This window comes from Paroedura picta, chromosome 9 (genome assembly GCF_049243985.1).
Source record: "Paroedura picta isolate Pp20150507F chromosome 9, Ppicta_v3.0, whole genome shotgun sequence".
Taxonomy (NCBI): Eukaryota; Metazoa; Chordata; class Lepidosauria; order Squamata; family Gekkonidae; genus Paroedura; species Paroedura picta.
Genome location: NC_135377.1, coordinates 84,840,201 through 84,912,289, shown reverse-complemented (window position 1 = coordinate 84,912,289; position 72,089 = coordinate 84,840,201). Strand labels below are relative to the sequence as shown.

Below are 72,089 nucleotides of genomic sequence, written 5' to 3'. Positions count from 1 at the left end.
GAATATGTTTGAGAACCATAGCTGTGTACATGCCCACCCAGGGCTTCTCCTTTTCCCATTCACCCCTAGGCCTATCATGGCCATTTTGGGAGTGGGGAGCAGGTCAACATGACCACATATGGTCATATCATCCAATAAATGTTTAACAAATATAAAAAGTATATTAAAATTAATTAATTCCCATCAATGCAGGAAACCCTTCCAGGGCTGTCAAGAAACCCCACGGTTTCACAAAACCCTGGTTGAGAAAGCCCAGGATAGAGAATTGTGCTTTAACTGTGCATTTTGACTCCTTCTCCAGATTCACCAGATTGGCCACTCCAAGCTTTCCCAGAAATCGGACCATTCAGGGGACAGTCTTCTTTCAATTAGAAGAAGAAAAGCTGGATTTTTATACCCCACTTTTCACTAACTGAAGGAGACTCAAAGCGGCTTACAAACACCTTTCCCTTTCTCTCCCCACAACAGACACCTGGTGAGGTAGGTAGGACTGTTCTGTGAGAGCAGCTCTCAGAGAACTGTGACTTGTCCTCAGTCACCCAGATGGCTGCATGTGGAGGAGTGGGGAATCAAATTAAAAAGTCCATTGCTCTTTAACCACTACACCACGCTGGATGTATTAGGGGATGCTATATGTATTCCCAGCCTTTTCCTGGGTATCTGTGATGAGCAATCAGCCCATTGAGGGTTCCAACTTGACAGAATAAATATAGACCTCCCCCCATGTACAGCATTTCCTCCAGAGATCTGGACTCCTCTTCGGAGCTGGCGGTTGCTGCTTGTGATGGAAAAGCACCGTGCCTTGTGCAACTGGCCTGATAAACAGGCTTAGTGAGTCTCTCACTTGAGTTAAAATAGTTTTTTTAATTAACATGAATGTCTCTCATTAATCAGCAGGCTCATCCTCCTCCCTCCCCTGAACTCTTTGCAGTGAAGGAGGTTACATTCTCCAGATACTCACAGCGATAGCCCTTCGTAAAAGCTCTGCATAAGGTTATTTTCAGGTGGATCAAACAGATGGGAGGGGGGAGCCCACGGCTGAAATTTATTGCAGGTATGCCATGTACAATCAGAAGGACTTAATTATTTTTTTTTAATGATGTTGCAATGCATGGGGCCCTAGACTTCGGAGACAAACGTTTTAGTCACCCAAGAGACCACCTGTTTTGACCATGGATCTCAAGGTGACCAAGATCCGTTGCCCTGCAGAAAATGACTTCTTTGGAAGGTGGACTCTATAGTGCTGTACCCCCTGAGGCCCCTCCCCAAAACCTGCCCTCCCCAGGCTCCACCCAGCCCCCAACTCTGGTATTTTCCAACATGAGTGGCAACCCTACAGTTTACTGTGGTAAGGCAGCTGACATGCTGTCTGAAGCTCTGACCATGAGGCTGGGAGATCGATCCCAGCAGCTGGCTCAAGGTTGACTCAGCCTTCCATCCTTCCGAGGTCAGTAAAATGAGTACCCATCTTGCTTGCTGCGGGGTAAACGGTAATGACTGGGGAAGGGAATGACAAACCACCCTGTATTGAGTCTGCCATGAAAACGCTAGAGCGCGTCACCCCAAGGGTCAGGCATGACTCGGTGCTTGCACAGGGGATACCTTTACCTTTGAAACAAATGAAGTTTCTAACCCTTGCTACACTCACAGAGTCTCTGCTTGGGCAGTCTTAGAAACTAGGCACATGAGGACATTCCACAATCTCCTCATCGTTTCCCACAAAGTATGCTATCTTGTTGCTTTTAGGCAGCAAGCCAGATGGTCAGAGAAAGAGAGGAGAAAGAGAGGTACTGATACATTTGGCATTCCTAGCACAGGGGTACAGAATTATGTGGGAGGCGGGACTCTGTGGGAAGTGGACTCTGTGGCATTATACCCCATTGTAGTATCTTCCTTGCCCAAATCCTGTCTTCTCCGGGCTCCATCCACAAAATCTCAAGGTATTTCTGAACCTGGAGCTACCTGTGAGTCATAACTCCCATTAGGGGACATAGGCCAGAGTCTGCTTGGGGCCCAGCACCAGCTGCACCCTGTGGGCCAATGAGGAGGACACAAAGGAGGATGCCAGCTATGAGAACATGCTCTTCTGCTCTTCCTCATCACTGCTTACCACTTGCAACCATGAAACCATGGAGAAGCCCCTGCTGCTGGCCTGTCCTTCACCTTTTCCCAGCTGCTGAGCCAGCGCTGGCCCAAGGGGACACTGTCTTGGCTCACCATAGGCAGAAGGACTGTGGGGAGGGGGTGCTCAGAGGAGAAGGCCTGTCTCCTCCTCCCTGCTCCCCTCTCCATGCCTGAGAAGGAGCGTCACTGCCTACCAGACACAGTTGGCAGTCACCTGCACCCTCCCTGTCCAGCCTCACTGCAAAGCCCAGCCATGCACCATGCTACTCTAGACCTGGGTAGGTGGTGGGGCAGTGGGGGTCTCTTCTGCTTTCTGGGGGAACTCTGGTTTCCTCTAAATCCTGTGCCACTTTCTGTCTCTTTCTGTCCAATGTGGGGAGGCCTGCCACAATTCCACATCCCAATCAGTCCAGCCAGAGACATCCCCTTGATCAGCTGACCACAAGAGTGGCAATACATGTGAAGGAAAGGTGACAGGACAAGTCGGTCACTGGCTGGGAAGGTAAGGATGACATGCAAGAGTAAATTATCTCGGTCTCCTACCTGTGGTCCCTGTAGGCAGGCTTGGCTTGCCCCCAGCCCCACCACAACCAAGCCCTGCCAACCATGTTAAATAGGCTAGGTAGGCCACTGCTGAGAACCACCAGCCTGCTTAGTTATTGATGTAGCCCATTTTTATCCTGCCTCTCCTTTGAGGAGCTGACAGTGGTGTACATAGTTCTGTGAACCTCTATGCAACAGCCCTGTGTGATGGGTTAGGCAGAGAAAATCACTGGGCCACAGCCAATGAGGGTGCTTCATGAGAGAGTGGGGATTTGAATCTGGGTCTCTCTCCAATCCTAGTCTAAGACAAAGTTCAATAGAGTATAAATGTGGGGTTTAGTAAACTAAAAGTCTTGGAATTTTAGGACTAGGCTGGGTCCTGAGTCCTTCCAGAGAAACAGAACTGCAGAGTAACAGAGCATTTTGAAAATATGCAGTTATAGTTACATTTGTGGATGAGATACAGATCCAAACTCACCGTGCTGTGAGGCTTAAAAGAGATAATCTTTACTGGAAATATTATACAGAAATATATTAATCTGCTTCAGTCTCTTTACTGAAGCAGGGTACAAAAGCTTAAAGAGTAGTTACAAAGAAAACACACTGCAAACCTCTATGTCTGGTTCAAGCAGACTACCTGCCTACATTTCAGCAGAGAGCCTTAATGGAGGATGCCGCTCCTTGCTTCAGTAAACACACGGACTGAATTTCTTCCTGAAGAAAGAGGAAGTGGGCAGGAGCCCAATTTAAACAAAGGGCTCCCCAGGACAGGGCTAGTCAACCTGTGGTCCTCCAGATGTCCATGGACTACAATTCCCATGAGCCCCGGCCAGCATTTGCTGGCAGGGGCTCATGGGAATTGTAGTCCATGGACATCTGGAGGACCACAGGTTGACTACCCCTGCCCCAGGACATATGCTTGGGGTTTTTCCATTGCAGTGTTATCTGTGACCCCTTGATGCACTGGTGAGCAGACAGGTACAACAACAGCCCTTCGAGGATGACTTCACCAAATTCCTTGCTGGCTGCAATTCTGACAAAAAGTCAGCCAACCATAAGGAGAATATATTTCCTTTGACAGCTCAACACTAAGACTTAAGCTGCCTCCAAGAATGGCTGCCATTTCAGGAATCTAGAAAGAAAACAAAACTTTCTCTCAAACATTGGCTGGCATAATCGGGGCTTTGAAGTTTAAAAGCCGCACCCTACAGATGTAGGGTTTAGTTCTTTAATGTTGCGATTGGATTTCCGCCCCCACACGTACACCCCCCCTCTTGCTGCCCATTCAACACCGTTGTCTAATTCTGCATGTTACTTTTTAAGGTGAGAAGGCACCTGGGATTTTGAATACGCTTTTGCTGTTGCAATGAGATAAGAGAAACCTATCACTTGTAGCTGCTTGCACTGAGGCCACCAGATAGCCAAAAAAAAAAAAAAAACATGAAATTTCCTGTTGCAATTGCTAAAAATGATACCCCCCTCCCCCGAAGCTTGTTTGAATTTAAAAGCTTGCAGGAAACCAATGTAGTTCCACAGCTTTGGCCTCCACCGCATGAAAACTAGTCTCCCTCTGCGGTTGCTTAGTTGGAAACATCCTCAAAAGTTTTTTTTTAAATTATTTTTGTAATTGCCTTTAGAAAACAATCTCCTTAATTCGATACGCGTAGTTTTGGCAGGTGCGTCTTTTTAAAGAATTGACCTGCTGCATCTGCTAATGTGGAGTTTTTCAATCCTGTTTTACTCAGGGAAGGAACTGGGGGATGAAATATACTCTAGTGGGCTGGGGGATATTATCCCTTCTAAAAGTTCAGAGCTATACTTTCCGTGTACATGCACAAGCAAGGTATCAATAGGACTGCCATGTCCCCCCCAGCTGTCAGTGAGGGATGGAGGGGGTAGGGTTGCTAGATCCAATCTGCGAAACTTCTGGAGATTTGGGGATGGAGGACAGGGACTTCAGTAGGGTATGATGCTGCAGAGGCCACCCCTCAAACCATCCACTTTCTCCAGCGATCTACAGGTGAAGTGTAATTCTGGAGGTTCACCAGGTTCCACCTGGAGGCCAACATCCCTGTGACCTGAGTATACAGAGATACTGTGCTCATGACATTTTATAATTTCCCATTTGGTAAATATTCTAATCTGTACACCGCTTTGAGAGCGGTATAAATAAAACAGTAAGGGGTGTGGGGGTGGGCGCTGTCCAGGATGGGGGAGCAACGATTGGTCCCTTGGCCCAGGATTAACCAGTTGGAAGGCGTGAAGCGCCTTCCAATCCACCCACCCCCAACGTGGGCCAACTTCATCCCATGGCTACCATTGCCGTGCTGCCCGCCGACATGCTGCCCTCCCTACCTCCAATGCCTCCCTACTGCCAACGCACCCGCCGAGAGCCGCTCCCTCCACCCGCTGCACAGGACCCAGGAGTGGGCCCAGGCAAGAGGGATGCGCACTCTGCCCTCCGCGCCACCGGAGAACCGCCGCCCGCATGGCTGCTGCCCTGCACACCTGACCATTGCTGGAGTCCTCAGGAAGCCCGGTAAGACTCTGTGACTCCCGACGCCCCTCAACCAGGCCCAGCACTACCAGCCTGCTGCTGCCTGCTGAGTACGCCGCGAGTCAACATGCGACCCCCCCCCCCCAACCAAGCCCCGCACTACCGGCCCGCCACCACAGACTGCAGAGCCCACCGATGACAGGATAGCCTGGCATAACGTGTCTCCTAATCCCCAACCTCCCAACCCCAAAAACAAGGCCGCCCACAGCCCCACCGCAACAGCCTCTGTGCCTGCAACATGCCCTCCACCCGCAGAAGGAGCCTGCCCTGCCCCCCCCAGAGCCCGAAACGCTCTACATACTGTCCCAAATGCTCTCCCCACCGCTAGGGCCCCTGGCCGCCCTGCCAATCACAACTACATGCCCTCGCCCCAGTAAGGCCCCCCTCCAGCAGCGCGATCCCTGCTCATGCAGACCGCACTGCCATCCAAGGCCGACAATACCTACCTGCCCTGCCCACACGGCCTGCTTACCCTGCCAGCCTGCCATCTACACAGAGGCTCCAACATCGCCTGAGGGCCCATCGCCTCCCAAGCGCCCCAGGAGTCACACGCCGATGCTGCCGCCACTGCTGGAAGGACTCGGTTAGCCCTTCTCCACTCCACCGCCTGACACTGCCCCGGGGAGAGCACATCTGCACACCCTCTCACCCCATAGACCTCTTGGAACCCCCGGGAACCTGCTCCCCCTCCACACACACGCAGGAGAAAGAGACGCCAGCGGTGGGGGGGGGGGGAGGACGGCAACAAGGGAAATCGCCACAGGACAAGCCAGGCTAGTGCTCATTGTATTACAATATAAAATGGGCTTTAAATCTAGTATCTATATATATGCAGAAAGCAATTTGGTAGCTCAGGCTGGGTAGCCTCTGTGACCGTTGTTTTTATATATGAACACAATTTCACCTTTATCTCCTGTTTATTTTTCCTTTCTTTTCCCCCCTTTTTACCTCCCAGTAGGAAAGAAATTCCCGGTAGGAAGGAAATTCTTCTTTCCTACTGGGAGGTAAAAAGGGGGAAAAAGAAAGGAAAAATAAACAGGAGATAAAGGTGAAATTGTGTTCATATATGAAGCAATGGTCATAAACAAGAGGGAGAGGGGAGAAAAGATTTTTATCGCCCAGACCTTCCAGAGTCACATATTGGGAAAGTTACACTGCTGCTTGCAGAACATTTCAAACGGTACTACTCAGATAAGTTCATGAATTAATTCTCTCTAAACAAGGTAAAGGACAGCCTGGTTCCCCTGACCTTTTTCTTGAGAGACCTCATGTTTCAAAGAGATAATGAGTTGAATGATTTTTAACACACTGATGATCTCAGAGCCAGTTTGGTGTAGTGGTTAGGAGTGCGGACTTCTAATCTGGCGAGCTGGGTTCAGTTCTTCACTCCCCCACATGCAACCACCTGGGTGACCTTGGGCTCCCCACAGCACTGATAAAACTGTTCTGACCAAGCACTGTTATCAGGGCTCTCTCAGCCTCCCCATCTCACAAGGTGACTGTTGTGGGGAGAGGAAAGGGAAGGCGATTGCACGCCGCTTTGAGACTCCGAGTAGAGAAAAGTGACATACAAAAACCTACTCTTCTTCTTCTTCAATAATATCAGGCCTCTCTCAGCCTCACCTCCATCACAGGGGGTCTGTTGTGGTGAGAGGAAAAGGAAGGCGACTGTAAACTACTTTGAGACTCCTTCAGATAGAGAAAAGAGGCATATAAGAACCAACTCTTCGTCAGGGCTCTCTCAGCCTCACCTACCTCACAGGGTGTCTTTTGCGGGGAGAGTAAAGGGAAGGCGATTGTAAGCCGCTTTGAGACTCCTTTGGGTATAGAAAAGTGGCATATAAGAACCAACTCTTCTTCTAATTGTATGGATGGTCTGCTTTATGCCTTGGTCTTCAAACCCCTCACCATCTTTGTTGCCCTCCTCTGGACACGCTCCAGTTTGTCAACATCCCTCCTCAACTGTGGTGCCCAAAACTGAACACAGTACTCCAAGTGAAGCCGAAACAGATCAGAGCAAAGTGGTACCATCACCTCCCGTGATCTGGACACAATACTCCATTTGATACAGCCCCAAATTCCGTTTGCCTTTTTAGCCACCGAGTCACACTGCTGACTCATGTTCAATGTAGAGTCTACTAAGACTCCTAGATCCTGTTCGCACATACAAATAGAGAGTGTCAGGATTAAAACTAAAGCCAGCTCCCTCAGGCACCCTGCCCCCCATGACCAGCCCTTTCCTTGCTGGGTTATTCACCCCAAGCCTCCAGGCAGCCAAAACGCTGTTCCTAGTTCACCACTTTCAGGCTCTGCCAGATTCCACCCTGCCCGACTTCCTCAACTGCTCTGCATGTTACAAATGTTCACCTTTTGTGTCTATGTGTACGTGCTGCATGCTGTGAAGTTCCAAAGTGTGAAACTTCTGGAGGAGAGGAACATGTCCTTTTGCTAAGACAAAGGGGGGGGGGAGGGACGAGAAAGAAACCAGCCATAGTGATCCGACGCTATATGTCACGCAGGTGTTATGGCTCCGCAGAGATCCAGTCTGGTGGCAAGGTAATATATGAGCCCAAGGATAATAGCTAGAAAGTATTCTAGAAAGGTTAAAGAGTTTCCGTTGCTAATGATTGCTTGAATTATTTTACAACAAAGCCCAGCCTGGATACCCGGGAGCAATACATCGCACGGGCTATTCAATATGCCACTCTCTTGGGCTTTTGGTTTCCTATTACACTGAATGAGTTTGCTTCATGTTATGTTACGGTCAGCAGTATTGCTTGGGCTAGAGCAACCAGTCTTGTACACGGCTAGGAGTCTCATCCTCCCCCCCCCCCTTCCTCCCTGCATCCGGAGGACCACGCTATGACTCCGTGCCTTGTACGTTACTTTTGCAAAGTGCTTTCACAGAGCTTCCTCTAGGACAGGGGTAGTCAAACTGCAGCCCTCCAGATGTCTATGAACTACAATTCCCAGGAGCCCCTGCCAGCATTCGCTGGCAGGGGCTTCTGGGAATTGTAGTCCGTGGACATCTGGAGGGCCGCAGTTTGACTACTCCTGCTCTAGGATCACAATTTATTGAAAGGTGACATCCAATTGTGCTCCCAAGGGATTCCAGGCTCCCTTAGAAACTTTTGAACTCATGAGGCTGCTGCATACTGAATCAGATCATCTGTCCATCATAGAATTATAGAATCATAGAATCATAGAGTTGGAAGGGACCTCCTGGGTCATCTAGTCCAACCCCCTGTACTATGCAGGACACTCACAACCCTGTCGCTCATCAGATTGAGTGTTGTCTACTCAGACTGGCAGTGACTGACCAGGTTCTCAGAGCAGAGGCCTTTTACAGCACCTACCACAAGATCTTTTAACTGGAAATGACGGGGAACGAACCAGGGTCCTTCTGCATGCCAAGCAGATGCTCTACCACTGAACTGCACCTCTTTCCCCATTGATCCACAGCTCCTCTGGGATGTATTTGTTTGTTTCTATCCATACTCTGGTTGCCAGAACCCCCTGTTCGCTGATGACGGGTGCAAGGTAGGGTGGCCAGATCCAGGTTGGGAAAGTCCTGGGGATTTGGGGATGAAGCCTGGGGAGGGCAGGGACTTCAGTGGGGTACAGTGCTTTAGATAACAAATATTATAGCATTAGGAAGTAGTTTAATTTTACTAAGGTGACCAGGCGTCCGGATAATGGCGGGATTCTCACACCTTTGGTGCAAAAGTCCTGTGTCTCACCTGGTGTCCTGCTTCCTCACTGTCGCCCTGCTACTTGGGCCAAGCTCCTTCCTAAGGCCTTCATTCCCAGCGAAAGAGGTGATGGTGGGCACGAAACAATGCAAGTATGGTGGCCGGGGGGGGGGGGGTTGGTGGGAGGGAGCCAGTTGGCGGTGCCCCTTCTGGGGCAACTTTCCTCCTGTCCTGAACTCCCTTTGTATCCTCCAGCCAAGACCCAACGTGTGTCTGGTCTCTCCACTCCAGCGGCGGCCACTCCTCCCCTGATGAGCTCCGTGCTAGCCAAGCAATCCGATTCGCCAACAGCTCTGCCTTGCAACCCCTCGCTGGCCGGCCCAGACCCCTTGACAAGCAGATGAGGCCGCCAGCCCTGCTGGGACTGCACCACCAGGGACGAATGGAGCTCGTGGTGCGGTTCCCGCTCTCGTTCTCCCTCCCCGCCTCCTTCCCAGACTGTCTCCATCTGCTGCTGGCATCCTCTGCTGGTTTGGAGGAGTCAGCGGGATCGCAGCCAGGTGCCTGCAGGGCTGGGAAAGCCAAAAACACAGGCCCCATGTGGAGATCCACGCTGAGTGAGGGGGGTGACAGTGAGCCCAGTCGGAGGGAGGGGGGGCACAGCGTCTCTACCACAGCATTGGCAGCCCATCCCGCCTTACCTCCCTTCAGATCTGGTCACCTTAATTTTACCCTTGTTGACTTGCAGTCAGGCCTTATGGGTGGGAATAAGGACACGGACACCACAATGGCTTAAACATGGCCGTAAGAAATGTTGGTCAGGCAAGTGCCTCTGCTCAGAAATTATTTTCCAGTCATGAAAGGACACCATTTGCATTAGGACCCTGGCATAAGAGGAGAGGATTCTCAGAGGCAGGTAAACCTTCCTTACCTAAAACAGTCAAGAGTTGCTACAAGTTAACAGGTGTCCCGGGACATTTCAAGTCAGGGAAATTACATGGTGTGAAGGCTTCAGTTCCCACTCCCAATGTTCTTGGGTCACAACTGGAACAGTGACTGTGTGTGTCCAGCAAATAAGTTCCAGGCTCGGAACTAGAACATGTCTAATTGAGACACGTGCTGTTTGGTGCCCCCAAGACTTGGCAATATGGCCCACAGTCACCCAGCACGCCTCAGATGTCTCTTAGCAGTTTAAAATTGCCTTCTCTTCCTCTCCCCATAATAGGCACTCTGTCAAGGAGGTGGGGCTGAGAGCTCTGAAAGAAGTTAGAATGGCCCACAGTCACCCAGCAGGCTTCAAGTGTCTCTAAGCAGTTTAAAATTGCCTTCCCTTCCTCTCCCCATAATAGGCACCCTGTGAGGCAGGCTGCTAGGGAGGGTGTAAAGTGTAGGGGCTGGCCCAATCAGGGTGCAGCCAGCTGTTCTGGCTGTACCCTGATTGGCCCATATTCATGCATGGACACCCCGGACACAATCCTCCCACAAGGGTATTTCACAATTATATAGAGGAACCATGAATAACGATAAGGGGAATCTTACATGAATATGAACTGTTCCGTGATAATCAAGTATACAAATTAATATATAGAAAAACCTTCAACACAGACAGAACTCACAGAAGCAGAATAAAAACTCTCTTAGAACAGTTACATGTTGCAACCAGAAATAAAAGTGCTTTGCAAAGAACCGACATATAGTCTAAAGACAAAAAGAAAAATAGCTTTTAATGTTGATCAGAAATAGATGAAAAAGCTATTTTAAAGGATTGAAGCCAATGTTTTTTACTTCCCTGAATGTCTTTACATGCTCTGACTAGGCTACACTCAGTGCAGACAACTGGAGGGGGGGAGGGGGGAAACATCAATTGTTTGAAAAGGTATGATAAAATCATCTGCTGAAATTAGTTAATGAACTGCAGCAGTTCTGGTTTGTAAAGGTCAAACAGACCTGTCAAAAGGTAGTCTAAATGATCTATTAAGCTGCTCCTAGATTGACAACTGTCATACGGTTGACAGAAGGCTTTGACTCAGAGAAGTCAACAAACAACATGAATGCTTAAAAGGAACATGATGAGTTTGAGGTGTACTGAGGGCTGGTGGATACTTGTTCAAATATGAACAACTTACAAAAAGCAAGACGAATCTTAAAATATCTTAAGACCTCAAGGTGACATTCTTTTTAATCTAAGTTCTACTTGTTTTAGAGGTATCCTGGCAACATCAGTACTGTCATGCATGTGAGAACTGAAAACAAACAGAATATAGATTTAGATTCAAGTGGGTCACTGTAGCATAACAAAAATAGAGTCCGATACCACCTTTAAGTCCAACAAAGATTTATTATAAATCTTTGTTGGTCTTAAAGTTGCTATTGGACTCTATTTTTTGGCAGAATATAGATTTGTAACTCATTTTCTATATACAGTTATGTAATCCAGTGGAAAACTATATGGGCTTATGGGATAGCATTCCTGCTTCTACTTGTAGTCATTTGTTTTAACAAATACTCCCCGCTCTGAGCTTCCCCAATCAAGTGCAAAATACTTTCTGTTTCAATTTGGGGATGGGAGGGATAGAGGAAGACTTGAGTTCAAATTGATCTGAATTCAGCAGGACCCACAACGGAAAAAACAAAGTAAGTGCAGAATCAGCCCTGGTTCTTTGGCAGTGTGGACTACCTGAAGGTGATCAGATGGATTGCATATTAATTTTCATTGGCTTCCCTCTGTTGCATCCAGTGATTTATATTCAGACACCTTTATTGGCATAAGATTTGATATACATAAAACAAAATTTAAACCAGAAACAAATTCCGGGCATAGAAACATAGACAACAGTAATAAAGCCTTATGTCGTACAGCCGATCTGCAGCAGAGAAAGATTGGTACTCAAGATAATTGACAGGATTTTTGCAAGGTCCACCATCTGAGGCGGCTCCTTGACACTCAACAACATTTTCACCAGATGTTTCTCTTCAATGCACAGATACTTCAGTTTTCCCATAACCCCCTCCCCCGATAATGATGGAACATCTGAAATTTGGGGCAGTTGAATAATAGGTGGCTAAGGGAATCTGGTACATTGCACCCATGCAGACAGCTTCTCTCATTTCGGGGGGCTTGAAGGAAGCGGCCTCTTGATAGGTTTGAAGGAAAGATATTTAGGCACACAAGGAGAAAGGCCATTTTTAGAGAATAGTCATCTAACACTTGAAGATATAGGGACATTGATTTGTAAGACCAGGAGATGTCCCAGTGGCCAGGTGAACAGATCCAGTGAAATGGATTATTATAGGACTGTACATTTAGGATGGACATATTAAGAACATTATTTCATTCCACAATGAAACGTGTTGTTTTACTCATAGTCACATTCTGCGTTCCTCTTCTTCTTGACCAGGATTGGTGTTCGCAGGTGCCACAATTCCCATGGGTACCCCACTGGAGACCCCTGGTATTATACAAATATCCAAATATTAAATGTAAGACCTAAGAAGACATGCTGGTCCGTCCCCCACCCCCCGCAAGAACTCTCCCCCCAATAGCAGCCATATATCACCTTTTATGAAGAACGGATGGAGAGAAATTCTTTCAAGCATCATTTTCAAAGTCTCCATTTTTTGCCACCCATTGGAAGCTGGTATTTATGTTTCCCTGGTTAAAAGTGAAACAAAATGTAACACAGCCCATCCAGCCCAAACTGTTTCTGTCCCCAGCATGACTGAAATAGATAGTTCTTCGGAACAGCAAATGAGTCAATTTCCCCAGTGCTTAAAACCAGAGTGGCCCCAGAGGAGACATCAATTGCAGCTTTAATGCATCCCATTTTTCCCCCAGAATACAAAACGGAGAAAGACATATGTTGTATTCACCTTGTTCAGAATGTAAAGTGTATGTATGATATTGAGTAAGAAAGAGGCTGTATAATGCATTGTTTGCTCAAAGTGTCTCTTCAGTTCTCTTTGGATTCCTTTTCGGGGATGAACACAACATCCTTAAACCGACGTTGTCAATAACCGTGGATACGTTCTGGACTAGGGGTAGGCACAAATTGGAAAAATGTGGTTCACACATCAAACAGGACCAAAGGGAGTATTTTTTTTCCTGTCTGGAGGAGTCTCAAAGCAGCTTACAAACACCTTTCCCTTCCTTTCCCCACAACAGACATCCTGTGAGGCAGGTGGGGCTGATAGACCTCTGAGAGAATGGCAACTATCCCAAAGTCTCCCAGCTGGCTGCGTGTGGGGACAGAGTTGGGAATCAAGCCTTGCTCTCCAGATTAGTGGGTGAAGTTCTGAACCATCCCACCAACTTTTTCATTATCCGGAGCCTATGGAAAACCTTTGGAAAAGGCTGGTACACTTTCCTGCTTTGGATCATCATTAGGAAACTGCTGGCATTGCTCGGACCTAGGCTGCTGGGCTAGATGGGTCCTAAATTTGAACTGGCAGAAGAGGGGCTTGGCTGGAGTTAAATGGTCCATGGCTGATGTCATGAACCATTGCAGCTCATGTCCTTAGTACTTAAACAAATGGGATCCTGGGAGTTCCTGTAATGACCTTCCCAGTGTTTACCTTTCATTGGGCTCTTCCACATCTCATTTTTGTTGCTTGTGTATCCCTATTGTTTCAGTGCTCCTCCACCATTTGCATGTATGCTTTGCTCCCTCTGGTGGTTAATTCAAAATTACACCACTGTATGAGTCATCTGAAGCTCAACCCTGCAAAGATGGAGGTCCTATGGCTGGGTAGGAAGGGACCATGTGAAGAAGTGCATCTGCCCACTTTAAACGGTATGCAGCTAGGCATGATCCTGGATGCTCCCTCTCAGTGGAAGTTCAGGTCATGAGAGTAGCACAGTTGGTATTCTATCACCTTCACTAAGCTAAACTCCAAGCACCATACTTGGCCCTGGAACACCTAGCCACAGTGATCCATGTGACAGTCACCTCCAGGCTAGACTTCTGCAACTCAATATGCAGGCCTGCCCTTAACATTGATCCAAAACCAAAAAGGAAAGCCAAAAACCCAACCTAAACCAGAAAAGATAGGAACAAAAAGGTTGATCTGCAAAAATAATTTTAAATTGTTCCAATGTTTATTACACAAAGTGCACTGGTTCAACATATTAAAAATATAGTTGTCATGATTTTGAAACATCACATTTCTACCTACATATGGAATAGATCAACACAGAATGGACCAAATGCATTTTGACCCTGAGGGGTCTTCCTCAGTGGTCAAATTATTGTGAGGAATGCACTCAGGTATGAAATCAAAGGGCTTGCTGGGTGGCAAAGAAAAATCTGTTAGGTGCTGTTCCAACTAGTCATTCTAATGTAAAGGTATCTGATTTGGAGTCCACCCTTTAAAATATGCACTTCCAGCCCTAAATCACCAGTGCATTCCTAGATCTGTCAGAAAAGATACCTTATACATGAGTGCATTCCACACAATAATTTGACCACTGAGGAAGACCCCCCAGGTACTTTTCAGCCAGCTCAAATGCATGCATCCCTATGCTGGACATTCAGGAATGCAATATTGAATCAAGGATGCAAACACATACAGAAAAGAAAGATCCCCTCCCCCTGGAACAATATCACACAAGCAATGAAAATGAAAAGTTGGAAGAGCTCCTTATGTAATTTCCATGTACACAGGACCCAATTCTCATTGTGGTACAAGGTAAAGGAGATTTACACCTTCCCCTGCACCATTTTGCACCCCAAAATGGCCCCAGAGACCCATTGTTTCCCACAGATGGGGAAACACACAGGTACTAACATGGCCATTTCAGACCAGTGAAATGTTGCATGGGGTAGCATTATTCCCTCACTCCCCCTCACACCGGGTTCTGATCCAAACGATGCCCACTTGGACCAGATTTTTTGAGAAAAAGGAACACTGGAATTTCTGTTCCTGGAATGCCCTGCATTGTGTCTCTTTGCTAGTGAATATGATGGATCCAGTCTCCAATAACTAGGATTGCCAACTCAGAATTGGTAAATCCTTGGAGATTTAAGGGGTGGAGCCTAGGGAGAAGAGAGTTTGGAGAGAGATCTCAGCAGGATGTAATGCCATACAGTCAACCCACCAAAGCTGCCATTTTCTCTAGTGGAACCAATCTCTGCAGTTGAGAGATCACATGTCATTCTGGGAGATTTCCAGACTCCCCCTGGAGGTTGGCCACTCTACCATTCCCAGAAAATAGCTTGCTACAGTGAGCCACCATGGTGTAGCATGAGCCAGAGTGGAGTATTGGTTCAAGTGTGGCAGCCTTTAAACTAGAGAACTGGGTTCAATTCCCCAGTCCTCTACCAGCAGCCAGCTGGATGACCTTGGGTTAGTCACAATCCTCTTAGAGCTGTTCTCATACAGCAGTTCTGTCAGAGCTCTCTCAGCCCCACCTACCTCCCAGGGTGTATGTTGTGGGGAGAGGAAAGAAAAGTGATTGGAAACTACTTTGGGACTCCCCTGGGTAGTGAAAAGCAGGGTATAAAACCCAATTTGTCTTCTTCTTCTCCAGAGACCAATGTAGTAGTCCTAGGCTAGCTCAGTTTTCTTCCTGAGGAAGGCCACAGCGGTGTCTGAAGGGATGTACTGAAAAGGATCACCTAGCGGCTGTTATTTAATCCTGTAATCATCCCGGCACCTTCCCAGTTTCAGCTTGGCCGATCGTTTAATGGGTTAAATGATATTAAGCAGCAGTAGGAATGAAAGGGAACTATGCATAATTGATATAAACCACCAGGAGAACAGGCGTACAGTAACCGTGTTAAGATTTCTCATTATTACAGGTCATTAGACAGGGATGTGTTAAGTAGCTCACCTCTGCAATTTGCCGGCACTCAGAGATGTGAGGGGTTGAAGCTCCCAGGTAAGACCAATTCTATTTTCTGGGCATCGGAGGCAGCAAGGAAAAGGATACTGTAGTTAGCCTGAAGACGGCTGTTCCCCCAGTATCCCGGTATTTGTCATGCATTGAATATATTTGCACTCCCTTCTTCATTTGAAGCTTAATTCTCAATTCTAACCTAATGGCAACATTTTGAATAATGGCCAGAAGAAGAAGAAGAAGAAGAAGAAGAAGAAGAAGAAGAAGAAGAGTTGGTTCTTATATCCCAATTTTCACAAGCCAAGGGAATCTCAAAGCGGCTTACGAATGCCTTCCTTTCCTCTCCCCACAACAGAGAGAGTTCTGTCAAAACTGTTTTGTGAGAGCTGCGACTAGCCCAAGGTTTGTCAGGACTGCGACTAGCCCAAGGTAAAGTCCCTATGTCCATATGGGAGAAAATACAGATGGAAACAATTGGGTCTGGATAGAATGAGTAGCTCCCCCTGCCCCAAATGAGAGCTGGGGGGATACCATTGCTAGATCCAGGTTGGGAAACTCCAGAAGATTTGAGGATAGAGCCTGGGGAGGACGGGGACCTCAGTGGGGTACAGTGTCATAGAGTCCACTCTCCAAAGTGGCCATTTTCTCCAGAGGAACTGATTGCTGTAGTCTGGAGATGAGCTATAATGCCAGGGGAGAGCCAGTCCCCACTTGGAGGTTGGCATCCCTAGAGAGAGTGTGTGGAAATGCCACATTGTACCGCCCCTATAGGGCACTATAAATGAATACCCGACCATGAGAATAGTTCATGGGGGTGGGGGGGGGAGCAGATTTCAAGCCTTCTTCGTGACATGCTACCTTTCTAACAATAGAAGTTGTTTCTTCATTTGTATTTTTCAATGCCTTAATGTGGTCAAATATGTGTGCTCCTCTTGCTTTCTAAAATGGTATAATCCCAAGAGGGCAGTAACAGATGCAAAAATATGCCTATATTTCTGGCTGTGTGCTCTGATCATTTCCTTCTGTATGAAGGTTTCAAATGATTAGTCACACAAAAAAAGAGGGAGATTGGTAACAGAAACCCAAGATAATTCAGGGACGTCCAAAGGATGGTGTGAACTGTTCTGTTATGAAAAGACTTGGATGTAAGTAGTCCAATGTGTTGTAATTTTCCATAAAGGCAAATAACTGTAATATACCCTTCTTCCTCAGAGAACTACAGTCCCAATCTTTCTTGTAGGGAGGGAAATTAAGACTATTCTGCCAGCATGAATGCATACCATATCATATTGAAATCCATGATAAATTTAATATTGTTCTTTAGAGTCAATTTGCAGTCAAAGATTTGTTTTGAGTTAGTTGCATAGAGAATTCATTCAGATTTGCACATTTAGTTAGCACATACCCAATGGCCATGATTTAATGATATAGTACACGCTTGGCATACAGAAGGTCGTAGGTTCAGTGCCTGCTGTGGCCTATTGAAAGATCTTAAGACAATTGTCCAATGTGGTAAACAATCTCTCAGAACTAAAATCAATCTTCAAACTATAGAGATCTCCCCTGGTTGATTTGTAAGATTGACTCTACGGCATTATACAACATGGAGGTCCTTCCTGTCGCTCAGTCCCACCATCCCCAGGCTCCATACCCCAATTCTCCATGTCTTTTCCAACCTGGAGCTGGTAATCTTAAAGCAGATGATGGATGGGCCAATGATCTGTCTTCAAATGAGATGAAAGGCCAACTGACTTGCTGTTGCCTTTTCTCCCGATGCTGAAAAGGAATTTCTTTAGGTTTCTGGCTCCACAGCAGTGACACCAATACTAATAATGGATAATTCACTGCTCCCAAAAGTTTATATGTGATAGCCCATCTCCAGCTGGGCTGGAGAAGCAGACTATGTCCTGGGGAGGCTGGGAGATCCTGGCTGGCCTTGGGTTTGTGCCAGCCTTGGAGCTGGTAAAGTCCCCAGCTATGCTGTCATTAGTCCTGGTTGGAGGCCAAGGGATGTGTAGTGTAGCTTCATCCAGTTTGGTGTAGTGGTTAGGAGTGGTGTAGTGGTTAGAGAGCCAGTTTGTTGTAGTGGTTAGGAATGTGGACTTCTAATCTGGCATGCTGGGTTCAATTCCTTTCTCCCCCACATGCAGCCAGCTGGGTGACCTTGGGCTCGCAATGACACTGATAAAACTGCTCTGACCAAGTAGTGATATCAGGGCTCTCTCAGCCTCACCCACCTCACAGGGTGTCAGTCGTGGGGAAAGTAAAATGAGCCTCCTTTAGGTAGAGACAAGTGTCATATAAGAACCAACTCTTATTCTTTTCTTCTTCATCCAGATGATAGAAATCACATAGAGTCCAGGTGGTCTTTTACCATTCACAGTAGGCAGAAGGCAGGTTGGTACATGATCTGAAGTCCAGAGGGAGGTGGCAAGACACTGCAGGTGTAAGGCATTCTGAGGGTTGAGGCAGGTGGCAATCAATCAAGGATCAGGAACAGGCAGGAGATGAGGTGGAGCAGAAGTCTAGGTACACAGGGGCAGGTTAGGCAAGAGGCTCACTTGCTGCACCCAGACTGAGCACTCAGTGCCTCAGCCTCAAATAGGCATGGCCAGAGAACAAGGACAGCTCCTGCAAGGATTCAAACAGGGATTCTTTCCACACCTGGACTAAAAATGGCACAATGACTGTCTACAAGCATTCCACACACAAATCTTGCAATTCAGGAACAGCGCCAAATGCCCTCCATGCTTGCCGTATGGTTTGCCTCTTTTTACCATCAGACTGAGGTCACAATAAAGAGCAGAAATGAACTCCCAGTGTCCTGGTCTCTGAACCCATAGATCTAACACTCCTTCATGTAAACTGCAGGAAGCTTTTATTCCAATCCCAGGTCGATTCAGTCCCTGCCGTCTACACAGAATGCGATTTCCATTTTGATTTTGGGCGATTTAAATTTTCCTTCTGCAGCAAGAAGGATTGATCTGGAGTGACCCTACCTTTATTGTGCGATGTCTTAGAGTGCTTTTAATGCTCAATATTTTTTAAATCTAGATTGAAAAAGCAGGCTGTTTTGAACCTCCATGGTAGAGACCATGGTAGAGATTGGTCAAAGGTGGCCATATGACAAGCTTGCCTTAAAGGAGAAGCACCTAATTTCTCTCAACTTCTGTCGGTTTTGTATTTTTTTCTCCCTCTTCTGCCTTCTTCGATCCTCTCCCCCCTCCAAGAAAAGAAAGAAGCTCCCTGCTTGGCTCTTCTCCCCCCCCCCTTTCAAGAAAAGAAAGAGGCTTGGCTTCCCCCCCCCCCCATTCTGAACTACCCTAACCCCGTGCAGAACACTTTCCTGTTTCAATGGGGAGGGGAGAGGAAGAGGAAGACCCGAGTTCAAATTGATCTGAATTCAACAGGATTGACAATGGAATAAACAAAGTAAGTGCCCTTGCTTCATTTCATTTACTAGCTATTGGATTGGATCCTGCCAAATTTCCTATTCAATCACACCCACTTCTGCTCATCACAACCCCCCATCACACATGTTTTTTTTTTCTCCATGCAGATCTTGGCTTCGCAAATCCTCCCCGCTCCCAGCCAATGATGGGGAATGAGGGGGAAGGTTTGGGAGATCTGGAATGGAAAAACCTGGAGATTTTGGGGATGTCTATGTGCTGGGGAAGTTCCTCTCCCAAACTTGCCCTCCCCTGCCTCTACCCCCCAAATATCCAGAAATTTCCCATCCCAGAGTTGGCAACCATCCCCCCAGCCATTTAAAGCCCCCCCTTCCCTGTTTCACTAGCAGAAAATTTAGTCCGACCTACCTCATTCACGTTTTGCCAACTCTTAGAGTTTTCAGCTTTTCACTGTTGGATTTATAGTTTCCTTCTCACGGTGTATTCTTATAGCACAGTTTTTGTATGCCGTTCCCATGAATATAATTTATATGAATAATACAACCATAATGCCTACGGTTGATTTACCGATGCACAAATAACGTGGCAAAACAAATCTTTTCCGTGAGGAAAATTCCATGAGAGGAAACAAAGTGGCTCACGAAGAAAGGCTCACCGATTTCCCCGGCACAAGAGACAAGGAAAATCAAAGGGAGGATTTTGGGGCGGGGGGTCGAAACAGCAGTGATGAGAAACTCGAAAGCATCCCGAGTTTCAAGTTAGAGGGCCGGGAAGAACCTTTACAGCTTTAAGGAAGTCAAAGAACTGAAGCCCTTTGACAAATCTCTTCAAAGCGTTTGTTTGGTTTTTCGCCCTGTGTGAAATGAAGGGAGTTTGGCCTGCGTAGCTTAAACAGGCCCGAACAACTTGTGACCTGCTAAGCTCAGTGCAGCTCCCTGGCTTTCCATTGGAGGCTTACGAGGGGCTTGACATCCCTCCAGTGTTTGCAGTTCCCAGCAAGCCGCAAACAACAAGAGGTTTATTTGTGCCTCCGTCAATCCGCAAGGCATGGCCAGAGGGCAACAAAGGATGGAGACAGCTGGGCGCCTGAGGCAGAGAATGCAAACTGGGCCATCCGCAGTGCTGACCAAAACAACAACAACACCCTAAATCTCTGACATTTCGGTGCCCTCTCCTGTTTACTGTAGTAAAAGTTCATCTCCTCCATAGATCTGCCTGTGGCTTAGTGGGTGGGTAGGTGGCAATCTTCGGTGGCTTCATGTCCCCCCTGTCAATGAACTAATATAAATGCTGCATTTATTTATTCAGTCCTTCTTCCCCACCCATCTCACTTTCATGGGTTCCACCCCTCCTTTTCTCTTTCTCTCATGACAATGTCAATAGATAAGGGAGCAAAAGAATACATTCCAAAGGAGGATCAAGTGCTGTCCCCCAACTGCTTAATTATAGACTAGGGCTGATTCCGCACTTACTTTGTTTTTTCCGGTGTGGATCCTGCTGAATCCAGATCGATTTGAACTCGGGTCTTCCTCTGCCCCCCCCTCCCCATTGAAACACAAAAGTGTTCTGCACATGGTTAGGGGAGTTCAGAAGGGGAGGGGGGATCCAAGTACAGTTGGAGCCTCTTTGTTTTCTTGAAGGGGGGGGGGAGAGGATTGGAGACAGCAGAGGAGCCAAGCACAGCAGGAGTCTCTTTCTTGAAGGGGGGGGGGGGAGAGGATTGGAGACAGCAGAAGAGGGAGAAAAAAACCCATCTCTACTGACAGAAGTTCTGCTGAGAGAAATTAGGAGCTTTAAAGCAAGCTTGTCATCTGGGCAGCCTTGGCTAATCAAGGCTTCTCTACCATGGCAAATTCAAAGCAGCTGGGACTCTGCATGATTTCTCATGCTTTCTCAATCTCATGCTTCAAATATTGAGGGTTAAAACCACTCTAGGATATTGCAGGATAAAGGTAGGGTCACTCCAGATCAATCATGTTTGTTGCAGAGGGAAAATTTAAATCGGACAAAGTCAAAATGGAAATCACATTCAGTGGAGATGATAGGGACTGAATTGATCTGGGATTGGAATAAAAGCTCCATGCAGACTACACCTAGGTCTCTCAGGAAGAACATGGCAGAGGTTTGATTTCATGGAAGGTTGGCTTTTTCCTGTTTCAGGGGATGGGGATGAATGGACTGGCATGTCCTCAAAGGTCTCTACCAGCATAACTTGGGCTTTGTCCTAGCATGGACCAAAAGGACAGCTGGGAGTGGGGGGGAGTTGGCTTCTGTACTTAGTTTCTATTCTAAACCTATGAAACTTTGGTTTCTAATCTAAATCTATTAAAGTTGCAAACTCTGAGAAATGCCTGCCTGCCTGCCTGCCTGCCTGCCTGCCTGCCTGCCTGCCTGCCTGCCTGCCTGCCTGCCTATCTATCTATCTATCTATCTATCTATCTATCTATCTATCTATCTATCTATCTATCTATCTATCTATCTATCTATCTATCTATCTATCTATCTATCTATCTCCTTATCTTCATCCGTGGTAATTGAGATGCCTGGCAAAAGGCTGTTACTTAGTGTTTATGTGTCTTTTGAATATTTATTTTTTTCATTTGTTAAAAAAGTCAGGTGCTTCAAAGACTTTTGCTAATCTTCTTTACTCTAGCTGATAAGAGCTTGATCCACAGTTGTTGTTGTTGTTTTTAAAGCTCAATAGGGAGGGGGAAAGCTTCCCTTATATTTGCTAGATATCAAACAGTCTGTTTTGAAAGTACAGAAAGGTTTCTTCAAAGTGGAGTAGTTATTATTTTCACCTTCCTTTTTAATAGGCTGTCGGAGGGGGGGGGTGAGATTTAATCATGTTTCTATCAGGCATGTTAGGCCACTTGTCTTATACGCAGCACTGTGCGTCCCTAGAGATTTTTTTTTTTAAATTCTGCAAGAAGACAAGCTGAATTCTGCAAGCTGAATATGTTATGTAAATTAAGCATGTTTGCCTTTAAAATATGTTTGGTGCTTTAATCACAGGGAGGGTTTGTGTGTGACAGTGAATCTCTGTCTTCTGAGCAATGATAAAGAGCCTCCCATGAGTCACTGCAACTGCCACTGAAGACGCATCGTGGTGGCGCGGGGCAGGGTGGCACTCTACTTGGAGCACGGGGAGTCGGCCCAGGCATGAGTGGCACGACACTGCCTCGTAAAAGAAGAGAGGGGGAGAGGAATGAGTTTGTGGTGCTATAAAAGGTGCCACATACTCTCTTACAGCCTCTTCTCAGCTGGCTAACTGAGCAGTTCCAACCCTCCCACCCTGAGGCATATTGGCTCAGTTTTCTAGAATGGTGTGCTATTCGGTGTTGGGTATCTGGAATACATGCAATTTATTGTCCCAGCTGGCGGAGGACAAGAGGACGGAGACTAAATAAGGAAGGGGAGAACAATGGGAATGATTGGACTACCTTGAATGAGGGGCCACAACGAGAGGCAACAACTTTAATGGGGCTAACCCAGCTAGGTAGTCCCTGATAATTTGAAGCAAGTAGACTGGAGTGGGCTGAGGAGGTCTATGCATCCCAAAGCATTCCTGCCTCACTTTTGATGGCCTATCCACAGCAAGGGATTACATGGCCTGGCTGGGACTCAGGATGGGATACCAGGGGCGCAGTTTGGGAATTAAGGGTTGCATGACCCAAAGGAAAGTAGTTTAGGATCCCTCTCCCATTGTTGGCCAACACTCTGTTGTGTTATATGCACCTCCTCTGCACAAGGCAAAAACCTGGGCAGACTGCATATACAACTCATTTGTGTTGCAAACAACTGTCCATGTGTACATTACGTGTCTTGGTAAGCCACAACCTTGCTTCCATACTTCATTTCGGGTGTAATGATCGCCATTGGCCCAGCCAGGTACATTCTGACCCTGAGTCAATCCAAGGCAATTTTAAGAAGCACAGTTCTGCAGAATCCAACATGCCGTCTCAAGCTGTAGCAACCCTTGAGGCTCCCGTGAAACATCAATATCCTAAGCACAGCAGAAAGCGTCTTCCAAACCCCAGTGATCTACAGGTGAATCAATATTTAAGACTCGCTTCAGCAGAAAAGCAAAAGAGCATCAGGCAGTGTGTAGTGACAGCTGCATCGGTGCAGCATCGAAAATAACTACACGGATTTTCATTGCAACCGAGTTAATGCAGGCCTGTAATATCTGGGAGGGGGCACAGAACCGTGACAACCCTGAAAGATGAATGGGCTGGGGAAAAAACACATCATGGGGTGGAAAGCAAAATAAGATCCCTGTCTCCGATATGATCACGGGATAAGAGATGGCAGACATAATTTTGTTTTGTTCTTCTTTTCTCCTCTGACAAAAATCTACCAGTCCAGAACAGGGATGTCAAAATGGAGCTGTTATTGACTGGGACCTTGCACGCATTCTTCTGCCATGTCCCATCACAAGTCTATCAATCACAGCCGAGGTCTTAAAACAAAGTTGCAAGGAAAGGAGCGGGAGCCCGTTTCCGGGTGTGCCATTCTGAAGCGAGCTGTTTAAACTCTTCCGTACTGTGTTTACAGCCCAATCAGATGAGGTCAATGGCAGATCATGGGGCGATTTTTGTTTCTGGAAGAAGGTGCACAAGTGGTCAAGCCTGATACAGCTGCTACAATAGTAGCCATTGACTGTTGAGTTGAAGCTTTAACACCTATTCTCTTTTTTTGGGAGGGGGGATGGTTTATTGCAGTCTTTGCTAAGTTATTTGAGAATGGAATTAACCGATAATACAAAATATGAAAGACTGCGAGAGATGTGTAGGGAGGTAAATACATGACTAAATGCCAAATGGAGAAGAAATTTCCCAATTCAAGAAGGAGTCAGGAGCGGACCAAGACTTGGAAATAATCCTGGAACAAATGGAGCCATGTGACCTTTTCAGTGGTAGGACCATAGCAATACTCTAACCATACTCTGTAGTAAGTTTCTTCTGTTTCATTAAAGAAAAAAAGGGATAAAGAAGTAAGCATGTGGCTCATTTCAAATAACTAGGAGTTATTTTTCAAGCAAGATGCACTTGAACTCTGCTTTAAGAATTGCTGTGTATTGGGAACAACATCTTGAGATTTTATTATTTCTCTGGTGGCCAATACATTCCTGAAGCAGTTACAGTACTTAATGCTAGAGTTTCTGGGGAGGGGTTATTTGCCCCTGGGGATTGGATCAGAGCAGTAACAGACAACATTGATAGATCGCAATTTAAGATCCCTATATAATATTTTGTGAATCCCATGGTACATGTCTGGAATAGTTCTGAGAGCTGAAGCTGGAGAGATGTCCTTTGAAGCAAAAGGCCTGGAACAGAACATTCAATCTGAAAATCAGGATCTTGTAAACAGAACTCAGCTTTCTTGGACTAATCAAGATGGATCATCACACAAGAGATTGGGATAGATTACTGGATCATTAATTATCACATTTGAGCATTGCCCATGATGTGAAAGAAACAATAAATACCAAAAATATAACAATGCCAAAATATCTGAGCTCACTCTTCCAAAGTACAGAAGAACATTCCTGCTTGCCCACCTGAATGTCCGACCATCAGCAGTGACTGATGGACAGAGAGATTTGATGGAACTCTATATTCAGGTAGACTCTGAAATTGTGGCAACAACAGCATCAGTTCTGTGGGTCTTAGGTCTTTTTGACTGCCCCAAATTTTCAGAACAAAGAGTGCAACTGATCTCTAATAAGACTTTGTCTCTTCGGAAGCTAAATCATCTTGGCTACTCAGAGATAAATATCAGCAAACCACTTCCTGTGTGGCAAGATTTCTGGAGGATGTAACTGAACTGTGGGATTACTTTTGCAGTAATTTCTAGGCTCTCCTTTTATGGGGCAAGGGTCCATTGGTTATAGCTGCCTGTGAAAACTGTAATCAAGAAGTAAGAGCCAGTTTGGTGTAGTGATTAGGAGTGCGGACTTCTAATCTGGCATGTCAGATTCGATTCTGCACTCCCCCACATGCAACCAGCTAGGTGACCTTGGGGTCATCACAGCACTGATAAAACTGTTCTGACCGAGCAGGAATATCAGGGCTCCCTCAGCCTCACCCACCTCACAGGGTGTCTGTTGTGGGGAGACGAATGGGAAAGCGAATGTAAGCTGCTTTGAGCCTCCTTCGGGTATGTTGTCTCAACATATCTCTCATCTCTTTTGGAATCACTGGAGTAAGACAGTTGCACTATATAGCTCCAGGTTAGGGTTTCAGCAGGCAATTTTCTACCGGCCTCCCCTCACCCTTACTCAACTGAGTTGGGGGGGGGGGGGTATGGGAGGAAACACAGTATCCATCCATGCTGGGAAGTTTCTTCTGATTTTGGAAAAGGAAGTGATGTCACAGCATTCTTGGAATTTTCGGATCCATATGGTAGACACTATTCTCCGTTTGCAGGCCTCACTTCTTCTAAGTTAAAAAGAAGCTGTACAGTCAGTTTTAACTTTTGCTAAATTTGTGCTGCATTTTACCAATCTATATACATGGTTTTAACTTCTTGCAAATTCCCTTAACTATATTAAGAACCATGATGACTGGGCAAGGACTACATCCAGATTCCTGTTTCCACTACTGCAGAAGCCCTAATTGGCCTAGGTGTCAGTTCAAAGGCTTCCTTGTTCACTGGCTGCAATCTTGCATTAAAGGGGAAGTCCTAACTTCTCTAGGCAGAAGCTCCAGAAGCCTAAACTTCCCTCAGTAAAGATTTGCCTCTTGGCTTTCTTCTCCCTCCTCTGCTGTTTCCAATGAAACCACCATCCCCACTCCAATGCAAACAATGGAGGAATGGAGCATCTTCTTCGGGGGTCTGTAGAATTGGACCTCCTGGTCCAATATTTTGCAAATGTTGTTGTTGTTGTTTCTTGAGTAGAGGTATCTATGCTGCAAATTTGGTTCCTCTACCTCAAAAACACAGCCCCCTCCCTCTATAACACTCTATGTGGACCATTGACTATAATGGTTCTCACAGGCTAAAATGGAGCAAAATATTCAGGTTTCCTTACTATTTAGTGAACCTGAATATTGAGATTTGGGAATATTCTTCCAGTTCAAAATCCCAGAACCCCCCCCAAACATCTCACTCTTTCTCTCTCTCTCTCTCTCTCTCTTTGGCACATCCCTACTCTGTAGGATAACAACAATTTTACATGCTGGAATCAACCGCAAAAACACGGAATGAGGTAAATTTCTCCTTGAGCTTTACACTTTAGCTCAGAGCACATGCCATCAACCCAGAATAAATCAGAAAGAATGATGCACCAGAAATGTGTTTTCAAATGGGAAAGTCTCCCCCTAAAAGCTTTGGAAACTAATTTTTAACATTAAATCGAAAGTGGTCGTATTACTGGAAGGGTTGTAGTAAACATACATCTCGCCTCCTCCCACTGCCCCATGTATCAAAATCCCATAACAAAAGCTACAGAAGCACGGTAACCAGCCTTTGCTTTTAAGAGATTCTGTTTATTCTCCAGGAACCATTTCTCACCGTAAATGGGCCGCAACATGACATGAATTAGCATGTTTCAAGAATTTTTTTAAAAGCAACAACCCTGTGATGAAAGTAAAATAAATTCTTGCTGCATTCCTCTTTATTTTCGTTAGAGGTACAGTACCTCCCAACTCCTCCCTGACAGGAATTTCCCCCAGAATCTGCCATGTGAAATTGTTTGTATAAAGGAAGGGAATTGGATCCATTGCTTTTCATCTATTTTCTGTTGGTCTTTCTCACTTTTGGGACAGATAGACACATTTGGAGATATATGGAGATATGGAGGTTGTAGAAAGTCAAGTCAAACTTTATTGCACTAGGCCATCGGCCATCGCAAGAGGAGGTTGTAGCCAAGGAACACTGCTATCTGACCCTTTGCGGTCTGGAACCCACATATCTGAGGGACCACCTGTTGCCCTATGCCCCCAGCAGGGCCTTGCACTCTGCAGGCAGTAACTTGCTGGTGATTCCAGGCCCCAGGGAAGTTTGGTTGGCCTTGACCAGGGCCCAGACTTTTTCGGTCCTGGCCCCTACCTGGTGGAATGAGCTCCCGGACGAGCTGAGGGCCCTGTGGGAGTTTTCAGCATTCCACAGGGCCTGCAAGATGGAGCTCTTCCACCAGTTCTATGGTTGAGGACAGCCCAGGAAGATCTGATGCCCCCTGGACGAGAGAAGAATGAAGATCATGACTTGGAAGCCCCCACTAGCCAGCCATCACTGTGGGTGAGGGGTCGGCACTCAGGGTCCCCCCTGTGACCAGTTTTAAGTTAGCACCATGGGACTGATTTGTCCCTTAGCCCACTGTGGGGCCAACTGGGCTTGTCCCATGGCAAGCCCATGTGGACAGGGAAGAGCTGGGCTTTCCAGGTGGCCCAGAGGGGGCAAAAAGTGTTCCAGCTGGCTCTGTGGTGCTTTGCAGTGGGTGGACTGGGATTGTTTATTTTGCAGGAAGGTGGGATTGCTGCTTTGTTTCCTGGGGGGACAGATTTCAGCAGGACACCAGGTGTCTTGCTGAAATGTGTCCCCCACGAGGCATATTCCAGTGCTGGAGCAGATTAGGACCTAGTCTGCACACAATAGATAATGCACTTTCAATGCACTTTAAAAGTAGATTTTTCCTGTTCCGCACAGGAAAATCCAGCTGCCAAAGCACATTGAAAGTGCATTATCCTATGTATGCAGAATGGGCCCTGGTGCTGAAATGTGTTCCCCGTGTGGACACAGACCAACACACCAACAGTGGCCCAGTGTGGCTGCTGCTGTGCACAATGCCCCCCCAACTATCTTAACTCTGGATGGTTATTTTGTATTGTGTGGTATAGGAAAGCAATGACCCCCATGTAATTCACCTTCATTAATATGAAAAGTACCGCAAACCTTTTTTTATATAAAAAAAGAATATTTTAAGGAATATGCGGAACTTGACCCTTTTATTATCCGAGTATGTTTCCAGTTTCCCGCGTGCCTATTCTTGCGTATCTGAGTCATTTGTTTCAAAAGCAATTTTGGCTAACTGGGTCTGAAACATGGGTTGCATTTGTATCATTATGTGCAAATATGTATCTGAAGCATTGTTATGCATTGGCATGTACAATTTGCTTAATTGCTCGTCATGTTCTCCACTCCAAACAGTACTGAGCAGCAGTATAGAAATGCTGATCTGAGTACTTGTAGATATTATGTGCAGCAGTGTAATTGGCTCAATTGCTCCAAAATAAAAAGCCCAAACAGCTAAGGAACTCCTTGAGCAGGCAACGATAAACTTACAAATATGTAGTCTGCTAGGGAAATCTATTTACCTTAAGCAAATATGTGGGTTTTTCGATTTCAATGGGAAATTCGGTGTGTCTAGCATCTTGGATGGTTCAGGGCTTGTTTGAACTTGTTAGATCCCAGAAGCTTTCAGAGCTTTCAGTGTTCTGCAGGGCCTGTAAGATGGAGCTCTTCCACCGGTTCTATGGTTGAGGCCAGCCCAGGAAGTTCTGATACCCCCTGGCAGAGGAGAAGAAGATCTGAATTTGGAATTCCCCTCCAACTGACCATTGTTGTTGCAAAGGATGCAAAGATCAGAGGTGAAATTGATACCCTTTGCTGCCCCACATGGAAAGACCAAGCACTGTCTAGTCTAGGGAGACTTGGATTCAAATCCTCATTCAGCCACAAAAGCTGACTAGGCAATCCTGGGCCAGTCATGCTGCCTCAGTCCAACCAAGGCTTGTTGTGAGTGCCATGAATGAATCCCTGAGCTCTTTGGGGGATCAACAGTCCCTTTATGATAGGGATGAAATACACAAGGATGTTCAAGCCCCTTTATGGAGAAGGGCTGTGCCAGTGTTATCTTTGCTCTGTGCAGAGGAGACAGGATAATGCACAATACTTTGCTGAAGTTTGGAAAATTGTTTGCAAAGGTTACAAAAAGCCGGAGGGAGACTGGCAAGGTTTCTCCATCTCCGGAGAACAATCCTATACTTCAGAAGGCAAACTGGCAATGGGAATGAAAGACAGGGCAGCCCAAAATTTGACAGTTTCACAATTCTTCTGTACAGGTTTTTTTGTTTGTGTTTTTTTTTTATATTAAGGGTAGGGATAATGCATAGTTAGCCTTGAATTTTCCAAGACAGGTGGAATGGATTTACATAAATTCAAACAGGTAGCCAGCCTGATTTGAAGTGGTAGTACAAAGTTTTACTCCAGGGACACCTTTCAGACTAACAAAGTTTAGTTCTGGATATAAGCTTTTGTGTGCACACACACTTGGTCAGATATAGTGGAACAGAATATTTAATATGGCATTAAATTAGCATAGGAATGTAAGAGTTAAGGAAAAGGTGCAAGAATAAAGTTTGAGTCCTTTGCCTACCCCAAGGTATAAGTGACGGAGAAAGGAGAGGCTTTGGGGAGGAGAAATACATGAATGCACTCATCCGAATGATAAAGTCCATGGATATGCTAAAAATTCTAATGGATATTTCCAATCATTGCATGGAACTGTGGAAATATCTGCTGACATAAAATGGCAAGTCCCATTGCGAACAACTATGTGGGCATACATAAACTTTCAGCATTTGTCTACACTGTTGGTGCATTGCTTGCCTGCCAAATATGTCTCATAATAAATTATTGCTGTTTGCCAGGGATCCCAAACTTTTTGGAGCCTTTGTGGAACTTTAGAATTCTGCGATAATTCTTAACGTTATGGTCTCAGTCGCAAGCCTGCTTGTAGTGGGCTTGTAGTAAACCGAATCATAGTGGGCGCCAACCACAAAATGGCTGCAGTGGGAGGCGGAGCCATCCCCATAATGGCCACGATGGGAGGTAGAGCTACACCCAGGAGGCAAAAAGGAGTTATTTTAAAAAGTAGTGGGAATGTGGGAAGGAATAAAACCAACATGGAAAGAACAGCTGCCATTGAAACAATATTAAAAAGGCTTGCAAATTTATCTATGATTAATCTATGTCAAATAACTTATCAGTTACACTAATATTATATTAAAAAGATGAAATACTTCTTTTCTTTATAAACTCATATTTCCCCCCATTAATCCTCAAAACCATATATCAACCGAGCATTCCCTCCATAACACACACAAAAAGTCTATTTGATGTTTCCAATTAGCAGTGAATATGGATGCTGACCTTTCTCTAATTAATGAAGTGAGTATGGCCATCTCTGCCAATTCCATCATTTTCCTCAAAGACAATCAGATTTCTAATAGTCAATCAGAAGCCTGCTGGGCAGGATTCCCACTTGGTCCCATCAGCTTCCTAAAAACACTGGGCAGGCGCCAGAGAAGCTATCAATGGATGTCAACATGACCATGGACACCACTTGGGTATCCCTACCTTATTGTCATGTTGACAAAGATCCCGTCAATCTTTATCTCTGTCGACGTAGGAGGGGAAATGTGTCTTAACAATTTATCTCCCTAATTCATGTTCTGAACTTTGTGGTCTCAGTCACAAGCCTGCTTGTAGAGATGGGCCGTATATAAGCCGAATCATAAATCATTTTTTCTAACAAAAAATCTGACTTTTCGTCAGGAAAACAACAAACCTCCAGGGCCCAGCAGGTCTCTGATGCTTGTTGTACACAGATTGACGATGGGCATTATCTAAAATACTTTTTTTAAATTTAAAGGCAGATGCTTGAATATATTTTTCCCTCCTCCAGAAGGCACTTTAGTGCAAGAGAAACGGTAATGGGTCTAAAGTGGTCTGCTCAATACGTTAATGTGATAAAACATGCCTACGGGATAGTGCTCATCTGGAAGGCAAACAAATCACTCCATTAATCTGAGCTGCTATTAATTACTATTATTTCATTATTGATTTTCCCTTAAAGACTACATCTTAAATATATGCATTATTAAAGCACTGGAGATAAGGCTAACGGAAGCGGGTGCTCTTGTGCTCCTATGAAAGTGGCCAGATGAATACACACAGGTTCTTGAGAGACGGAGGAATCTTGATGGTTGGTTCATGCCCTCATGCTCATCCATTACTGGCAGCAGGTTCTGCTAGGTGTGAAGGTGTGAAGGAGCCTTCTCCTAGCCATGAAGGATCACAATTAAGATCCAACCAGACTGGCAGTGTATTGCCAACCAGTTGATTCAAAGGAAGTTCATCTGTTGATTGGAGTCATGTTGGCCTCTTGGCACCCATAGTAACAATGGAGCAGCAAACAATTAATACATTTTAAAAGTTATTTGGATATCTTCTTTTGGCCTCGCCTGGGTGGTCTCATCTAGCCTAACCTTGCCAGATCTGGCTAGTGTTGTGATCAAAGATCTCCACAAAATATCACATTTGCGAAGCGGAGACAGGCAATGGAAAATCTTGCCTTGGAAGACCCTATGGGATCATTATAAATTAGCTGTATCTTGGCAACCCCCCCCCCCAAAAAAAACCCCTAAAGACAAAACTTTTTTACTGCTTTTTAATGTGGTGTCTAACAAAAGCAATCATATAATCAAGACATTAAACACAACTTTATCAATTAGAACAAAACGTCAGGATTTTAAGTAGTCCACGAACATCTGGAGGACCACAGGTTGACTATCCCTGCTATAGGGCTTTCAAGGTCCATGAGTGGAAAGAGACAGAAACCGAAGGATTGGGACCTCAACAAGGGACCATTGGACTTCCTTCAGTGTATCATGGATAGTTGCTTATGGTGCACAGAAATAGTATTCTAATGTGTAATAGCTACTGGGAATGAATGAGATCAACTAGGCAGTGTCCGAACCTGACATTTTTATGATACGGGTTTTACTTGGGGATGTTATTGTATTGGACTGTTATGTAACCCACCATGAGCTGGCATGCTGAGAGTGGCAGGTAATAAATCTAATAACAAGAAGAAGAAGAAGAAGAAGAAGAAGAAGAAGAAGAAGAAGAAGAAGAAGAAGAAGAAGAAGAAGAAGAAGAAGAAAAAGTTGTTTCCCAGATACAAGCCCAGTTCTTTATGTGCAGAGCCACATATACATGTCAGGTCATAGAACACATTTAGATTAGAATGAAAGGTTTACGCCAGTCCTTTTTGACAGTGGAAATCAAGATCCTAGGGAATAGATGACCTGCCTCTTCTTCATACAGCAAATGCTGTGTCAGGAACACTGGATTCTTTGTTTCCCTTCCACTTGTTAGATAACTTAAGCTGCCTTGTAAAAAGCAAACAAGAAAATGCAATCTATTTATACTTGCCATTGATAAATCTCCCAGGCATAATAGATTATTCAATTACTAATGGGCCTGCTTTAGACATCTTAGTGAGATAATTAAAGCACTGTGACACATAATCAATTCATTGATTGATCATCATGCCCTCTTTTTCTGAAGGCAATAATTTAATTTACATCCTTCCATGGATTCCTCGGTGCAATTTCCTCCCCTTCCCCCTTTGGATTCCTACTTCTTTTTATCCTGCAAGATCAAAACAAACGGTAAGATTTTCCTATATAATTGGCAACATTTTCTCGTCCTGGATACAGAAGTCAGAAGCAATATCATCATGGAACTGGTTCCTAGGGATGTCCATTTGGATATTTATGGCCTGAATAAATGGCAAATAACTTGTCAGTATTTTTCAAATATACTCTGGGCACCTGGAGCAATATTCAGGATTCCTAGCATATTGATAACCATGTCCTAAATATTTGGGAATATTCAGGAGTATATAACAGGTCTGTTTTCCTTCCATCTCACAGGCTTCCCAAGAAGCAGGAGGGATGGAGCCCTTCCTCTTCCAGGCCTTGTTTTGGCTTTCCTTTGGATACTGATGGTCAGAGGCTCCTTCCCATCAGACCTGAAGGGAGGGGAAGGGAGCGCACTCTGCAGCCTCCTGCCAGCTCTGTCAGGGTTCTGAGGCCATTTGCAGTTGGACATGACAGTTAGGACAGCCTTGGGGCGAAAAGGGCTGGTGCAGCCTCTCTTCTCATCCCCCTTGGCAGCCCTGCTGACCTCCTCTCCCTTTGGTGGTCAGGAGCAGATTGGCAGCGATGTCTCCAGACTGCCCCTGGTTGGGCTGGGTGAATGGAACTCTGGTCTGTCCCGGTGAAGGCTTTGCACCTTCCAATTGGCCTCTCCGTTTGTCCGTCCGGGGCCAAGGGACCAATCCGGGAGTTTTGATCACGGACTCGGCCCACCCCAACCCTCCTTACTGTTTTATTAAGAGGGACAGATAATGCTGTTGTGTAAGACTGCAAGACTGCTTTTAAAAAACCTTAGGAACAGCATTGTAACACAATCACAACCTTTTTTTTTTTAAGGCATATTTTTTGGGATGGAGGGAGGGTGAGGAAGGGTTTAAAGTTTATGCTCTTTTGACTTGTTTAAAATGTTTAACTTCTTTTTATTTGTTCAAGTTCTAAATGACTGGGTTTTAAAAAAATAAATAAAGAGTTTGTATTGGAAGGGGGGTATTTTCCCAAGTTGGATACTCTTGTTTGACATTGGACCTATTCAGCTTGTAACCAGTTGGTTTGGCTTGGCTTCTCTGGCTTGAAACTGCTTGTCAGGTTACTTTTCATTTAGAAATTCTTCTCCAGTGGTTGCTCTTTTGTGTTTGCTTTATTTGCCCTAGAGAAGGCATGGGTTTTTCCCCATATGAAACAATGAAGACAAGTAAATGGTGTATGTGTGTGTAGGGTGGGGGGGCTTGTTTAGAAGCCAATAGAATTGGACCCCATAATCCAGTTTGCTTGATAATTGGAAAAGCTTTAGTGGGGTAGCAATACTGGTATCCCTGCAATTTTGGCATACTTTGCTTGAAAAAGAATCACTCCAGCCTCCTATAAAGCATCCCCATCGTGGTCCCCTCACATTTTGGAATTTTAAAAGAAAACCAAACAGTATTGGAAAGCCAATTCCAAAATGGTATTGGGGACCCAGCTGATCTGGAAAACTGGTAGGTAAATGGTTTCCAAAGTCCAAAAGCCGAACAATACTGCATCTCTCCCACCCACCCCCGGCTGCTGTACATATCCCTATTTGTTAGCTTGTGTTGTTTTTTGGCAGTTTGTTTTCCAGAAGCCTCTTGGATGACACTGTAGCATGTACATAGTTAGCATCCTGATAGTGTACAATTTCGAACTGATTTCCACGTTGAACACAACATTAAGGTGAGGTCCCTTTGAATCTGTAATCACTGTCTGCATCTTCTTCTCATTTTCTCATCGTAAATGCATTGCATTATTTATGGGATGTCTTATTCTCTACGCCTGCATGGTTGATATTCTGTACCCCATCTCATACTGCGAGGAAGGTAGGCTATATGGCAAATCAGGAAAGAAGTAACTATGCCTGACCCTGTGGCGCTTTGCACTTGCTCAGCGCCATCTTCCCACCATGAGTGATTCCTCACACTGTGTTTCATCCACCACACTGTGATGCAGCAGCCGATACTGGCCAGGAAGCATGGCGTAAGAGTGCTAACATTTTGAGCTCTAGCACAGTGTGAAGAAATTCATTTTTCCCCCCCTTGGACGTTGAAATGAGCAAAACATTAACTTTCTTAAAAGTTTATTTCTCTCTGAGCAGAGATCAGACAGGGAGGAGGAGATGAATTCAATTACTTTCCAGGCTCACCTAAGCTATAAGGATACGTTAATAGCTTTAGCTAGAGACAATAGGAGGGTCCATCCCATCCATTTACACCCCCTTTTCCAAGCAGGGAATTGAAATTTGGAGATGGTAAATACTAGAGCAGCCTTTCTCAACATTTTTATCATTGAGAAACCCCAGAAACATTCTTCAGTGTTGCAATCATGCAGATTATGGTTGGGAAGCATAGATGTTGACATACCCACCTGGGGCCCCTCCCCTCCCCACACCTTCCAGGCCCATCATTGGCCATTTTGGGAGAGGGAGGTGGGTCAGCATGGCCATATATAGTCATGCCACCCAAAAAGTGTTGAACAAATTTTAATTAATTAATTAATTAATTAATTAATTAATCATACATACATCCATACATCCATACATACACACCCGGTTCTCTAGATTAGAGGCCACCACTCTTGACTGCTACACCTCAACAGCTGTTCCCACTGGTCATCAGTAACTGCCATTGCTGACTGGAGTAGGATATCTAGGAGGAGGTATTGGAGAGGTGTGACGTTGTAATCTGGGAGAGCCATTTATTTGCTTATGTTTTAATTCATTTATTCATTTTTTTCATTTATACGTTTATTCGTTTGTTCTTCTGTTTGTCCATCCATCCATCCATCCATCCATCCATCCATCCATCCATCCATCCATCCATCCATCCATCCATCCATCCATCCATCTTTTTGTTCGTTCGTTCGTTCGTTCGTTCATTCATTGAATTTATGTCTGGTTTTTCAAAATCATGTTTTGCAGTATACCCATATGAAGCTACTTTAAACTGAATCAGACCCCTGGCCCATCAAGTTCAGTACTGGCCACTCAAACTAGCAGCAGCTCTCCAGGGTCTCAAGTAGATGTCTTTCACATCTCCTGCTACCCACTGATCTAGACTGTTGGAAGAGGAGCAAAATGTTTCTCTTTGCCTCAGGCTTCAGAGAGGGCTATGATAAGGTTTTAGGGGGATGACCATTAATAGGTTCCAGTTTTTGCGCTAAATCATTAATGAATAAATTAAACAACAAGGGGGCCAGAATACAGCCTTAACTCCAATGGTCGTTGAGATCTTAGCGGTTAAGTCTCCCTTTGAAGAATACCGGACTTGACAGGAGGTGGACACATAAAGTTTTTGGATGAGAAACACAAGTCTCGGTTCCATACCCATTAATCACAATTTATTCCAGAGCATATCCCTATCTATCTTATCAAAGGCACTTTTAAGGTCTATAAAAGCTGTGTATAGCCTCTTACCATTTTGGGACGTATATTTCTCAGCCAGGCATGAGAGAGTTAAACAATGATCTATAGTATAGTTACCCTGCAAGAAACCAATCTGTTCAGGACCTACCAAAGTATTTGAGTTTCATGTTTAGGATGTGGCCTTCTAAGGAGCAGTCAGGGCTGATCTCCTCTAGGACTGACCGGTTTGTTCGCCTTGCAGTCCAAGGGACTCGCAAGAGTCTTCTCCAGCACCAGAGTTCACAAGAATATACCTCCCTTCAAAATATGGTTAAAAAAACCAGTACTAATTAAAATAAGTACCCCCCAAAAAAGAGGACCAAAATATAAGGATTCCATATTTGTCATATCTCCATCATTGCTTTGTGTAGTGAACTCTTCTGGGGGGTTTTTGCTCATACATTTTATTGGCTTTGTTTTTTTTTCTTATTCTATATATCTGTGTGTCTATTAATTTTGAAAAAAAATTTTTTTTTAATTTTAAGTTTTAGAATTGTGCTTGAAAAAAACCTGGGCCTTCTTTCTTCCTACCCTGTTTGCAAAAATCATTTGGGGCTAACTAAGAACAAAGCACAATAAAATCAGAGTCCAGTTGGCACCTTTAAGACCAACAAAGATGTATTCAGGGCATGAGCTTTCGAGTGCAAGCACCCTTCGTCAGACTATGATCTTCTTACATGACAGGGAATATATAGCAAAAATCAATTCTGTTACATCCGTAGACTGTGTCACAACCAAATACAGCCAATGATAATCCTTTGTCAAAACAGCCAGTCCGTCTCCTAGAATTCAGTGTACTTTACAAAAACACAAGAACAGACCAGGCATTCACCAGTGGTTTACTAGCTAAAGTTCAAGGCCAGGCACCTAAATAAGGGAAAGGAAAAGAAAAAAGGAGGCTCAATTGTTTCCTTTTTTCTTTGTTTATTCAGGGGAAACTAGAGTGGATTGATTTGTTTAAGGAAGGCAATTGACTCTAATAACAGGTAGGACGCCTGATCTTCATTCAGTTCATTCTCCTTGATGGCATTGTCATTAATTTGCATGTTATAGAAGGAGAGATTTATTTGCAAAAATGTTGCAAACATTGGCACGGCTCCGGAACAATAATATTCATCACTGTATGAAGCAAAAAAAACCCCAATACTCATGTTGATAACCAATGAGGTCCATTGGCGATGTATAAATCTTGGCGGAAGATGGAGAAGAATGAATTGCAAAAAAATGTACCAGCCACAAGCCCTCCACAATCTGATTATTTCATTTGTCTTTCTTTCCTTATTCATGAAAGAACCCAAATTTAATCACGCAGCCTCTTAGCTCTTGATTTATTCCAGGCACTATGATCCATGGGAAACATCTACCAGGGAGCTGTTTGGTGGCTTTAAATAGCATTGTAATATATGTCGAGAGCTGCCAGGGCCATGTGCATCAACTGAATGCAAATAGGTAGGAACGCACATGCAGGTAAGCAATCTTGTTGTCTCATTGCAGTTGCCAATGTAATTAACGTGAAATGGGCACTCTGGGTCTTAAAGACGCTGCAGTGGTTTAATGGCCCTCGAGTCCAACTGAGCGGAGTTTGTAGGCCTTATATATATTTTTTCCGCTCAAGAAACACAATTAATGCAGCGAATTTAGCTCTTTGTTTGTTGAGAGGAATATGAGCTCTGCCCCTATGTTTGGTATTTATTCTTTTCTTTAAAAAATGGTTTAATTTTAATTTTTAATTAAAGCTACTTCTTATAGTTATTTTTTCTTTTGTGCCAATGACAATTTTTTCCCCATCGCCCAATTGGAATGAAATTTCCAGGGCTTCTTTCCTCTAGGCCAGTGGTTCGCAACCTGGGGGTCGGGACCCCTTCTGGGGTTGAATGGCCCTTTCACAGGGGTTGTGGAAAGGCAGGCAGCTTGGCTGCAGGGACCCCATCCACATAACAGCCTTGTGGGATAGATCGAGATAGAGCGTTCATCTGTTCATCGGCATGGTGGGATGAGAGTCAGAGCTGAACTGACAAACCCCAGGTAAAAAAAACAATTTATATGCAATCATTAAAAATGGATCTTCATGTCATTGTTCAGTTTCGGTTCAATTTCAGTTAAAGAAGACTTGCATAATTTTATGGTTGGGGGTCACCACAACATGAGGAACTGTATTAAAGGGTTGCGGCATTAGGAAGGTTGAGAACCATTGCTCTGTCAATTAAAACTCCTTGCCAAACTTCAGATAGATTAGGAGAGAATATCCTGCCTTTATGTTGAGAAATGGGAGAAAGGATGTTTGGCTAGAGACGGTAAATATTTGCTGTTTTGTTTCTCTTTATTTTGGTTGTTTGTCAATTGGGTTTCTGCTTTTTTACTGTTTTGGTAGATTTTGCATGTGCTGTCCATTTTTGTGACTTTTATGGTGAAATACATAGTCAGCTTTACATATATTTAGGGACGGGCATGAACCAAATGGTGACATGGATTTTGGCTGCTTCATAGAAATTAGCTGCTTAGTTTAAATGGCTTGAAACCATTTAAACCCCTGCTTTCTGCTCCCTGCAGTTTTGGGGATTTTTTTTTTTTTTTTTTTTTGCTTTCTGATCCCTGGGTATTTTTTTTTGTAAGGAGTAAGGAAGAAGGGGTTTAAACTTTAAATGCCTCACAAACTTATACAAAATGGGTCAATTTGCAAACCAACCTCCCAATGTGTATCTGTTTGAGGTTCGCGTTTGTAGTTCAGCCATGAACCAAACTGCACAAATGTGGTGTATGCCCATTCCTAAATATAATGCAGGCATAATGCTGCCTTGTTGATGCTGTTAAGTTTTGTCTTTCTATAATGTAAACCAAGGGAAAGGCCTATTTATTTTTACTTAAGGAAGCCAGCTTGGTAGTTGGCTGTCAGGAAAAAAAGTAGCAAACAAGTGATTATAGGAATAGGAAACAATATTTACATCACTACTGCAGGACATCTATTAGATACTCTCACATTCTAATCACTATTGTATGTCAGCTGTCAGAATCCATCAAATTATTATTGCATTGTGTCTCATACCGCTCTGTGTTGATGGCTCCCGTGTACCATATATGGAAAAAAATTTAGAATATTGATGGCTACATATCAGATATGGCATTTTTAAAAAAAAAATTGCTATGGCCTTGTCGGCTTTCAGATGCCATCAGATATTCATTATTATTGCAAAAATCTTCATTTGTCAAATGCAGGTGACAAATAGCAAATGTTATCCAGAACTGACGCATTAAGAGAATGTCTACAATCAAAAGTTGGAAAGAATGTCAATTTCTTTTTCTGTTTAAAGAGAAAACCCTTTTTCTTTTCCCACATATTGTATTCTACAGCAGCGTTTGCTGGCAGGGGCTCATGGGAATTGTGGTCCATGAACATCTGGAGGACTACAGGTTGACTACCCCTGTTCTACAGCTTGCTGCAATGGACAGATTCAGTCCGGCTCCTCCCTAATAGCAGCCAATGGGAGCTAATGGAATGCTAAGAGCAGAGTGACAGATTGAACCACTAAGGGAAAGTTAGTCAGTGGGAGTTAGAAAGCAGCTGTGTAGCAGTTGACAGTTCTGAGCTAAAGGTAAAGGTATCCCCTGTACAAGCACTGGGTCATGTCTGACACTTGGGGTGACACCCTCATGGCAGACTCAATACGGGGTGGTTTGCCAGTGCCTTCCCCAGTCATTACTGTTTATCCCCCAGCAAACTGGGTACTCATTTTACTGACCTCGGAAGGATGGAAGGCTGAGTTGATCTTGAGCCAGCTGCTGGGATCAAACTCCCAGCCTTATGGGCAGAATTTTCAGACAACATTTCTGCTGCCTTACCACTCTGCACCACAAGAGGCTCTTGCACCACAAGAAACTCTAGTTCTGAGCTAGGGAGAGCCAAAAGAGTAGCTTGTCATTGGAAAAGAAAAGTACCTTGTAAGACAGTCCTAGAAGCATGAACTGAAAGAGAGTTCAAGAAAGCCTAAGCCAGAGCTGGAATTCAGGGGACAGCCCATAAATAGCTAGTCTCCTTCCTCCAGAACTGGAGACAGGGGGTCGTGTGGGGGAGGAGCAGTCACATAGCTATCATCTACTATGTGGAGTTCTACAAGGGGCGATACTCTCGACATTGTTCTCCATTTTCATGCTCCCTCTGGGCCAGCAGGTCTGGAGTCTTGGCCTGGGTTGTCATCATTACGCTGATGACATGCAGCTCTGTCTCTTGATAGACAGTCACCCTGAATTTCCCCCAGAAACATTTGCTGGTTGTTTGGAAGAGGTGATGATATGGATTAGGCAAAGCTGGCTGAAATGCAACCCCTTCAAGACAGAGGTCCTATGGTTCAGCGGGAAGGGGCCAGATCCGGAAGTGCATTTTCCCAACCTGGATGTGGTACAACTGAAGATCTTGTACTCCGCCAGGAACCTGGCCATGATTCTTGACACCACCCTCATGATGGAGATACAGGTCACTAGAGTAGCCCAAGTGGTGTTTTTCCACCTATGATATGCTAGGCTACTAGTGTCCTATCTGGCCCTAGAACACCTTGACACAGTGATCAAAGTGACGGTCATCTCAAAGGCTGGATTTTGGTAACTCACGGTATGTTGGCCTACCCTTGGCCTTGAACCAGAAATTACAACTGGTACAAAATATGGCTGCTAGGGTCCTCATGCAGATATCTTGGAAGGCTTGCCTCCAGCCAGTGCTGAGGCAGCTGCACTGGTTGCCGGTTAGGTACCGGATCAGGTTTAATGTTTTGGTTTTGACCTCTAAGGCCATACGAGGCTTGAGCCCAGTGTCCTTGAAGGGCTGCCTTTCTCCCTGTGCTCCCCACAGGGTGCTTCATTCTGTGGGTTTGACTAGGTTGGTGCAGAGGTAGGCAATGGCAAACCACTTCTGAACATCTATTGATTCGAAAACCATGTCAGCTGTGATTTGACACCAATTTCCATCACCGGCACAGTTAAGAATGGCAGATCCCTTGGGCCATTCCGCACTCGTCCGAAATAACACAATGATTACAAATTGAAATTGCTACAGTTTTGCCATTATGCACAACGTCGTTGACAATCTGCAACACTCCTGAAACCGATCCGCAAAAAGCGCTTTGTTGTAGCGCTTTCAGGGAAATCCCAAAAAGCGGATTCACCCTCCGGAAAGCGCTACACTCTTGCAACCAATCAGCAACACTAGCGAAAAAGTTCTGTGTGTTACCATTGTTGCGGTTTCTGAAAAGTCCCGCCCCCTAGCTCTCTCCTCTGATCTTCCGGCGAAGCGATCACCATTTTTTTTTCTCCAAGTGAGCGGAGATAAACGCACTGGCGAGCCTTCATTTACCCAGCGAGGCTTCCCTGGCTGCAGAGCTGTTTTAAGTCACTAAGCACGAAACAACACACAGCCCCATTTGCTGGTTTATTTTCCCTTTATTTTTTACTGTATTTTCGGCCGAAAATCGCGCCCGTGCCGGGGGGGGGGGGTTATGTTTTTTTCCACTCGGGGGGAGCGTGGCAACAATGAAATGGCAGCTCAAACACCACCTGCTACCTAGATGGGTCTCTCCATTGCAACGAATCAACACAGATTCATTGCAACGTGTGTGGTTTTTTTTAACTTCCTTAAAGGGAAAGGGGCTTTTTGGGATCATGATAATGGCCGCCCATTGGCTGCTTGACGGCCAGGGGCAGGACGAGCTTGGCAATATCACTTCCTGGCTAGCGATTTTTGCAGAGACCGGAAACCTGTGGGAAACGATAGAAACGCAACTGGATTCCACTACAAAGCCAAGTATGCATAACGACGAATTCCACTATTTAAAATGGTGTTTTTTCGTCCCGCAACCAATTTGCCACATAGATCCTGGTGCGGAATGGCCCCAAATCTGTCCCTGCGGGAGCACCCCTGAGCTGACTTGGAAATAATATACAGTTCGCGGTCACTCTGGCATCTGTATTCAGAAGCAACCAACTACACAATTCCTTGTGTTTAAATAATACAAAATCACTTATACTACATTCACTAGAATACAATTTATTAGATATTCCATGCAGGCCGCAATCACACAAACTGCCGATTTTAACTTCTATCCCTCCTGCGAACCACTGAAAAATATGTAAACATACTTTAGAGATCACAGATAGGGTTTCCTGCCATGTGCCTGAAGCTGAATGAACACATATTCAAAGTAATGACATCAGCTCCCTGTCTTTGACTCGATCCAGCTGTATGAAGCAGGAACTGGTTACTGTGCACTCAGTCGTGCTAAATCATTTGCTTTGCCGGTGAAATGCTTCCAAATGTGACAGGATTTTCACATAGCATGAAAGGATTGTTTTAAAAACGAGGGATTGCTAGGAGGTTTCAAGTAAGTCCTGAATAAGCACGTGGTGACAGAGAAATTGCCTTCGAAGAACATTCTCGGGGAAATACTCTTGTCATCGCGTTTCTCCCCCTTGCTCTCTTTCGGATGCCAGGCTAGTGGTAGCAGCAGGAAAAGAAGGTCTATCCCTGCCTGTCCTTCCAGAGCCTTGAACACTGGCAGAGGAGGAGAGGGGATGGGGTCAGGGAGGACAAAATGAAGATCTCCTTTCTACTCAGCATGGTGGGCAATGGACTCACAAAGGCAGGTTTGGAGAGAAGGAAGGGGAGAGACGTTTGGAGGTGGCGCAAACAGAATTATCTGCAGGGATACTGTGAGATATTGTCTTGCAGGTTGAATAAGCAAGCTGCCTCTCTCCTTGAGGAAGATTAGAGAAAGACGAACTACAGGAAGACGGGGAAGAAGCTTCCATGACAGAGAATGGTTGTCAGGCATCATTGTTATTCAGTTCATATGGCATTGCTTTATAGCTGTATTAAGGAGAAGCTGGTTTATATTAGGAACATTTGAGGGAACATTTGATGCTGGAACTTTTTTCTACTTCTTGACTGAAAACTGCAATTGCAGAGAGAAGGGCATGATCCCAGAGATCTCAGGAAACCTAAAACTGACGGATTAAGAATGGCTCTGCTGAGAGATTTTTTGCCTGGCCTTATGAAAAGAGAGTATCCTTCAAAAAGTTATGATTAGAACCCGCAGAGATCTATTTTCCAGTCACAATTGAAGAGATAGGCCTCTGTCTTCCATGTGATAGTGGAAAGTGGCATCAAGTCTTAGCTAGCTTATGATGACCCCATAGGGTTTTCAAGGAAAAAGATGAGTTGTCATCGCTGCTATGACAATTTCACCTTCTCTCACAGAAGAAGAGTTGGTTCTTACATGTCACCTTTCTCTACCAGGAGTCTCAAAGTAGTTTACAATTGCCTTCCCTTTCCTCTCTTCACAACAGGCACCCTGTGAGGTAGGTGGGGCTGCGAGAGCCCTGATATTACTGTTTGGTGAGAACAGCTCTGTCAGGGCCATGAGGAGCCCAAGGTCACCAATGCTGGGTGCATGTGGGGGAGCAGGAAATTAAACCTGGTCCACCAGATTAGAAGTCGGAGCTCCTAAACACTATACCATTGATCTTCTTTTTGGCTGAGCAGTTCCCTTTTCCTTTTCTTCTTTGTTTTTCTCTGGCTATCCCACTCAGTCATTTGGATGTATAGTTAAAAGCTGACCCAGCCTAGGGAACGTAGCCTAGAGACTAAAATTCTTCTTAAGTTCTGGTTTGATAACGGAATATGCGCGGCTCATGGCAGTTCTAAAAACAACAACAACTTTTATTTAACTTTGAGGGAAAATAGTCAGGTAGGAATCAGGTGTACGGCTGATGAAGTAAGCAGGCAACCCCAAAATGAGCCTCACAGGATTTGGCATTGTATAAAGAAAGGACTAAAAGCCTCTCTTGCAGAGAAAAATTCATACTCTGGGTACAGAGTCCTCAGGGTATCTCAACTAGATGTCCTCAAAGAGATTTTTGAACCATTTTATCAGTAACAATGAACATGCACACTTCCTTATCCACCAGTCTATTACTATTCTCCATCGTGTATCCATATTCCTCACAATTTATTTCATTTGTGATAATGTGACTGTAAGGTAATGGCAATGTAATGGAATTTTGAGTTTGACTCCCTGGCCTTGGGATAAGATAGTTACCAGGAATTCCATTGTATGAATATTTCACACTTGTATGGAGACAGGTGGGGCAAGCAGCATATGGGGAGGTGAGAGCCGTTGATCACTGACATAGGCAGCTTTATTTCTCCTATGTTTTTTTGTGAACTACAACTGAATTCCAGGGGATTGATTGGCTGTTTTGGCAAAGAATGATCATTGGCTGTATTTGGATGTCTGACACAGTTTATTAATGTATCATAATTGATTTTTGCTATATATTCCCATTGTCATGATGGTCAGTTCATAGTCTGGGGAAGAGTGCCTGCACTCGAAATCCCATGCTTTGAATAAATCTTTATTGGTCTTAATGGTGCTACTAGACTCTGATTTTATTGTGCTACTTCAGACCAACATGGCTACCCATTTGAATCTATTCTCCCTCTATGTCTACCTTTACACTACTTTAATGCCACCTTCCTTCTCTGTCCTTGCCAATAGTCAACACTATTTCTCTTTCATTGGTTTTCTGTCTGTCACTATATTTTAGGCTAAATTTGTAAATGTTCATAATGAGGGTTCATTTTTCTTTGATGTCTTCTTCTCAAGGCTCATTATTAAACTGCCCTTCTGGTATGGTTAATATGCTTATATGGGTTTACATGATTATATGAGTTTCTCAGGTTGGACCCTACCAGCTTCTTCAGACAGGGAATCTAATTTCCCCTTTTACTACAACCCTCATCCCACATGAGTTTTGTCCAGTGGTCTGATGATCCCTAACATAGTGTTTTTGGTGGTCAGACAGGAACCCCTTCCTCCTTATTTTTTCACCGAAAAAACCTCCTATATTATTGCAAATGATAATGTAAAACCATTGGCAAAGTTAGACATTCCTGCTCGTTTCCCTGTAAACAAAAGCCATAATGGATAGAGACCATTCCCTATAGATTTATGTGTATAAGTTTTAATAACAATGGGTCAAATCCAAACAACTGTTCCAATGGTTGAAAGGGGATGAGGCTTTGAGCACCCAAAAGGATATTATAGGAGTCATGAGACACAGTTGGACAAGATCCATGTGAGACTGTGGCTGTAGGATTAGGCGAGTAGAATTAGGGGAGAAAGAGTAAAAAGGTGGCTGGATCAAACCCATTATGAACACAGTGGTAAGAATGTATACAAAATCCATATCAAAATGTAGTAGGGTTATCAATTTAAATAGAATATATTAGTGAGCAAGACATTGCACAAAGCGTTGAGAGCTGCAGCATCTGCACACCTCTGACCCTCCAGCTGAATGTTGGAGGCTTCAAATGACTGACAACAGAGATAAAATATTATACTGGGATGGGCTGTAGTCTTGACAACCATCTACAGACCAGCTCACTGATTAAAAAGCTGCCTCTTCATATTGATAATATTGCTTAATGAACAGCCAGGTGCCACAACAGACTCTAAATTTACAAAAAATCAGCCATAGCCCTTTTTTGTTGTTCAGAATATATAGCTGGAGCAGTGCAGAAATCCAGTCTATATAATTATATATCTCTAACCCAAGGGCTAATCTTACTCTCATGATGTGAGGTTTTAATTTGCAGGGGTCTGCTGATATTGACCACATATGCTAATTAATACATAGTAATAATTTATACCACGTCACTTGATGTAAACATCAGTGAATTGTTTTGACATACAGCAACGGTTGCTTGAAGAATGTCAAATAACTCTTGAACAATCCATAGGCACAACATCTCACAAAAATCTGTATTCCTAGTTGCTGTTGATACTAAACCTAAATGTACAAAGGACACAGTCTTGGAAAAGTCCAGAACATGCAGTAAGTCTATTTGATTCACCAGAATTGTTATCAGGGTATGGATCTCAAGTATTCATTTTATTTTATTAGGTTGGGGGAGGTTGGGATTTCTTTTGTTATCATTGACTGTTTTAATTGTGTATTGTAAACTGCTTTGAGCCATGAGGAACAGGCAGAATAGAATTGAATGAATGAATGAATGAATGAATGAATGATTGAATGAATGAATGAATGAATGAATGAATGAATGAATGAATGAATGAATGAATGAATGAATAACAAGAGAATCCTGAAGATGATCAGGAACCTGGAGGCTAAGCATTATGAGGAATGGCTGAAAGACCTGGAAATGTTAAGTCTGAAGAAGAGGTGGTTGAGGGGGGCATGATAATTCATTTTAAGTATTTGAATGGCTGTCACTTAGGGGAGGGCAGGGAAAAGTTTCTGTTGGTAGCCAAGGATAAGTCTTGCAATCATGGGTTTAAATAAGGGTGAAAAAGTACTGGGGTGATATTAGGATTTTTTTTTTACAGGAAGTTCAGGGGTGGAGTAGGTTACTAAGGGAGGTGATGAGTAGCCCCTCACTGATGATCTCCAAGCAGCAGCTGGATGAACACATGTCAGGATTGCTTTATACTGATCCTACATTAAGCAGGGGGTTGACCTAGATGGCCTACATAGCCCCTGCCAACTCTAAGGAGATTTCTGCAACCTTTAAATGTAGTGTCATGCCAGTCAAATGCAAGCTGAATATTCCGGCCCCTTCACATAACGTCGCCCACATCCAGCATCTGGCCCGCTGACTGCTCGCTACACCCTCCATTTTAAAATGCTTCTCTGGGAATCCCAAAAAGTGGATTCACCCCTCCAAATTTCAAAATGATTGGTCCAAGGGGTCCATGTTTAGGGACTCCTGAAGAGGATGCCTCCATCCCTCCATTATATCCAATTAACATTCTTGCCAATTTCAACACCGGGTTGCCCCGTCCCCTGCCTGGGTCCCCTTCATTCTACAAACAAATGGTAAAACACATGCAGAAAAAATGAACCGCAAAGATTTAAATAGAAGGCACTTGCTGGACCATACTGCACCACGGCAATAGGGCCATTGCATGAATTGAAACAAAAACTTTGGACACCACACCTGTCACAAGCGATGTTCCACTCTGATTATGAAAACTCCAGGGTTTATTATTATTGTTGTTGTTGGTGGTGGTGGTGTTGGTGGTGGTGCTGCAGAATAAATATACACCAGAGGGAAAAGAATGCTGCATAAGACAGGCACAGATTTTGAAGTGAAGATTCAAGGCATCTGCAGTTAGATGTGTGTGTGTGTGTAATGGGCCTATGATCCTATGGACTTTCCAATTGAATCAGATAGTGGTACCATGATGTCCCTGATGGGTGAGCAGAAAGCATTCGCAAACAAGAATCTTTCCCATCTTGACTGTCCTCGAGCGGAGCTCTGAGATCTCTCTAAAATGGATTCTTGGGAATCTCCCAGGCAAAATGCCCCAGAAGTGGACGGCTACAGGAAGGAGGTGACATTGCCACTGGTTCTTTCTTGCCCCAGCTGGCTTTTTGATCCAGTGGAAATTCAGCTTACAGAAATTTAGGAGGGAGGTTGCCGAAGGGAGGAAGGACGGAGCCATGTCCACAAGCATCAGTGCGTTCATGCTATGTATGCTGAAACCCTATTTACATATTTAGGAAATGAACATGCTTCCTTTCCAGAGACGTGTCCAAGTCTGCTCACAAAATTTTTAAAAGGATAATATTAAAAAGCATAAAAATTATTAACAAGCAAGGGGTATAGAGAGTGCATAAAACAACATTCAACGGCCTAATATATCATTCATTTAAAAGGACTCAGAATACAAGGAGACCATAAAACCTACAGAGAATGACGGAACTGTTGGAAAAGGCAATGTCTGGTTTACAAAGGAGAAGAGAAGCCGACGCTGCAGGGGGCAACAAGAAGACAATTCTATTAGGAGAGCGGGGTCAGTTCCTTTGAAGTGTCATCCTTTGTCTGTCTCCAGATTGCTACACTTAGGGCAATGTTCTTCTTCTCAGAACTTCCATATCCAATCTTACCCTCTATCAGCTAGAGATGTAGTTATGACACTAACTCTGTCTCTCCTGTTTACTATCAAGTATATTGACCTGCAGGGAAGGAGTTCCAGGCTAAGGAATACATATGAAGGGTTGGAATTGAATAAGGCCACAGCTTTTATTGCAACTTTCTTAGGGATGCTGGCAAGGCAGGGGGTTGGGAGTCAGCTGACTGCACCTTATTATACAACCTCCCCACACTGGTCCCCCCACACCCACTCGTGTTCCGAGCTGGGAACACAGGTCCCCTGAGCTGCTGCAGTTCCTTTCCTGTGAGGTGTGCACCTGGAATATCTGAGGAGGTTCAACCCCCTTACATACTCTTCCCCAGGCCACCTGGCCTGTGTTCCTGTTGCCTTCCCCAGCCATGTTCGGAACCCCTTCACATGTCAGCTGCCTCATTAAAGTTTACCCAGATGAAGCACAACGATTAAAGGTAGGACATTAGCCAGAGTCTCTTTGGCACAAGCAGGCGAGAACAAAGATGTCAGCCTCCTGAGGTGCACAGCATGGTCACTAGATAGATAGGCTCACAGAAAGCAGCTATCAGATTAGGAGAGAAAGAATGAAGACCCACCTTATCGAAACAGTCTTCTGGGCTGTACCTAGACTGATCATCCATTAGATGAAGACTGCAGGGCAACTGACTGCATCGGACGCCAAAAATGCCCAGGCAAGAGGTGCTCTTGTCACAGGTTCAACAGACAGATGATTATTAAGAAGCCACAGGTAAAGGCTGTTTGGGCTGAACTGCAGAGGTTACATGTCAAATCCTCTTTTAAAGAGCCACCTGCCTCTTCAGAAATCCCTGTTTAGCATGAGATCGCAGGAAGGTGGGCGCTTCCGGCCATGTTTCGATAAGATGCTAGAATTGGCTGAGCAACTGAAAACTTCATGAAAGGAAATATCATGAGGATATGTTTGTGCTAATTTTAATCGGCTTGCCAGTCATATGAAAATATGATGTCCCAAACTGAGACTGAAAAGGACTTGTGTTATCAATTAATTGGTGGACACATATTCAACCAGAGAATTCAGAAAATCTGAAAGGGAATCTGAGAAATCAGAGACTAACAAAATGGCTTTGAATATAAATCAAAAAGGTGGGGAAATTTGTCACCCTTGTGTGAAGTGAGGCCATGTTAAGAAGAATTATTTTAATGTTCACCAGAGAAATGCATTTCACAAAGAAGGAGGAGGGGGAACAGCAGCAAAAGGCTCTATTTAAAGTTAAGCATGAGCCACTAAAGAAATGTATTATATCATCTCCAGGAGCCACAAAAAGTGATATATGTACTTTGATAGCAGCTCCATGCAACATATGTGTGCTGATAAAGCATATTTTGAATTGCTAGATGAGCAAAAGGAAGATAAATTAACTCTTGCAAGCACAGGGCTGAATGTTTAGGCAAAGGGACAATAAAATCCAAGCTTCCAAATGGAGAAACCCGAGATGTGCTCCTTGCAAACTGCCTTTACGTTCCAATGCTGGCAGGTAATCTTATCTCTTTAAGAACATTGGCAGAGAAATGAATGAGAGCATATTTTAGAAAGAAATGTTTTATCGGAGAGAGGAGAATTAATTACTTGGGTTTGTGAACCTGGAAAAGAAGAGAAGAATAGCCTGCAGGGAGCAGCAAGATCACGGGATTAGGATTGTGAGGTCAGCACCTCTCCTTTAAGAGTATTTTGTTGTTTGTCTCCAAATTGCTAGTCTTAGGGCTATTTCTTGCTTCTCCTCAGAAGTTCCTCACCCAACCTTGCCCTCTCTCAGCTAGAGATTTAGTTATGGCCCTAACTCTGACTTTTCTCTTTACTATCAAGCACCTTAGTTCTTAAATAAACTATTAGCTGCTCTTTAATTGCATTGTGCACCATTGCTGTGCTAATTACTCTGCCGACAGGGACCTCACAGTACCAAGCTTGGAAGAGATTTTCTTGGTCTGGTGCCTAAAGGATAGTGAAGGATGTTCTAAGCCAACCTCAAGAGGGAAGATGTTCCAGAGGACAGGAGCTACCACTGAACAAGCCTTCTTTTTGGTTGCCACCCACCTTACCTCTGCAGGCCGGGTCATGGCGGGCATGGCCCAGGGGGGGCGGGTAGGGAGATCTTAACGGGCTGGCTGGTCAGTACAAATACTGCTGTTGGTGTTGCAAAAAGGTTGATAACATGGTATAAAGTGGCGACAAGGTAGAAAACTGCAAAAGCAAATGAACATCTGATAAAGCATGTGGTGTTAGTGTGGTGTTAAGAGCAGCGGTATCTAATCCGGAGAACTGGGGTTGATTCCTGACTCCTCCTCCACAGGAAACCTGCCAGATGACCTTGAGCCAGTCACAATCTCTCTGACTACTTCCTACCTCACAGGGTGCCTATTGTGGGGAGAGGAAGGGAATGTGATTGCTGTCTGCTTTGAGACTCCTTAAAGAGGAGAAAAGCAGGGTAGGAAAAAAACTTATTCTTCTTCTGTGCCTAGAGAAGCCTGCATGGAGTACAAGAAAGGGAAAATATATGGACGTTTTCCACACTGGAGGCTCCTCACTGAACTGCAGGCTGGAGTTTGAGTCGGGGCAGGTTGCCCCGCCTTTTCCTCCTCCTGCTTGGGGGAGCATTTGGCCCGGGGCACCTCATCTGCCCCAGATTTATGCTCCCACACAGGATGTTCCCAGTGCATAAACGGTCTTGGAGACTGTTTTTCTCTTCAAATCCTGCCATTAAACAGTTTCTGCAGATTGAGTTTGATGGGGGCAAGCCATATTGTTAACACTGGGTAGAGGGGGAATTATTTCCCGCTGCAGATATCCCACTTACTGAACAGCAGATCAAACTGGAGAGGGCGGGCGGGAGCCTGTATTGTTGAGCTTTCCTCAACAAGACAGCGATGTAAAAGTGCCACAGAATATTACTTGATTGCCCGGTTACTTGTTAATAGAGTTCTGATGTCAGAATGCCGGCAAATGGAGTTTAATGATGGGAATTACACAGCGCTAACTTGCAAAGTATTTCAGAAGTTAGATTGTTCTAATGGATTATGTCTCAATGTGGCTCTTCTCCCTTCCCTGTCTTCTGTAGGAAGATCAGTTCCCATAAGCTATATAATTGGTTTGGATTTCAGACATATGAAGACAATTTGCTGTACAGAGCTTTATTGGAAGAATCATTAAAATTCATTATTTGTTTTCCCCACCGTGAAAGGCCATTATTTATTTAAGACCCGTCTTATGGAATTGCTCAAACTGTCTGATATCCACGGTTATTCAGTATTCAGGGAGACCCTCTTTTATTTCCCCCCCCCCTCCCAGCCAGATCCACGGCTGAATTAGCACCCATTGCTCATGTTCACCTGTAGGCGGACAAATAGTATGTGACTGCCCACACCGAGGAGTCAGAAAGAAATAAATGCAGCTGCAGTTTGGGGGCAGCTTGTAATGCGGTATGGCAACCTTTGGCAATCTTTTGACCACGGAGAAGCCCCTGAAATAAGTGTTCAGGCTTCAAGGAGCCCCAGAAGTGATGTCAGCTGGCCACACCTCCCTGCTACACACACGTACACCCTGGAAGTGACATCACCACCTGTACTCACAGTCAGTCTCGAGCAGCAATTCTCAACTTGGGGTTCACAACCACTTTGGGAGTTGATCGACCCTTTTCCCAGAGGTCACCGCTGTGCCGCTGCCACCTTCCTAATGCCGCAAGGGTTGCATGCTCCAGCACACTCCGGCCACTTCTGCAAGCAGGCAATGCTGCGTCATGGAGGGGAGGAGCACCGGTGCCAGTCCTTCCCTTTTGTGCCATGGTGCTGGCTGCCTCAGGCTTCCATGATTGCCGGTGCACTGGAGCATGCAACCCTACAACTGCCTTTGGGTCGCTGAGGTTGCCGCGCCGCTGCTGTCACTGCGGCAGCACGGGGGTCACGGCAACCCAAAGGAGGTCACACCATCTGGTAGGTCGAGGACCACTGGTCTAGAGGAAGATTGAGGGGGGGGGAGGAAGACAGGAGGTGGTTTAAACCAGAAGTTGGCATGCAGATTCCACCCCCTTGCAGGTACAGAAGCCACAAGAGAATTCACACACACTCAGGAGGGGGAGGAGCAATGGAAGTGGCTCAATCCCTGGCTTGTGATTAAGTCCATTAAGGCAGAATGGGAAAGGCCACAGACCCTCTCTGGAGCTTCCGTGCACCCCTGGGGGTCTGTGGCAAGAGGGATTCAGAGGTGATGGCCATTGCCTACTTCTGCATGGTGACCTGTATGGTTGTCTCCTGCTTGTTTTGACGTGGGAGGAAAAGAACTAACAGTTTCCCAAGACCCTTGGGAGACCTCCATGTGTACATTATCGCCTCCACAAGAGACCTCTAGAGTATTGTTACCCAGAAAATGACACAGTATTCAAGTGAATGGGGGTGAGAACTTCAAGGCACATATGGAGCTCCACCATTTCTTTTCTGGGACTGATAGTTCCCAAAGCAAGTGACTGTGCTCCATGGTTGTCTAGGGTTCCCAACCTCCAGAATGGACCATGGGAAATACAACTGATCTCCAGACCACAGACATCACCTCCCATGGAAAAAGTGGCAGCTGCTCAGCTCTTCCCCCTCCCCTGAGAGCCTCTCCCAGGTTTCATCCCCAAATTTCCAGGGATTTTCCATGCTGGAGCTGGTAACCCCATGAGTGTGCCTGAGCTCCCCCAAGAGATTCCTAGAGTATTCTCTCCCTGTCTCTTCCCTCTAAATCTGAAGATTGGGGGGGGGGGGGAATTAAGTCTCAGTTACTATGTCTGTTCCAGGAAACTGCTCTAGTATACTGCTTTTCCTTTAGCTGAGAAAATGAGTACTTAGACAAAGCCATTTAGCTAATTCATTGGGGATGCTTTTGAATGGCAGACATGCTTCCTATAGTTCCAAATTTCTCGTATCATCATCATATATGCTTTAATAGCATATAAAATTTCTTCTGGTATTCTGGAGTTCTGAATTGTTCATTGTTTAAGAACCCTGCTCCTTTCCACCATATGGTTCTAAAGGATATGATGGGAGCATTATTATGAGCACGGCTGGGATATTCGAAAAAGGGTTTTTAACGCGGTGCTTTACTTATTGAGATAATGTCAATTAAATTGCCATTCTTTATGAGAACTCTGTAATCCATTTGCATATTATATATTCCAGATTCTCCAACTGAAGCCTGTTGGTGAAACTCAAAGGTAATTGGGGACATTGTAACTGAGTACAAAAATTTCATTAAGACCATTCAGGAAGCACTATAAATGTTGTCGTGGGATGTACGGGGAAATATAAAAAAATACACAAATTTTCCATTAGGATGGCTGAGAAATTTCTGGAAGGAGCAAAGGGTTTGTATCCCTATTGCAATTCTTTGTGAAAAATTCAGAATTATTTTGGATCAGCTAGGATTGTGAATGCTGTACTTCCTAAAGAAAAGGAGGAGGTGGGGAGACAGTTCAATTGCAAGGGAACGCTCTTCCCATGATCCATTTAATAAAAGTTAGTTCAGTAAAATATTGCCTCGGTTCTTCCTTCTCCCTGAGACAGCGTTTACTGATTATTGGACGGAAAGCAAGAGGGAAAGAGTAGACAGGGGGAATGGGACAGATCCGCTCCGCCAAAGAACAGAGAATCAATTATAATTCGTCTTGCTCAGTTAGGTTGGCAATTTTTAAGTAAGCCATTTTCCTCAGCTCACCTATTGTGTGATCCATTCACTCTGAGTACAAGGTACTGATTTCCAATAGAGCTGTCATTTTGACTAATTAGTTTGCATAGGGGCTAGAATGGAACCCAGGAAGGGAGGGGGGCATTCCATGCATGTTTTCATCAGCGTCAAAACTGCACCAGCAATTTTGTGGGGACACAACAAAGGGAGCTGCAGAAGTGTTCTACAACTACAGTGATCCCTGGCAGAGTAAGTCTAGAAGAAGAAGAAGAGTTGGTTCTTATATTCCACTTTTCTCTACCCGAAGGAGGCTCAAAGTGGCTTACATTCACCTTCCCTTTCCTCTCCCCACAACAGGCACCCTGTGAGGTAGGTGAGGCTGAAAGAGCCCTGATATCACTACTCAGTCAGAACAGCTTTATCAGTGCTGTGGTGAGCCCAAGGTCACCCAGCTGGCTGCATGTGGGGGAGTGCAGAATCGAACCTGGCTCGCCAGATTAGAAGTCCGCACTCCTAACCACTACACCAAACCACTACACAGTCTACCCATCTGTGTTCTCACTTCAGGTGGACTTCAAATGCCCTTAGTGATGTCTGCTCATAGCTAGGTTTACTTGGACCCTGACCTGGATAACCCAGACTAACCTGAACTATCCGATCCCAGAAGCTAAGCAGAGTGGAGACTGCTTGGTGTTTGGATGGGAGACCATGGTTGTGACATGGAGGCACTCAATGGCAAATCATCTCTGAACCCCACTTGCCTTGAAAATTCCATGGGATCGCCATAAATCAGTTGTGACTTTCCACCACCATATAGCAATGTGATACCACTGCATCTAGTGTATCATTCCTATTTGGTTGAGATCGCTCAAGGAGAAAATGAGTCAAAGGGAGGAAAATAGCTCTGAACTAGCAACAGAAGGGAGAAACAAGGCCAGTGAACAAACCCTAAACAATCAAAAATAAATAAATAAGGACAGTGGGTGGGTTGACCACCTGAAATTGCTACTTTTCAAGATGAAAGGTGAACTAGGAGAACATTCAGCTCAGTTCTGTAAGAAGGGCAGGAAGCAACAATTACCTTGTTTGTTTTGTTTTGTTTGGCTCAGGTGCAATTCTTCAAGCAGGTTTCCTGCTGGGGACAAAAAGAGGCAAGTGGAGAGGGGACAAAGCGGACAAAAAAATCAGAGGATTTAAGTGAACCTGAAATTTCGTTTACTTGTAAATGCTAATAGCATCTTGTCAGAAGCAGGTAGGACCAGGGAGCTCCCCGGCTTGTATATCACTGCCTCTTGTAACAAGGTTACCGAATGGAGGAAGAAACACAGGGCCCTGGGCCTTTCACTTTTCTCAGGTTTCTGCTGGCATAACCAGTTTCCCTTCCTTCTGGCCCATTGCCAGATGAAGGGTGTTTAAAAAGTGAAAGAGAGAGAACAGGATAGAGTCTGCTTATGAATTATTTATTCATGATTGGAAGGAGTCCAGCCAGCTGACACCTTTCCTAATTTCTGCAAAGTATTTTTAGGAAGTGGGTGGGACCAGCTAGGGCTTTTGTCCATGTGCCACAGGAGAGGTGTAGGACTTGGAACATATCCCCCCCACCCCACTTCCCCATCTATAATATGCAAGGAGACAAAATGCTTGTCCCCATTTTGATAAAGTTATCAGGTTGTTCAGATATGATCTGCATAGATAAACTGTTAACACATGAAGATCCTTGCACAATGAGATAGGTGGCAAAGGTTTGTACCCATGTGTACTATTTCCATTCTAATGATTTCAAAGGAGATGGAGGGAGGGGATTGAGTCCTAAAATTATATTTGGTCTACCTTGCTGGATGGATGGAGTCACTGAAGCAGTCGGTGTGAGCTTAAATGAACTCTGGGGAATGATAGGGGACAGGAAGGCCTGGAGGATCATTGTCCATGGGGTCGCAATGGGTCGGACACGACTTTGCACCTAATAACAACACCTTGCTTTTTAAAAAAAATGTATTTTAAATCAGGCAATCTTTTAAATAATTATTATGCATAGATAATTTTCTTAGACCTTATTAATTGTCTGTTTCTCACTGATGCCTGTGATGATTGTTTCAGATGGCTGTGCTCTGCGAATTACAACTTACTGGGAGACCTAAAGAGGTGTGAATGGCCTTGGCCAGGGTCTTTTCAGCCCTGGCTCTAGCCTGGTGGAATGAGTTGCTGGCCAAGATTCAGGCCCTTGAAGTTGACAAAGTTCCAAAGGACCTGCAAGAAGGTGCTTTCCCTCCAGGCATATGGTTGAAGCCAACATGAACATGTTATGGCACCCATAAGACCCCCGTCTTCATCCATCTTGAAATCTGGACACAAAATCCATGCCAGAATTACTCTGTCCCAGGTGGACAGATCTGGCATACTCAAGAGGGTTTTTTGAGTTAAGAATTTTTAAAATTAGTGTTAAATGCTCTTATATTTATTTGTACTGTAAAATGTGTATTGTATTGATATTAGCTGCCCTAAGGGGCAGCCAATAAGGTAGGTAGGTAGGTAGGTGGATAGACAGACAGACAGATGGATGGATTGACGGACAGAAAGACAGGTGGGTGGGCGGGCAGACAAATGGATGGATGGACAGATGGATGGACAGATGGATGGATGCAACTGGCCTCTGACCATAATCATAAATGGCTCTGAATTGGAAAGTCTTCTGATTGGTTATTGGAGATATAATTGGACGTGCAATTTTTTCAAAAATGTTGCTTCTATGCTAGATGCCACCCCAGAACACTGTGGTGACTTCACTGTATGACAGAAGGTAAACTAGGGCAACCATATTGTGACTGGCTCCACCTCCTGCAGGAACCATTTTATGATAACAATTCTGTGGATGTGCATACTAATTTGTGTCAGATTTCCAGAGGGGCATACAGGCTTAGAAATGCTGAGGACCTCTTTGAACATAGCCAAATAGCCAAGTCATTCTGATCCTGAGGGAAATGCCTGGGGAGAGAAAGCTCAGTTTACAAAGCCTTTCTCTGTAACTCAGATTCAGCCAGTCCTGGGCTGAAACTGCACGGAGCTTTCATTCCAATCCCAGGTCGATTCAATCCCTGCTGTCTACACTGAATGCAATTTCCAAGCATAATTGATCTGGAGTGACCCTAACTTTCCCCTGCAATATCCTGGAGTGGCTATAACCATCGATATTTGAAAAATCAGAATGAATAAGCGTGCAGCTGTCTGCTTTCCCCGAAATAACTTGTTGCTGCCTTGTGGTTCCAACAATCTGTCCCTAATTGGCTGGGCACCAGTTCAAGGAATTCCTAGTTCCTGATTGCAAGATTTGTTTTTGAAAAGGTTTAAGGTGACTGTGCTCCATAATCAACACTTCTCACAGCCTCCTTCTGTGAGAGGCTGCTGCTGTCTTATCTCTGCTCATCTTGGTTCCCCCTCCCCTGAATGTCCATCCCCCTACCCCCTTGGTCACTCGCCTGCCCACTCACCTGCAGCCTCGTTCAAATGGATTTCTGTTACAAGTCGGAGGGGGGGAAGGGGAGCACAAAGACTCAGGCTCACATTGATCTGAATTCAGCAGGATAGAAAACAGAAAAAATTAAAAACCCTGTGCAGATTCAGCCCTAATCTCTTTCCCTCCAACCCACCACCTTTTAGCCAATAAGTATTCATCCCTGGAATACATGCCTTCCTCCTCCTCTTACAGCTTCCCTTCACCAGTCTTTGTTCCTCCTGCATTCTGAACTAGTTTCTGTTATCTTCTGTGAGTATTGCTGTTTGTTTTTGAGTTTTTTGAGACTATAAGTCACTGTGTTCCCCAGCCCCAGTCAAAGAAGAGGAAGAAGAAGAAGAAGAAGAGTTGGTTCTTATATGCCGCTTTTCTCTAACCAAAGGAATCTCAAAACAGCTTACAGTCACCTTCCCTTTCCCCTCCCCACAACAGACAACTGGTGAGGGAGGGGAGGCTGAGAGAGCCCTGCTATTAATGAAGAAGAAGAGTTGGTTCTTTTATGCTGCTTTTCTCCACCCAAAGCGGCTTACAGTTGCCTTCCCTTTCTTCCCCTCACAACAGACAGCCTGTGAGGTAGGTGAGGCTGAGAGATATTCTCTGCTCGGTTAGACCAGCTTTATCAGTGGCAAGCCCAAGGACACCCAGCTGGCTGCATATGGGAGAGTGCAGAATCGAACCCTGGAATGCCAGATTAGAAGTCCACATTCCTAACCACTACATCAAACTGGCTACTTTACTCATCTCTTCAATGGGCCCTGGGTCTGCTTTGGTTTCTTCAGATGTACACATTCCTAGGGTCATGATAGCAGCAAGGACTGGTGGGTGGGCTTCATTCCTGAGCAGACTGGGCCTTGCATCTTCCAAGAATTGGCAACCATCCCAAAAGTTCTGACCTGTGTGGATCAGACAGAAGCAGGGAAAAATTGACAACCCTTGACGGTACCTTCTGTTCCTGTTGCAGTCCAGTGCTGTAAGGTTAGTCTCCCTCTCTGACGGAAGGACGAGATAATGCATCTTTGCGCTGGACACTGTATACATGAATATATTTGTTTAACATTGCAGGCTTGGCTTGTGATCAGACACGGGAATGTCATAAATGAACACGAGAAAGGATATACTCTCTCAGGAGCAATACCTGGCAATTAGCAGAATGCTCATTCAAGATTTATTTATTTTTTTGAGACGACAAGCTTTTAGGTTTCTGTATGGCCTTGAAAGAAGGGAATGCAGCATGGTAAACAAACAAACAAACAAACACATGAACTAATTAATTAATTTGCACAGAGCATGCTTCTTCCTGTAATCTATAGACTACCCTCATTTTCTAACAGATTGAACAAAGAGAGTTCAGTTTTACAGATCCCCCAAAGCAGGTAAGCATGTTTCCCGAAATGGTGGTCAAGAGGCAGCTGGAAACCACTGACTGGCCATAGAATTTAAAATAAAACGAAGTGACTGATGGACAACATTAAAAAAAAAAAAAAGCTTTCCCACTGAAATCTCTCCGTTTCCCATCCTTCCTCATGGTGATGCATTTGATTGTCCTGTGAAGAAGCATCAAGTTTCAAGTGAATTGGGCCAGTGGGAGGAACGCTGCACCTGAGCCAGGTGCTCCAGGGACCACAATTGCCCTTTCATCATTTCTGATCGCAGATCTTTCAACAGCAACGAAATGGCTGTTTTTTCAACCCAATGACACCAAAGCTGCATCAGAGCAAGTGCTGCCAGTCCAATGAAGCACTTAGATTTTTTAAACTAATGGGACCAAATGGAGAAGTCCTTTGAGCCCCTGAATAGGGTGCTCTCAGCTCTGTCTTTTCTCAGCCATGAGAAGTTGAAAAGAACAAACAATCTTGATCCTTCCCAAAGGAGGGAGGGAAAGAGGACCGACAGCTCTCTGTGGCTTGTTGCTGGTCGCACTCTGTGCTCGTGTCTTGCAAGGATCCAATTGAGATCAGTAGAATCAAAATAAAACATGAGCACACGCTATAGCTTGCTGTCACTGAAGATGAAAAACAGCACATATTGTTTGGGGAGGCCATTTCATCATCTAAGGATCTTGTATTTGTGTTGTTCGTGGTGGGAAGTGCCATCAAGTCACAGGATAATGGTGACCCTATAGGGCTTTCAAGACCATTAAGAGGTGGTTTGTCATTGCCTGCCTCCATGTCATAAATCTGGCATTCTTAGGAGGTCTCCCATCCAAACACTAACCAAGGCTGACCCTGTTTAGCTTGCAACGGCAAGAGAGAATTTATTCTTTCCTTTGATGTGCATCTCAACAGCAAAAAAGCATGGCCAGGATGAAAGTGACCCCTCTGCTCAGTGCTTCAACATATCAATGTTTTCCCACTGGTGTCTAGAAAACATACTCTGCAATTCCAAACAGAAAATAAAAGAGGGCAGGGGAGAGAGAAGGTGCAGAGGGCAGGTACAGGATTCGAATCGAACCTTTATCAAATGGCCTTTGCTGAAAATTGGCGGGAAGCTGTGCATGCAGAAAAGACCTAGGTTTAATTCATTTAATGATCGATGCAGCCCCGTAGGCAACCATTTACCTTAAGCAAAGAGATCACTCTTAGGAAGGCTGACTCTTTCAGCAGTTCAAAACTTCGCAGGAATGCAGTGGTGAATGGTACTCTTTGGGGCTGATGGGGAATGAAGATCAGGGCAATTAATGGAAGGCAGAACTAGAAGCAGAAGTGGGTTTATCCAATTAATTCTGATTTTGTCATCCTTTCCCCTTGTGACACTGCATAAGGACACCCTTTGATGGTACTAGACATAAAGGTAAACGTAAAGGTATCCCCTGTGCAAGCACCGGGTCATGTTTGACCCTTGGGGTGACGCCCTCTAGCATTTTCATGGCAGACTCAATACCTTCCCCAGTCACTACCGTTTACCCCCCAGCAAGCTGGGTACTCATTTTACCGACCTCGGAAGGATGGAAGGCTGAGTCAACCTTGAGCCAGCTGCTGGGATTGAACTCCCAGCCTCATGGGCAGAGCTTTCAGACTGCATGTCTGCTGCCTTACCACTCTGCGCCACAAGAGGCTCTTGTGGTACTAGACATACAGCAGTACAAAAGGAGACTCCTGATTTGGATGGCCAAGGCTAGCCCAATCCTTTCAGATCTTGCAAGTTAAGCATGGTGTACCCTGGTTACTACTTGGATGCGAGGCCTCCAAGGAAGACTAAGATTGTACTCATTCACTGATGTCACTCCCAGTTCACCCGGAAGTGATGTTGCTGGGGACAATCTAGCATTCTGAAAAAAATTCTATGGTATTCTAGGCCCTTCCTCTCCCCTACATCTTTTTTGCCGATGCCTGAGATGACGGCAGAGATTGAATTACCTGTAGGTAATGATTAGGAGGCCTCCAGCTGTGTTGAGGGGCTTGATGACCCCACCCCCTCCTCCTTCCCCAGAAAAGATGGGAGGTTGGCAGTCCTGGTCAGTTAGTTCTTCCTTATCTTTTGACCAGTCAGGGAGTTACACAGAGCTATGAATACAGCTCCCTGTCTAATGAGCTCCTACACTGTGGCATGTTGGCATGGTAGATAGGTGGCATTGTAGGGGGGGAAACCTTCCATGGGGAGGGAGTGTTCTTGCTTGTTGCTTGCAGTACTGTGTTAAATCAAGGCTGCCTAATGGGGCAGAAGATGGGGCTGAGGGTAGCTGAATATTATACACTTCGCTTCGACTTTGTTTCAGATGGATACAACCAGACACTGAAGATTATAACATTATGCATGGGGTGGAGATAGATACCTTTCCCATTATACTAAAACACTGGGGATGCCCAAAGAAGCCAACAGCTGATAGGGTCAGGACAGACACAAGGAAAATGCTTCTTTAGTTAGCCAGTCACCTAATTGTGGGATTCATTGCCTGGCAGTGTGGTAAGCGGCCAATGAAGACGCAACACCTGTACTTGGCATAACAAAGGCCTGACTCGGGGGTTGGCTTGGCATGAGGCGAGGAGTGATCCCCATGCAGCCGTCCGGCTGCTGACCTGGGCTCAAGGGGCGCCCTGGGTCCTCCTTCCTCCCAGCCGGAAGGAAGGCTCCCTTGCTCCTTGGATGCCCTCCCCTGGGAGGAGGCGGTTAATGATTGTTGGGAGTCCACCGCATACAACCATCCCTACCTCCTGGCCCCGAGCCCCTGACCTTCCCAGCCGGGTAAGGTCGCACTCGGAGTTGGCCGGTCTCTTATTGAGACCCCCAACCCCAGGGTCCAGTACGCAAACTGGTCCCTGGCCAAACTACTCCACCTCGTGCCCCTATTCCATAGTTGTGACGAAAAACAAAACTTCCGGGCGGGAGGGTGGGTGACTGTCCTCCGGCTCCTCCAGCGGCAAAGGGGCGAGATCCCCGCCTCGTGGCGCTTAAGTACAGTGCCGAGGCCTGCACCCTGCCTCGTCTTCAGGACGCGCCGGCCAGCGCGTCCCGACTCCAGCCGGGCAAACGCATTTGTGTCTCTTGCCCGCCCCCTCGCCGCGGCAACCACAGCCGCCGCTGACTTGCAGCCGTTCTTTGATAGAAGACTTAGCAATGACAATGCACAAAGCTGGCCTTAAAAGGGATATGTGGGGCAGGGTTCTCTCAGGAACTATTAGCCATGGCGACCAAAGTGAACCACTGTGGAGTGTTATTCATTTTATTTATGTCATTTCTCATTCGGATTGGAGGCAGATCATCTCATATACGTTAATGCAATTGGCAGGATGAAGACAATGCAGTAAGATTTGGATGGTAGAAACCCAGATCCAACCAGAAATGCAAAAACAGAGCTGAGGTAGAGCGTAAGTATGAACATGATATGTTGATTGATGCAAAAACTGAATGGGGAGATCTAGTTTATAGCAACGGGGAGTACAAGCTATACATGGTAGTACCCACCATGGACACTAAACATACCCAACTAACTTTCTGAACCATTTGTGTGCAGTACAAGGTTATTGCTTGTTTGAGTGTCAGACAAGGACTTGGGAGACCCAGGTTTGAGTCCTCAGTATGCCATGGAAGCTTGCTACAGACTAAGTAGACAGAATTATATTCATCTATGATGAAGATTTCAAAACCAAAAGAGGCTTGTTCATGCTGCCAGGAAGCACAAAGAAGAATGCTGTACACTGTTTGCTTATTGATGTTGTATGAATAAAAATGTAAGGGCTAGGTGGGCCACACCTCAGAGAGACCCCGTCCATCCAGGACTTTGGCCCAATCAGGAGGTGCAGGGCCTGCCCACCCAGCCCAGCTAGGGGGGATGTGGTAGCATCAGCGCTAGTTTGCTCCTGGCCACTGACAGCACCACAAGTAAGGATGGGGAAGGGGAAGCCTCCACTCCCCCCAGGGCCAGAAGGGCCCACCACAGCCTCGCAGAGGCTAAATCTGATTCCACACCAGCAACACTGCTCTGGGCTGTCACCGGTGCAGTGCGTCCACCAGTGAAATGAGTTCCCACAGGGGATGCAACCACAGCGGAAAGGTTCCACTAGGTGGGGAGTGGTGGGGGGTTGTTTTGCAGGAAGGGGGGTTTGTGTGAGAATGCAATCCCACCTTCCTGAAAAACAGAAAAACCCAAATGGCCCATTAGGCCCCATGGCACAGCAAAGCATGGTAAAGTCAAGTGGGACAGGGAAGACAAGCTACAGGACAGGCCCCATTGGCCCCCGCTTTGAAAAAGGGAGCAGGGATTCTTCCACATTCCCTGTGCATGGGGCACATGGGGGCCTGATCCGTGGCAGACCCGGGAGGGGGCTGACCCTGTGTCATTGTCATGTGGAAATGGGGATTTCCCCCACTTTCATCTGAGGTCTCTCCTGGCCTTTCCCACCTGTGCAGAATCAGCCTAAGAGGGTAAAATGGTGAAAAGAATGATGCACACCACTTTAGATTCCCATTGGGGAGAAAGGTAGAAAGTAGAAACTAAATGAAGTAAAGAGTTAAGAAAAGAAGACTTTGCTTTCTGGAGGCAGGAAGCCTCTGAATAGCAGTGCTACAAGGGAACCACATGGGAGGCCTATGGCTTTTCTGCCCTATGTATTGACTGGTTGGCCACTATGTGAAACAGGATATTGGCCTAGATGGACCATTGTTCTAACCCAGGGGTAGTCAAACTGCGGCCCTCCAGATGTCCATGGACTACAATTCCCAGGAGCCCTTGCCAGCATTCGCCAGCGAATGCTGGCAAGGGCTCCTGGGAATTGTAGTCCATGGACATCTGGAGGGCCGCAGTTTGACTACCCCTGTTCTAACCCACCGGGCTCTGCTTGTGTTCTTTAAAAGTTATGAAATTGGGGACTTACTGCACATCACTGCAGAACATAATGGTGATGTGTCAGCACGGAGGCAAGAGGTTACTTACTTGAGAACATCACCCCTCTCCCCGTTTCTTTGAAATCAAGCACATGAGAGGAAAGGCTTCTCCCGGGGTCTGAGAAGAGCAGAAAGCACCTGAGGTGAAGGAGTATCCCTGCAGGCACAATTTGTCTTTCTTTCGAAATGATAGAGGGACCCAGCAGACGTTGAGCATCCACTTGTTGTTCAGTGGCTTGTAATGTTCCATATAATAGGCCTTTTGAAGGTGACATTGATCCATGGTTGACTGCGTGGCATTCCGCTAACTGCTCATTTAAAAACAAATGTGGGGAAAGGAGAATTTTAAGAAGACACAAAACAAGTACCGACAGTGACAGGAAGATAAAATGATGAAGACAAGCCCATGTATTAACCTGGAAAGAATTAAAAAAAAAAAAATCTCCGGAGTGTGTGTGTGTGTGTGTATGTGGAGGCTGGGAACACGTTTTCACCAGAAATACAAACCACGTGGCATGTTAACGCTCTGGATTCTGTCTATGCAGTACCAGAAAGGCCTTCTATTGATGTTAAATGGGTCTCTTTGAAGACTGGAATCATATGGCAGGTTGAGCCAGCTTGGTGAGAGAGCCAGTTTGGCGTCATGGTTAGGAGTGCAGAATTCTAATTTGGCGAGCCTGGTTTGATTCTGCACTCCTCCACATGCAACCAGCTGGGTGACCTTGGGCTAGCCACAGCACTGACCGAGCAGTAATATTAGGGCTCTCTCAGCTTCCTCTCCCTCACAGGGTGTCTGTTGTGGGGAGAGGAAAGGGAAGGTGACTGTAAGCTTCTCTGAGACTCCTTTGGGTAGAGAAAAGCAGCATATAAGTACCAACTCTCCTCAGTAATATCAGGGCTCTCTCAGCCTCACCTCCCTCACAGGGTTTCTGTTGTGGGGACAAAAAAGAGAAGGCTAATGTCAACCACTTTGAGACTCCTTCGGGTAGAGAAAAGCGGCATATAAGAACCAACTCTTCTTCTTCTTCAGTAATATCAGGGCTCTCTCAAACTCACCTCCCTCACAGGGTGTATGTTGTAGGGAGAGGAAAGGGAAGGCAACTGTAAGCTGCTTTGAGACTCCTTTGGGTAGAATAAAGTGGCATATAAGCGCCAACTCTTCTGCTTCTTCTTCAGTAATATCAGGGCTCTCTCAGCCTCTCCTTCCTCATAGGGTGTCTGTTGTGGGGAGACGAAAGGGAATGTGATTGTAAACTGCTTTGAGACTCCTTTGGGTAGAGAAAAGCGGCATATAAGAACCAACTCTTCTTTGACTGGGGATGGGGAACACAGTGACCTATAGTCACTGGTGTAGTGAATTAGAACAACAGGTGCTAATCTGGAGAACTAGGTTTGATTCTCTAGTCTTCCACATGAAGCCTGCTGGGTAATCTTGGGCCAGACCTGGTTCTGCACGCACTCTTTCAATCTCGCCTACCTCACAAGGTGACTGTTGCAGGGACAGGAAGGGAAGGTGACTAGTTCCAGTTTGGTGTAGGGGAGTCAGCTTGGTGTAGTGACTAAGAACATTGACCTCTAATCAGTATGCGAATTGTAGACGTCTAAGGAAAGCTTTGCTTCTCAATCTTCTTGAAAACCCCTTGTTGGGGCACCATCAACTGATTGCTGCTTGATGGCACATGGATACTTAATCAGGAGAGAGAGCAGTCTGAATAGCCTGACCTTGTCAGACTTTGGATGCTAAACAGGATCGGTCACAGTACTTGGATGGGAGACACCAATAAACAGGGTTACTACTCAAAGGAGCTCTCTAGGTTCCACAGGGCCTGCAAGATGGAGCTCTTCCACCAGGCATTTGATTGAGGCTGGGATAGTAAGATCAGGTCCCTCCCCTTTGTACCCCTTTATACCTCTTCTATTTGCAGCCCCCCCCCACACACACACACCTGTGGTTGTCACAGCATACTGGTTGTATGCTGTTTTATGCATTTAATGTCGACTGCCATGAGCTGGGTGTGCCAGAAGCGCTGGTCTATACATATTAATATAAATAAAATTTAAAAAATTGACAGGAAACAGGAAACAACCTCTGAACATCTCTTGCCTTAAAATCTCCATGAACCCAGGGCTCTCTTGAGTTGGTTTTGACTTGACAGCATGTTGGTGTAATTACTATTAATATTAATTGTGAAAGTGCAATTGTAAAACTGAAGGGAAAAAATAAAAAGCTTTATAAGGCTTTTTTTTTCTCTTCCAAAAGGAGAAGTAGAAGAATGAATGGATATTGACTTTTTAAAAAGATATACAGAGCTTCAAGATTTTTTTTTTAAGGATAATTTCTCCAAATCTGGAAAGTTTAGAATCCTTTTCTGCTAATCCCTTCTACGTAACAGAATGTATCTGAAATCAAGCCAAATGATTTATTCAGTTGCCTGTTAGGAAACATGCAGAAATGATATTTCTTTTAATTCATATGCCTATTTTGTAACACCGTCAAGATGATCTGCTGTACAACGAGCAAAAAACAACAACAAAAAAACCCCACATCTTGAAAACTTGTTCAGAAAGTGCCTTCTTGGATGAAATACCATATGTTATATTCCTGTTCGATGTATTTTCAGATGAGTTATAATTATAATCCCCTGAAAAACAGGGTTCATCATGAAAATGCTGACAGCTAACATAATGAAATGACACTTGCAATGAAATAATGAAAATGCTGCCACGGAAACATGTAAAAATAAGACAGGTGGTTGAAAATCCATCACTGCCTGTGCCTTACAATAAAAAATGAGCAGGATCCAGGAAATAGCCACCTAAAATTAGCCAATGAGGTATTCCTTAGTTATTCACATCAGCCGGTTTGATGGATAATGGGATTGGTTGACAAAGGTCCCTGGGAATGACTGAAAAGCACATGTCAGACTAGCCTTGCTGATTTCATGGGGAGCCTGAATGACAAACTCTCGAACATCCTAATTCTGCCATGATGAGTCCCTTGGGTGAAGAAAAATGGAAGAATGCTATGCCATGACTGTACCATGTGGAAGAAAAATAGAATAACACTTCCAAATCTCTTTATTCTATTTTGCCTCCTGCTCTATTGAAGTTTCCATCCGGCCTGGAGAGAAATGTTCTTTCCTATGAACAGAAGCTTAATGGGATGTCATTTCACTGGTGAGGCTACTTACCTCCATGATATGTAAAACGTCCCCACCCCATTGTCAGGAACCTGTTGACTTTAACATCTGTGCTGTGCCTGGGAGGCCAAGGTTCTCTTTAGTGTGTCCGGATTTTGTCTCGCTTTGTAATTGCTGTCTAGTTAACTGTGCTTGACCAAACAACAAGGGCAGCTGGGAAATGTAAACTCTGTTATTTTAACTTGTAACCCTGGGGAGGCAGGCAGCAAATTTCCAAAAGTTTCCTCAGTGCCCCTCTGCTATCTCTTGACCTTGGGAAGCAGGAAGCACTCCTCCCTCTCTGTCTCTGTCTCTGTCTCTGTCTCTGTCTCTGTCTCTGTCTCTGTCTCTGTCTCTGTCTCTGTCTCTGTCTCTGTCTCTGTCTCTGTCTCTGTCTCTCCTTAGTAGATTTGCAGTGTGAGAAAGGAGAGTTCATACCTGGATTTTGGCATCAAGCAACACCAAGGGGTGCAGAGGGAGGGGGATTGGGAGTATCTTAAAGCCAGGTGTTTTTGCTACCCTTAGTTTTGGCAAAGGATTTTCATTTGCCTTTTGCCGTTAAAGTCTTTAACACTTTAATAAAGGGATTTTTTTTTCATCCAAGAGTCTGCTTATTGGGGGATTCGACTGAAACATGATACCCATTTCTATACATAAAACCTCTAGTAAAGGGACATTTTGCCATGGCTGCTGGCAACCCTTCCTCCATTAAATAAATAGTTTATGTGTCTGCTAGCTGGGGAGAGGGAAGGAGTGAGGCATGCTAGGATGTAGTTCCACCATCTTCAAGACGCCACCAATGGAATACATATTGTATAAAGTGTTTCAAAGAGGTGCCCATCACCACTCAGATAAGGAAGAATGCTGGAGAGGGAAGGGAGCCCACACTCCAGAATGAAACTTCTTGCTGTCACAGGCGAGTAAAAACATCGCCTATGCTGAGTTTGCAAGAAGCTCACTAGATACAGGGGATTTTTTCCCTTCCATGAAGCATTAGTTATCTCCTCCACTACAGTAGTGGTTTCTCATATTTTTGGTATTGTGACCCACAAGTCCAAATTTACTTGCTATGGTGACCCATCCAAGACTGGCCCAAGGGTTTTTTGGGGGGGTGGGGGAGCATATTAGCAAACTATGACTTTGGCATCCATCTAATTAAATATTTCATTTCCTGTAGTGGATATCCAGTTGTTTTCGAGAAACCAACAAACATCAGACAAAGGGTGCAGCTGCCTCCTGTTATGAGCCCCAAACAAGTGGCATTCTGACCTACATAACCTTTTATATGGGGGGCTACATTCCAGTTTTTGACCACCTACTCACTCTCTTTCCAATCCCCTCTAAGAACTCACTCCAGTAACCATCAGGACCTGTTTTAGTTATTCAGTATGTATATGCGGTGAAGGAAAAAATGCCAACTAAATATGACATGGACAATACAAATTTCAGGGTCAGATCTTGGTTTGCAGAATACAAAACAGAAAATAGAAAGGGCAGAGGCAGCCATTAGGGATGGAGCTGCACAGGGCCTTTGGTTGGGGCCAGTCAGGGACTATTCTAGATCAACAAATCGGGCCTCTGTTCCTTTCCCCCCAACCTCTACCACCTCTTTACTTACAACTCCGATAAGCCATAAATATCAATCATTGGTACTGATAATCAGAAATTTATTCTCAATTATAAATATTTTTATATTGTTTTATTGTTTCAACTATAAAGTTTTAACAGAGGCAAAGCTCTTTTCACCCAGGAAAACAACGGGTGCTAGGATGTACACCTCCACTGTGGCTTTCCTGGGGGCTGGCAGAAGCTCCTGCCCAGCCCTGGATTCTTGAGGTCCCACCTCCAAACCTCAAGGAACATCCCTGATCCAGGTGTTACCACCCTAAAGGTGTGGCATGGAAATCTCCTGGAAATTAGGGTCATCTGCAGACTATAGAGATCAGCTCCCCAGGGAAAAATGGCTGTTTTGGAGGGAGAACTCTGCAATGATGACTCATCCCCAGGCTCCTGGAGATGAAAGGGCTTGCTTGGGAGGAGGGAACTCTGTGCAATGTGGCCAAGGGAGGCTGCAGGATTCCAATATCCAGTTGGGACCTGGGGATTTCCTGGAACTGCAGGTCAGGTGTAGGCAACAGAGATCGGTCCCCATGGAGAAAAGTACTAATTGGGAGGGGAAACTTTCTGGCTTTGGATCTCATGGAGGTGCAGGGATGCCAGGCTCCAGGTGAGAAACAAACAGAAATGCTGTGTGGCAGAAATTGCTAATAACAATAACCATCAAATAATTCATGTACTTGTCACAGTTTCTTCTTTCAATTAAAATATTTAATTGATAGCAAAATTTGCTTGAAGCACTGAAAACCTTTTAGTCTGTACATTCTTCAGGTCAGTTCAATATCACAGTAAATAAAAAAACAGTTGTATGTTTCAATCAAACATGAAAACATTGATTGGCAAAGACCTTACAAAGGGTATCTCAATTACTGCCTCTATGTCAGGTTTTCTCAACTTTTTAAACATTGAGGAACCCCTTAAATATTCTTTGGGCTTCGATAAACCCCAGAAGGTCACAGCTGGAAGCTAGCATCCCTTCCAGTGTTCAGGGATGCCAACCTCCAGGTGGGACCTGGAAAACTCCCAGAATTTAAGCTGACCCACAGGCTGGAAAACAACATTGCACTAGAGCTCATGAATGCAATCGGGTCGGCATGATTCCATCTATTATTTTTTAAAAATAATTGTGGCCAGAAACTTTGATGGGAGTTAGAGTATGGCTACAAATGAAGGGTCTGAAATCTACTATTTATAACTTTACCTTTAGCATGTCTTTCCTATGATGACCACACCTTGACAATGATATGCACAGAATGGTGGTGCTAAATTGTGGGTCCCAATAAATTAATTTAAATCATGTGCTGGCCTGATTCATTCAAAACTGTGAGATTGTACAGTACATGCTGTCATTTTTCAATAGAGAACTGCATGCAGTCTCAAGGAGAACACAGCTTAGGAGCTAGGTGCCTTTGTGGTGTTGACATACACCTGCCAAAGAGGACCTGCAGCAGATTAATGGGTATAACTTGGTCCTTTCAATAGTCTGGGTCTGGAGGGCAATGTGGCCAGTCGGGATTTATTTATTTTCAATGTTGTGACAGTGTGGCGCAAAACAAAATTGGAGCTAAATGCCAAAGCTTAAGAAATGTATCCTACCCTCCTCAAGAAAACCCCACACAGATTTAAGCATTTTTCTTTTGTCTTCTCCTCTGCTTTCCTCAGAACCAAAATGGTAAGAAATGTGGAGATATCAAGATGAAGTAAAATAGCCAATGCTGAAATGATTTCTAAAACCATTAAATTATATATTCCAGTTGTTTTTAACAACAACAATGAACAACAACCCCCCCCCCTCCACACAAAAAAATGTTGGATTGAATGTCTTCATATGAGCACACAGTGAGATTAACAATTTAAATTAATCCCTTTTGGGTTGACAAGTCAATTTAATTTCTCATTAAATAACGACAAATTCTTGTTTCCTTGTGTGCCGTTTTGACAGCTTTTTGTTAATCATTACTACAGTTCTTGAACCTTTTTGAATCTTAAATCTCACACGTCTGTAGGGAATACCTTGTCCGGCAAGATAAGTGCTATCGATTAATATAGCTATTGGAGTGTGGGAAGTTGTCTGGAAAAGAAGAACTTAGTAGAAAAATATTGGTTAGAAAACTGCAATGTCTCTTGCATACCAATGGACACCAAAGATTGGTCTGAGAAGATTTTAGTGAGCGTCCAGGATCAGAGTACTGCTAAATCTATTTATCCTCTCTGTTTCTGCTGCCTTTGGACAATCTGGTGCCTTTTTGGCAATCCACCCCCTATAGCAGTAGATTGGCCAAATATGGATGGCTAAAAAGAAAGAGAAGAGCCATCAAAAAAGTACAAAAGATGACAAAATTGACATATGCTAATAGACGCTAATTTATACATCATTGCTATAATTTAAACAGAACTACAACTCTCTTTAATACCAGTTCTATCTCAGGAAGCAGGTGGAGCTCAGTTGCTTGAGTGACAGCTTGTCACTTAATGTTTATGAAAAGATTCTTCCGTTTTTTTCAGAAAAAGACAACACTTCATCCAGTTTTGCGGAATAAAAGCATAAGATTGATGAAGCATTGTTAGACAGGCAGTGCCGAAAGGAAAAGGCTGTCCAAATTTCTGGGTCAATTTCATAAGCTATCATATTTAAGGGTCAGTCTATATGTTGGGTTGGATCCAATCACATATTTCATTTCATTTCAATTTCTGTAATTAGTCTCTTTACTACAATCTCTGTCTGACAGGGCTTTTGTGCTTGAAGGCCTCATGACCATTGGAGTGGTCATCCAGAGCACTTCTTCCTCTCTCTTTTTTTGGCAGTGCAAAAGGCCGGTTGGAGCCAACCTGCTATGAAGGATGCATGGTTGCATGCAAGAACAACTGAGCTGCGGATTTCCCCCCATACCTCATCAGTCACATGGAGATGAGGAGATGCAGGGATACTGCTCTCAAGGGCATCAACATCTACAAGGGGTTACACTTGGGGGGTGGGGCGGGATATCATTTTAATTCCATATTGTAATTTTAGAAATGTATTTATTGTGTTAGAAAAACAAGTTGGAGACAATTTTTGTTTTCATTAATGTTGACTTGGACTTTGGTTCATGGTTTTATTTGGAAAGCAAGGTGAGGTTTTCTAGAGCAGCTGTTAGTTCACCAAAGAGCTCCAATATTTCAGATAATCTAGACTTCCATAACGACTATAGATTCCCCAAGATACAAAGTGAATTAGACAAAGATGTCTGATTCTGTGGTCTCCTGAATAAGGCACCCCTGACCGTTTTTTCTCTACATTGTTTAATTATGGGTAAAAAAAAGAGGTGGTTTTCCAGAGAGGCTGTTTTTTTCACCAAATGGCATCAAAATCTCAGCCAACCTGTTCTGTAGTCTCTATTAAAGACCCCCCCCCAAAAAAAATTCAAGTAAACTGAACAAAGGAATCACAGATTATGTCCCTCTAAAAAAAGGTGCCCCCCTGAAAAAGCTTAACTCCCCATATGGGATAAGTGATTTATGAAGCTAGTTTTTAACTAAAATATTTAGAAACAAAGAACCAATGATCCATATGTGGCTGATATCTGTGTATGCAATAAACAACAACAACAACAACTAAAAAGCAAAGTCTTTTTTTATTTCCTGTTGAGATCATGATGCTCAATGAGAATCACCCAGAGGAAAATATTCACCAATATATCCACCAAGCAATGCTAGACAAGACACACCCTCATTTCTCAAAAGGTTTTTTAGCAGCAAAGCCTCTAGACCAGTGGTTCTCAACCTGGGGGCTGGGACCCCTTTGGGGGTTGAAT

General features: G+C 44.8%; 1 long non-coding RNA gene across 1 annotated transcript; it reads left to right on the top strand.

Annotated features, from left to right (window-relative positions):
- Positions 1–15,722: 15,722 nt before the first annotated feature.
- Positions 15,723–61,977, top strand: LOC143844313 (uncharacterized). Its single transcript, XR_013233945.1, has 3 exons — positions 15,723–15,793; positions 53,166–53,200; positions 61,905–61,977. It is a non-coding gene; the product is annotated as an uncharacterized LOC143844313 (long non-coding RNA).
- Positions 61,978–72,089: the final 10,112 nt, after the last annotated feature.